Source organism: Gossypium arboreum, chromosome 11, assembly GCF_025698485.1.
Source record: "Gossypium arboreum isolate Shixiya-1 chromosome 11, ASM2569848v2, whole genome shotgun sequence".
Lineage (NCBI taxonomy): Eukaryota > Viridiplantae > Streptophyta > Magnoliopsida > Malvales > Malvaceae > Gossypium > Gossypium arboreum.
In genome coordinates, this window is record NC_069080.1 from 123,372,093 (window position 1) to 123,443,693 (window position 71,601).

The following is a 71,601-nucleotide window of genomic DNA, read 5'->3' on the forward strand; positions in this document are numbered from 1 at the left end:
CACCTAAACGGCCTAAAATTTGTGTTTTTGACACCGAAACGATCCCCATCCTTTGGAAATCCAGAAATATACTAAAATATGCATAATATCATGCAATCCATCAATAACTCAACACTTAAAATCAACAGTTTCAGAGACACACCTTAAATCAAAATTGCAAACAACAAAGATTAACCGCTTCGCCTCCACAAGGCTATCTTGACTCATATCCGATTAGACGAAACACATAAGAGCAATCTCCTTTGACGGAACGATAAATAACAATTGCGTAAAATAGAAGATGCAAGAAACAAACGAAATTGGAATTGGAAAGAACAGAAAAAGAGGAATAATGGTGAAGAAAAAAAAAAGAAAAAAGAAAAAGAACGTGAAACTTAAAAAAAAAAACTCCTATTTCAAATTTTTAAGTAAATCTTTAAAAATTAAAAACTAAAACCAAAATAAATTAATTTCTCAAAACACACATGAGGACTCGAACCCGAAACCCAAAAGTAAACTATCACACTCACCACTACCAAACCAGCAGGCTTATTCTAACATTAAAATGCGAAACTGAACCCAAACATTCAACCCACTCACTGACCCTAACCACAACCTCAAAACTTCTAACCCTAGATTTTGGGATGTTACACCAATCCATACTCTCGAAGACATCTCAAAGGTGGGGCAAACCTAAGAATCCTACCAACCTTCTTAGGCTTAGCCTATTCCTAATATGGAATTTGTTTCCAAAATTACCTCCAAACTTTCCAAATACGAAGGTTGTTTCCACATTAGCCTTAGAATGCTGTGCTTAAGAAACCCTTCTACTAGAAATGCAACTATATTGTCGTACTTTAGCTAGGATAATTTGTAATAAAAAACAAGTGTCTATATTTTCTCTTCAATTGTTTTGATTTTTGTTAATTATTTTACTCAATCTTGTGCTTATATAACCGACTTATTTGATAAACACATTACATTTATTTGATGACCTTAATTTGTTTTGAAGAGAAGGTTAGAGTTGAGATCTAGACTGAATAGATTAGGATTATCTCTAATAGAGCTGACGAATGAGTTAATTTGTGGTTAGGATAGTAATTTACTTGGTGCCTTAATCACATACTCACCTTTGAAAAATGTTACTTTAATCATTCTAGCCTTTCTGCTCAATTCAATATTTGTCAATTCCACAACTACTTCTTCTTCTGCTCCAACTACTTAAGTTGGTGTTTATCTTATAGGTATCCTTAACAATTGGTGTTTATCTTATATGTATCCTTAACAATTGGTGTTTATCTTAGTTAGGTTGGAAATTACAGTCCAAGTATGCTTTTGAAGTTTATAATGATTTACTTCTTAAGTTGATATAATTTCTTTCATAATTGTAACACCCTTAACCCACTCCGATCACCGGACCCGAGTTACAAGATGCTACAACAATTACCAGAACTTATAGACATGCATACAAAATTTCAAATAAAAGCAACAGCTACCACTATCAACTTTTAGATATGTAATCATGACTAATTAAAATTTTGAATAAATATTAGAAATAGAATTATTCAAGAAATAAGAACCCTTTAGAAAATTTTTGAAATCTACCATGTGTATCGATACTTTTACCCTGAATGCTAAAATTTCACAAGTTAAAATGTTTTCCATGCTCAAAACATATTCCTACTCAACATACAATTAATGTCTAACTCAACTAAACTTACTAACATCATTTAACCATTTTTTATGCCATATTAATACATTTTTATCGAGAATACCTAACATGCATTACTAACCTCAATCTCAAACATCAAAATGTCCATAAGCGAAGTCCAAAAGCAACATAAACATTCCATAAGTCCAATATCAAAATAATAATAAAATTATGATAATAACTAAAACTGTAACTCTAACCCACATTGCATGTATTCAAAGTGTCCAAAAATTGTAAAACCACCTACTCGAAGGTTATTGCCTTGCTTAGATCATGTTCTTAGTCGTTCCATTCACACCAAAAGAACTACTTATCTGCAAAATTTTAATGTGGAGTGTGTGAGCTTAAATAAGCTCAATGAATGTTTAAAATTACAACAAAGTACACATAACATCATAAGTTAAGCAAGAGCATACTAAGGCACATTCACAACCATATTTTCAATAAGTTAAAATAACATATTCATGCTTCATTATCTCACATGTCTAGCTTATGTACTTACATGCATTTACATACAACATATTTCATATATAAATCATTTAATGATAATTTGGCAACATGAGATTATGAAACGTAAAAGTGTACTCTATCACCACACATTGGATAAACGGATTTCTATCACAATTCTATACCATGCCAACTATATCCAACGGTTTCAAAAGATCACAAGGCCAAAATATCCATAATTACACATATTTAATTACTTTTTAATGCACGTAATCTATGTTCATATTTATTAATTCATATCACAAACTCATACACAATGCATGCTTATCGGATTCACATTTAATTGCACTTCAAGTGCCACAATAATGCTCATTGAATTATCATATATCAGACCACATATGTGTGCATTAAAATCAGTATATCATACATCATATTCATGTAATTTCATATTTTACTTGTTGCAATAGCATCACATATCACAACTCATCTTACTTAGACATAATTTCACAACAAGGAAAAAAGTTAGAAAATGATTATACTCGCAACTTACGATAGGGGTTTATACTAATACTAAGCTTCTGATTAACACTATAAATCACACATACCAACAGCAACTCTAGACACTAACCAATCATGCTTCCGCTTACTAGCCGAAAGCTCAAACATGCTTTTCCTTACCTTTAAACTCTCTCTTAGTGACTCCCAATTGATTTGTCACTTTACACACATAACAAATGCATTCCAAACTCATAAAAAATAGACTTGAACACAACTAAACAACAAGAAAAACACAATTCAAGCCTCTCATTTCCCATTACCGAAAACCATCTAGTTTTGCTGAAATTGAAGTTTTGACATTCTAATCTCATTTTTAATCCTCAATTTTGATTTCAAACATCCTAAATATCATTTAATTTCATATCTAAACCATTAATTTCATCTAAATCTATGGTTCTAAAATTTCTGAAAAATTCAAGCTTTCAAGAACATGTAAAAGGGAAAAATGTTTGATTCTTAAAATTTGGTTATGAACTATCAAATTGAAGTGAAATACCTTCTAATTAGGTTAGGATGAAGCAAAAAATCACTTTAAAAACACAGGTTTACTCAAGATTACGAGATTTGTATTTTTGAATCCAAGCTTGCTTTAAAAACATCAAATATAAATAAATATTCATACAATCATTTAAAACTCAAATTGAATTAACAACACTCTTTGTTTAACCTTAAAATGTAAGAATATTACCTTAATTTGATGAAAACAACAATCTACAACTCTAATTCGAGATTTGAACTCAAGAAGAACAATGACGGAATTGGGGAAAAAACGTTATTTTCCTTTAAAATTGAGGGTTATTTTGGTGTTTGCGAGGTTAACAAATCCAGAAGAATGAGTTAATTTTGAAGTTACTCTCTGATTTTAGGTTTTGGGAAATTTATTAATGATTTGGGGTTTAAAAGGGGGAAGAAGACGTTAGTATACTCCATGTAGAAGACTAAATTAAAAAATTGGACAATTTTCTCTTTTGATCACTCCCTGTTTATTCCTTTTTTTGATTAGGTCCTAACTCAATTAAAATCCATTTTTTCAAGTTAGACCTGAAAATTAAATTTTGTTTTAAGCTAGTTAATAAAAAAAACTCAATTATGTTACTTTAATACTTTAATTACTTACTTACGACTCTAATTTCCGATATTTAACATAAACCCTCGATTTAATAACTCAATTCTACTAACCTTGAAACTATTAGGCCGAATTTTGAGATGTGACATGTACCTAAAGTTTGAATTCAATTTTTTACCAAATGGTCATTTTAAATTCTGAATTGGCAATGTAGTTTGAATCTAATTCATAACTTAATGAATGCATAAATGAGAATGGCATAAGTAGTTGAAATGGTTAAATGGTTAGAAAGGAAATTGTCATATGTATTAAAGTTGAGATAATGATTTTATGTAATGTATATAAGATACTAAAGGTTAGAAATAAATATATGAGAATGGTATCTTTGCCGAAATGATTGAATTAAGGTAATGGATTGTTTGTTTAAGTGTTATGAATTAGCACCATTTGGAATTTTTGAAAATAGACGGTCACGTTATTATGAGGAAATCGATAGTGAATTGAGTCGAGACATAGAACCCCCAAAAGATGTGACGTCAATCCAATAGTTTAAAATTTTTACATTTTAGTCCTAATTCGACATCAGGTTACCAAAACAGCTATCGATATGATTGAAAAACATGTTATGATTGTTTAATGTACTTAATAGCATGTGTAAATGTTTAAATTGAATCGTAGTTGGTCGTAGTTGCTTCGACAACAAATGTAGCATATTGTAACTCAGATTCGGCAACCGAGTTGAGTATGAGGTGTTATAGAATTAATCTCAAACATCATTTAAAGTACATGAGATAAATCCATATTAAAATCACATTTTATTATTACTATTAGACCTATTCTTTACTTTTCTCTTCATAAGGAAAGGAAATAATAGTCGATTCTACTACATTTTCAAACTTTAGATTTAGCATGGATTTGAAAATCTGAAATACAGGCTTAAAAGGAAACGACAATACCATATTAGGTAGGACTATTATTTCTTGTCCACTTGTTTTGTCACCTGCTAACTATAAACTAATAAAAAAATATTATTTTTAATCACTTATATAACTTGTTTATGCAAATTTAACTTCAATTATAAATTTGTATTAATTATTTTTATTTATAGTTTGTAGAGGACATGATAATATATATATATATATATATTATCATGTTTATATTATTTTAAATTATTATATATTTCAATACTTTAATAATTTATATTAATTTTTTAAGGCAAAATTCACTTAAATTAGGAGAAGCAAACAAAGACCAAAAAGAAATGGGACACTAATCCTAAGTCAATAGGCTTATCTTATATATCAAATCTTATATCCTAATAATTTATATTAATCAAAATTCTAAAGTCCATATATTGATTGGTTTTTTTTATATCATCACATAAATAAAAAATTCAAATTTTAAACTATTTAAATTGAATTAATCAAGTTAATTGAATCAATTCCAATCTTTTTTTGAATTTCGAGTTTGAATTTTGAATTCGAATAACTTAAATAATTTGAATAAGCTAATTACCAAACCCTTTTACTTCCCTTCCTCCAACCCCCCTCTCCAAGCCCTTTTACTTTTCCCCCAAAAATTTTACTTTCCCTCAAACCCTCGAAACATTTTCCCTATTACTTTCTCCCAAAACTTTTACTTCTCCTAGACCCTAAAAACTTTTTTTCCTTTCGTTTTCCCCAAAACTTTTACTTCCCCAAACCTCCAAAAAAAGAAATTCGAATTTATGTTTATTATTTATATTATTAAATTAAATTTCACATTTTGTACTATTTATATTATTGAATTGTTTAATCATGTTGAACCTTTATAAATTTCTATTAAAATTGAATTATCGATGATGCATAAAATATTCGTGTTAAAATTTTCTATTGGTATCAATTTCACATTTTATCTTTAAAATAACTTTTATTAAAAAATCACATTTTTACATTTAACATATTTTTAATTTCAAAACACACGGTGACAAGAATCGAAGATAATTGAAACTAAGCAAGTAAAGAAGCTAACCCATATATAAAAGATTAATAAATAAATTATGAGAGGATGAAAGTTAATAACAAATTTGATTACAGTGGGTGGCAGCGCCTACAATGATCCAAAGTCATTTTTTTAATTTAACTCAAAAAAATATATTTGATTCGAATTCCATCTCACTCGACTCGATTCGAGAAAATTTTAAATTAAGTTAAGATAATAAAATATGATTCGCCAACTTGATTAACTCGAAATTTTTTCATTCAATTCGATTGAACACTCACCCCAATCATCCCATACAATTTTGATTATTTTTTATTATGTGAGAAATTATTAAATCTAAATTTAAGACTAAATATGGGGTATAAAATATAAATCTAACTGGCCCTACCTAACTTATATAATTTAATAATTTTAGTGTTGGATGCTGTAATTTCAGGTGTACGCTACTATCATCATTTACCCAACCAGCAAATGAAGCAATAAGAACCAAGCTTTGCAAACAAAAAACAATAATAACAAAATAACAAATTAAATCATAGAAAAATAAATAATCTAAATGGAAAATAAATCAACAAATTAAATTAAATCCGCCTATTAGGGTCTACCATTGAATCTCACCTCTAAATTGTGTTAATAAGTAATACACCTTTCGCTACTTTGTCGATCTCTTTTTTAGTGGGTCTTAAACTCATCCCTTCATGGTATAGAGTTTAGACCCTCCTAAATCAAAAACCCCTTTTAAATCCTAATAAGTATCGTTCTCTTACAATCTTGATTCTTTGTAATAGTTGGTATTTATCGTATTTCATTCGTGTCTTCTTTTCTATTGTCAAGTTGTATTTTACTATTTTAAAGACAACTTTAAGAGAAAATCAAGTCATCGGATAGTGAATTTCAATTTTCCTCACTACTTTCTAGACCAAATAAAATAATTAATCCGCTATTGTAATGAATTATTTATCATTATTATTGTATTTAATATATCATATTTGGTAATTTTTGTTTTCATTCTCTCTGTCATATTAAAGGCGCAGCCGTTACATTCGTAATATCACGGCGGCCAATTATAAAGAGCTTGTAGAAACCCCTTCATTAAACCCTTTTCTTTTTAGGTATAGATATTAGCACATAACATTCGAAGGAAAATGATGATGATGATGATGATGGGAGGGAACAACCAATTTACTGCACAAAACGAGGGTGGTGGGTCCTTAAGTAACAATGGGATGAACAACGGCGGTGTTGGTGTCGGAAGAGAAGGTGAGATAGTGTTGAAAAAGGGGCCATGGACAGCGGCGGAGGATGCGGTGTTGGCGGGGTACGTGAGGAGGCATGGTGAAGGGAATTGGAATGCTGTGCGAAAGAACACAGGGTTGGCACGTTGTGGGAAGAGTTGTAGGCTTAGATGGGCTAACCATTTAAGACCAAACTTGAAGAAGGGATCTTTTTCTTCGGAAGAAGAAAGGATTATTATTGAGTTGCATGCTAAGATGGGGAATAGATGGGCTCGTATGGCTACTCAGGTAATCATTATTAATTTTCTAAAAATTGGTTAGAAACTTTTACGTTTAGTATTTAATATTTGATTTTGTTTTTGCTATTCTTTACCTCTTTTTATTTTCTTTGTTGATGATTCTTGTATTGAGTTGGAGATTTTGTTAATAATTTGGGCTGACCGTAATGGGGGTAAAGCCTCCAATTTTTTTGAGATTTTTTGAAAGCTTTAGTTAGACTTTAAATTTTTGAAAAATCTTATTATGCTTTTCAATTTTTTAAAAAAATTAGTTGAACTATTCTAAAATTTTAAAAATTCTCATTAATCTTATAAAATTTTAATTAAACTTTTATTTTTTAAAAATCTCATTAAACTCTTAAAATTTTTAGTTAAACGTTCCAAAACTTGGTCCCAAGAACCGCCATTGAATCTGGAAACTCTTTTAGTATTTTATGATTTTCTAAGTTATTAGTTATCATTTTTTTTTCAAATTTGTTCATTTGTTTTTTTAGAACTTTGAGAACAAAATTTTAGTTATATTTTTCTAACTTTTTGTTTGGCTTTTGGAATGTATGTCGTATGGCTAGCTGTAGAAAACATAAAATACAGTTCTAATACAATAATTTTAATACATACAAAAAAACCATTGTAATAGACACAATATAACACTTAATTTAATGAAGACGTGCTTAATATTTATCAATTTTCTTATATGTATAATAATTTATGTTGCGAATAATTTTGCTAAGGTCTTAAGACTTTAAGTGTTCAAGTTTATTTTCACTAAAGGTATTTAAACATGTATAGGTCCTCTTAATTTTCATCGTGTGTAGGTCTTGTCTGGTTTTTTAGCCTATATCCGAATCTATTCTGATTATCAATCAATTTATTTGTACTTTATGATAGTTTGATTCAGGTAGTCAAGGGTAAAAGCTTTACCTACCCCTTGAAAGGAAAATCACTTCTAAAATTTATAAAATTTTAAATTAATAAATAAAAAATTATAGTTTAACTCCTAAATAATAAAATTTTGATTTGATTTTCTTAAAAGTAATAAAAATATAAGTCAATACAATGGTGAAATTACATTTTAACTTTCATAAGAATATATAACTTGATTTTGGTCTCTTAGAACAAATTTTAACTTCACCTCTATTAGTAGTAACTATATGAATGTATTGATTGTAATTCTATTTTTGCATTATACAAATTACTGTTGATTGTAGTTATATAAGTATATTACTTGTAATTATACCTTCAAACAAATAATTTAGGTTAATTTATAGTCAAACAACATGTTAAGTATCTCTATAAGAGCTTGGTTTTAAATTACCTGTGGTTGATAACTCTATTTTTGCTTACATTGAGAATTTAGCTTCCAGGAAGAACAGACAATGAAATCAAGAACTATTGGAACACAAGGGTGAAGAGAAGGCAACGCCAAGGCCTCCCACTTTACCCACCCCACGTCCAACCCCATTATTCCCAGCACCGCCAGCGCCACTCACATCCTCCGTCACCCATCCCTTCTCCTCCGCCAACCACCGAACCCAACTCCTGTTTCTCCTTCCAAACTCCCGTTGTGTCTCCCCACACCTCAAACCCCATGCCTCTTCACTCTCTCCACATCCCTCACAGACCACCACCTCAAAACTTCCTTTACAATCCTCATTCAGCCTTAACAACGCCGCCTCCGCCACTCCAAAGCCCGAATTCAGCCTTGGCGCCTCCACCTCTCCCTAGCCCGAACGCTTTAACACCACCCCATACCTCCCCACTTTACTCTCCCCATAACCCATCTCCTTTCCCAACTCTCCCTCTCTTCGATTATCCCAACATCACCACCGACGACGACTTCTTCCATAGCAACAAGCGGTTCAAGCATGACGGACTTCAAAGCAACAACTACAATAACATTCATCTTGATGCTGCCAGCTCGAGCTTTACGTTGCCGTTTTCACCAATGCAGCACTATTCGAATGGAATGACACTCGATCTTCCTTCATCATCGAGGACAGCATTTAACCATCATCCTCATCAGGATTCTGGGTGTTTTTACCCGCTGAAAACGGATCTCCGTTCGAACCAAATCAACGACGATGGACTGTTGGAGAATATACTGCAGGAAGCTCGGGCGCTGGCCGCCAATGGCCGCGGTGGCAACAAAGAAATGCCGAAAGAGATGATGAACTCTGCACAAAATGAAGAAGAAGACTATTCGAGGCTAATCAACATTGATGGTCTTTCTTCCTTGGGCATGGCGATCCCCGAATGGTGCAACGACAGTGGCGAAAGCTCCGAGCGGCAACCCTCCGTTATAACAGATAATGAAAATCATTTAGCCCTTGATATGCATCAGTTAGCTTCATTGTACCCTGCTGATATTTCGCCCAACCATGCTGCCAGGTCTTCGAGCGTTCGATCTTGGGACAAGTTTCCGGGATTGTGCTGATCCATTTTCTCGGGAAAATTTAAGTTTTCGGATCTGATGTTGATCATTCGGGTCAATATCGGTTAAATAAAAAAAACATTATAATAATATGTTATTGTTAAGTGAGGTTTCCATTGTTTTGGGGGTTGGATGAATCAACCCGGCAAAAGCTTCGGGTCACAATGAATGGATCTGATTGTCAGACGTTTCTGGTTGTAATCAGTTGAACTAACTATAGATTCAATGTTGCTGTTGCTTGTTGGAGTTATGCTTATTTGATATTTGCTAGTGACTGACTGTTGAGTTTGATTGCTTTAATTAGAGTTGTAATTGTTCTCTCTTTATTATGCGTGTGTTTTTACCCCTTTGCTCATATTAGTATAAAACAGAGTTATTATTTAAGGCTTTCTTTGTTAAAGAGGTGGAATTTTGGAAACCGGAAAATTGGAGGGATGAGTTGCGTTTGGCAGCAGAGATAAAAAAATAGAAAGGAAATTACTTTTTCTTTCCCTCCATTAATTGGTAGAAGTGAAGAATGGAAGGAAAATAAAATATTTGAAAATTGTATAATTTTAAATTAATATATACTTTTTTTTTATTTTCTCTTATATTATTATTCCAGTTTAAAAGGATTAATTTTTATGTATTGTGATAGAAAATTATCATCTTTTTCTATTTTCTTTACTCTCACTTTTCTTTCCAACCAAACACACAAATTTTTTTTTGTACTTTTCCTTTCCTTCCTCCTATCCCTCCATTTTTCACTCAATCAAGCACTCATGATTAGAGGTGCCTATGGGTCAGGTCAGGTTTAAGTTGGGCCCAATAAAAAGTTAGATTCGAATTTGATCTGACTTAAAAAATGGGTTTAAAATTTTACACAAATCCAACACGGTTAAAAATGCTAAAACCCGAACCTGGCCTAGCCCGCCAGTAGTAATTTCTTTTATATTAATTTTTTATATAATTTTTAAAAAAATATATAATAAATCAAAAATACTAAAAATATTAAAATAAATGTTTCTCAACAAATTGAAAATAAATTAAAAAATATGTATACTTAAACAATACTAAGATAAATGTAACTTAACAAACAAATACAAAAAATAGTAACAAAATTAACAATAAAATAAGAGTTATACAATATCTAAATAATAACAACAAAATAGTAGTAACATAATTGTGAAATTGTAGCAAAATAGTGAAAACAAAAAAAAAGAAAATAGGGGAAAAAAACCAACAAAAAATAGCAAAAAAAAAAAATAGCAGGTCTTTTTTTTTATATATTTGGGCCTGGGTTGGGCTAAAAAAGCCTTACACGAGGCCTCACTCGTTCTCTAAACAGGCCTTAATTTTTTGCTTAAGCCCATCTTTGAATCTATATTTTTACTCAAACCCTCTTATTTTTCTCGACAGCTCACCCAACCTAGCCCAAGCGGTAGGTATATAAATAAAATATATTATCGTTACCTTATTCTTAATTTCAACCATTAAATTAAACAAATTGATATAATTATGTTACCAATCCCTTTACTTTTTAAACTTTTAAATGTTAGAGATTTAATCTCTTTACTTATCTTATTTAAACATTAACATCTAATTAGTAGCATAGTTAATTGTTTTCCATTGAATATTAGAACACCACATATTTAAATTTGACGAAAGTCCATTAGCAGTATAATGAACTATAAACTTTAATTATCTAAATAGTTGAAATGATGTCTTGGTTTACATCAGATTTTAGGTTCTCTTCTTGGATGTTAAGAATTGCAATTCAAATTGCAAATTCGAATATTCGAGAATATTGGATTTGGATATTTTTCAAATTCAGATTTTTAAATTTCTATTTTACGGTTGATGCGAAAGGATACTCTAAATATCCATAATCTCAATTCGCATTACTTATTCGAATAAAGATGGCAAATTCAAGTTTTGATGTTTAATACCATTGGTTATCAAATTCTTATACTTTTGATTTTATATATATAAAAGAGTTTTGGTGGATTCAAATCCGGATTTTGTGTATTTGAATATTTGAAAAATAAATAAAATTTTAATTTGTTTTGCAAAATTTAGATATAAGACAAATCTAAAAATATTTTTAAATAATATTAAATATGATTTATATTATAAAGTAAATAACATATACAAATTTTACTTTAGTAAAAATATTATTCACGTCTAGTATCTTTTATTGAATAATATATATTTATTATATTGAATATAATATAGACAATTAATATTAAAAATTAATTTTAAATGCTTATAATTATTATTTTGATAATGATATATTAATATAATTGTAAAAATATTTTAATTAATTATTTCTTTAAAAATTGATAATAATTTTATGTTTTATTGAGTAATTTAATCAATATAATTAAAAAATTTTGAACAATCTCATTATAAGTTCTAATTATATCTGTCATTTTAACACAATACCGAAACTACCTAAAACCCCTCTCTAACTCATAAATAGGAGGATAATATCCTTCAGCGCACTTGAGCCAACGTTTTCTTACATTAGAAACAATATCCATGCCAATTGAATTAAAATTCAATCGGCACAATTAAAAATATTTTTTGTCTAAAAGTAAAATTATCGATTTAAGTCTATTACTTATTGATTCCATGAATCATTTTACTTAACAAACAAACTTAATTCTATCGTTATTATATTCCATTCAATCAATCAAACATGAATGGTAATATTATTGTCTCTTTATTCCATTCTTACTGAATAAGCTGTTCAATTTCTATCTTATTTCATTCCGGTTAACCAAATGTGCTTTAAGTTAGAAGCATTTATGGGCCGAGTCTATCTAAGTATAATATTATCATACTTTATACTTGTCCAAGCTTGGCCCGACTTGAAATATGGGTTTAAAATTTTGCTCAAATACATCAATATTATTTTTAATTTTTAAAAGAAATATTTAATATTTTTATTTTATTTATTAAAATTGTTTATATAATCAAACATTATTTTAATGTTTACATCGAGTAGTATTATATATTTAATAGTATATATAAAAATAACATAATATAAAATATTATAAACTTAAAAATAGGTCGAGCTTTGAATGTTTAAGTTTGAACCTGGTCTTTAATATTTTTATCCGAATCCTCTCAAATTTTAAGTAAAACTTTTAAATTTGGATAAATAACTTAACCCATAAACAAGACTTTTTTAAGTGTCGAAAATTACACACAACTATTTTTAGGATGGTAATAGAGGGTGACAGCGTTGGCGACTACTATGATTGGAGAAATACAGCAGGTTAGTGCTGGGAATGGGATAGCTGAAGACAGTTTTTGTTACCAAAAAGAAAAATCTGTCTTCTAAAAGATCCCAATCCATCGGTACATTAACTACAAGATTCAACACATAATTATATGCACGATGTTACACTCCCTATACATACCTCAAACAAAAAGAAAAACAACTATCAACTTTAAACACAGCACAACAAAATAAATCAACTAAAACACATCTCAAAATCTGTATACCATAAACTAGTCCATTTTAGTAGATGTTGATATGGAGTTGAGTGAGAAAGGGCTTGGTGGATAAGGAACTTGGATTGCACCATCAAGCATCATTGTAACAGTCCTCATGGAAGGCCTTAACATTGGCTCTTCTTGAACGCACCAAATCCCCACTTTTAATAACATCTCCAATTTCCCAACATCATTTCTAGCTTCTTCATCGTTTTCGACTAGTTTTTCAATCATCCCTTCGCTGTAACACTGACAAGCCCATTCTGTTAATATTGCTGCTTCCTCCATTTCAACTTCCACACATCTTCTGCAACATATGATCTCTAATAACATTACCCCGAAGCTGTAAACATCGACCTTGACCGTAACCGGGATGTTTCGAAACCATTCTGGTGCTACATAGCCTTTTGTCCCTCGTATGCCGGTTTTCGTTCGTGTTTTGTCGTTCATAAGAAGCTTTGCCAACCCGAAATCGGATATTTTCGCAGTGAGGGATTCGTCTAATAGTATGTTTTGTGGCTTTATGTCGCAATGGATGATTTGTTTGCTGCATTCTTCGTGTAAGTATGTGAGGCCTTTTGCAATCCCTGACGCAATTTGCAGTCTTTGTTGCCAACTCGGCCTTAAAATTCCGAAAAGGAAGCTTGACAATGATCCGTTTTCCATGAACTCGTAGACCAAAAGTCTATGTTCGGCTTCATCACAATAGCCAATTAGTCTCACCAAGTTCTTGTGGTGAGTTTGGCCGATGACCTTCACTTCAGTTTTGAATTCCCTTTCGCCGTCTTGAGCGAACTTGTCGAGTTTCTTGACTGCAATACGATCTCCATAGCTTGATGGCAATTCTCCTTTATAAACCGTGCCGAAAGCTCCCCTTCCAAGTTCTTCTTTGAATCCGTTCGTGGCATGTTCGAGGTCTTTGTATGTGAAAAACTGCAGATTAGTCTCTAAATCTCTTCTGCTATGAGCACCTTTCAATTCGCCGAGCCTTCTTTGGAATAAGCAGAAGAAGATCAGAGAAATTGCAGCTAAAGAAAAGAAGTTGAAAATTGCAGAGGTGCCTAACAGAACTCCAAGGATCAATACAACTTCATTTTGATTTTTGTCACTCCGGTTCGACTTGGTCGGGCTTTTCCTCGAGGCGTCCGACTTTAGTACCTTAAATAGAGCTGTTCGATCAACAGCCTCTCTGTCGAACCACCCGTTGGAAAGTGGTAATTTCTTTTTCCAGCAAGTTCCATTGCCATCTTTGCTTAGAGTTGGATCCTGCAAAATGGCAACCGCACAAGAACAATCAAGAAGGCAGGATTGCTTACATTCCAACTCAGTTGCAGGTTTAATTACTCCATAGTCACTCAAAGGAAAATCCGCAAATGACATTGGCTTGAACTCGAACCGATCTTCCCCGATGGTGGATCCATCAGGGTTGCAATCTGCAGGGTAGCTTGCATAATCCGGTTTGCAACCTGCATATTGATTGTTGTCATCCAAGATAGAAAATCCAGGGGGACATGTACAATTAGGCCTCCCCTGAATAGGTTCACAAATGCTGTTATAACCGCAAGGTCCAGTTCCGAACGTAGCCCTCTCCGATATAATCGTTGAGTCGACAAAGCGACGACATATGTTCTTCGGCCTAAACCACAACACAGACCAGCTTCCACCCCCACTGGGGTTCCTTGGATAATAATAGAGATTGAAAACACCATAAAAGTCAAGTGTCGCCCTGTAGTAGTTCAAGTCCGGTTTCGGAACAGCATTTATCGGTGCAACCTCAACTAGAGTTCCGTTCAGAGTCTGGATTCGGATATGCCCTGACTCGTTGAAGACCAACCGAGAACCGTTCCCGAAATTAAAGTAAGCTTCGTAAGGTTTTCCTGTGAACATATCTATTTGATTCAGTATGAAAGATTCATTATTGAAACGAAGCTGATACTTCCCCTTACTGTAACTTGTTTCAACCAGAGTTGATAAAAGATGGTCAGCCATATCAAGTTCTTGTGACGGTAAGATGGTGTCAGTTGGATATTTGAAGCTCTCCCATATGTTGGTCGAGTTTTTGCTTGCGATCACGAAGTTCCCGGTGTCGAGCATGGCTGCATGGGACACTTGAGAACCATCAGTAAGGCGTTGAGACCTCCATAGCTCTTTGCCTTTAGGGTCTTTAAGCACGAGATGACCGCTGTTATGGAGCTCAATCGTCGAGTCTCGATCGGTTTCAGGGTTATCTCGATTAGCATACCAGACTATGGTTCTTTCTTGTATCTTAGCATACCAGATAGCAAGAAGAAACCGGTCTTTTTTACTAGGAATGGATTGAAACCCGAAGGCAAAATCACCAGATGGTGATTGCCAAGCCATGGTTTTATCATTTGCAGATAATGAATCACCCACACTTACATTTCTTTGAGCCTCAACTGTTGCAAGTATCCAAAGGATGCTTGCAAGGATAAACAGGGAAAGATGGCTATAGAAAAGTGGTGAAACCATTGCCAGGTGTTCACCAAAATGGGAAAAACACTATGACCCATTGAGGTAAAGAGAGTGAATAAAAAGGGATTGAATTTGTTGGCTGCTGGTGTGGGGAGGAAGCAGAGGAATTTTAATACGGCACATGCTTTGACAAGTCTAAGTTCTTGCATTAACGTCAAATGTGTTTTACAGGTGTTTCGATAATTACAGAAAATTATTGGAAATGGCGTCAATCAGTGTGGACCCTCTTTACAAATTTTATAGTGATATTTGGTATCTGTTTCTATAACGGTCAAATCATTTGGTGTACTATCTCTTAAAGATTGAAACTTTGCAAAACGCAAGCGACCTTGACAATGGCGGTTTTCAACGTTGAATTTGGAGCTTTGCTTTTGAAATTTTGTTTTAGCTTAATTAACTGCTCAAAGCAGCCAAGTATGTGTCCAAAAATTATTCCAACATAAATATAAAAAATATGATGCTCAGGACAACTTTTCAAAAAAAAATTGTGTTTGAACAAAATTCTTAAAAATAGTACTTTTAAACTACCTCAATCCAACGGTGATAATTATAGTAAGAGTTTTTATAATGAAAAAAAATTAAAATATTATTAACAATCGGATCAAAATCAATGTTTTTAGATTATTGATTTATAGTTTATCTTGATTTTTTTATTTTATTGTTTAAATAAGGACATAAATTTGTGCAAATTCTAATTTTCAATTAATTTTTTCAGCTAAATTTGCATCGTTAAATCCATTATTGCACCTCTTGTATAATTGATCATAATTTAGAGTTCTTTTTACATAATGTAGAACCTTTTTCGTCACATTTGATAATATCATGATATATTGATTTGATTCTAATTTTATAAATAAACTAGAATCTAAGTCAGACACTCAAAAACCACAAAAGATAAGATATTGAGCAACTTTATTATACTATGTTCTTCGTGCTTTCTTTAGCTTATAGAGTACTTTCTTCAAATAATAAACATAATTTAAAAATTGGTTAGAGCCGAAGTTAAAGATTGCACTATAAAAGCAACAAGTGATTACATTGAATATCTCCTTATAGTGGAATTCATAGTTTTGAGAAAACTCACAAGCTTTCAACATGTGGATGGTACTATTTGACATATTCTTCAAACGAAAGACCCATTTTCAAGCGATTAGCCGACACTTTTTTGGTTTGGGTACCAACTCTCGTGGCTTGTTTTTGCCTAAACCCTCAATCTCTTCTTTCATTGCTATTTCCCAATTTGGACACCTTTTTCTTCATAATTCTTTTGTTCTTACGCATTAAAACCTTTCATAAAAAAAAAACATGAGGTTACTATGCAATTGTTAAGTTGTACATCATAACCTTAAAGATATTTATGTTCCCTCGTCTCCCTTATAGACCTTCTTATTACTTGTTGCTCACCATTATGCTATGAATATTCTACTTATCCTCATTAGTGGATGCATGCAAATTAATATTAGGAAATAGTTTATCCAAATTATCACCGTTACATAGGGGTGTGCAAATTTCGAGAATTAATACGGTTAATCGACTGAATTTGGTTAATCGTTCGGTTAACTGAATTAATTCAGTCAAGAATCGGTTAATAATTTTTTAAAAGTTCGGCTAACGGTTAATTCGGTTTGAAATCGGTCAGTTAACTGAATTTAATAAATAATATTATAATATATAAGTATCCAGTCGGTTCGGTTTGATTAATTTTTGGAAAATATAAATTAATCAGTCGGTTAAGTTGGTTAATTTTTTATATGTTTTATACTTATTTTAACCAAAAATAATATATATATAAATTTCGGTTAATTCGATTAACCGACTGAATTAACTGAAAAAGTTCAGTTTGGTTAAATTTTATTAAAAGAATTTCGGTTCGGTTAACGGTTAAGAGTTTAAAAGGATCGGTTAATTCGGTTAAAGATAGTTTAGGTCGGTTAACTAATTGAACACCTCCTACCATTACATTCAAGAATAATATTTTTTTATGTAATATGATAATTCATTAAACACCACGTTTTTCGAAGTAATAATTTTTTTTTTATTTATGTATCTATACACCTCTAACTCTTTCTAAAAAGATAATAGTTCACAAATACATATTTCTTTACTTTTGGGTCAAGTTTAATTCTAATAAATTTAAGAACAAATAAAAAAATTAAATATTTAAAAATAACTAACATTTGACTTTTCACCATATAAAGTCTCAAAAAGAAAGATTTTTATGTAACTAACAAAAGAAGCAACCTATTTGCCGCTTTCACATCCAACAACTTCAACTCAAATTTCCCAAGGAAGATTCTTGTCATGCATCTAAGAAACACAAATTGAAATAATTTCAATGAGTGAATTCATAAATATTATTATTTAATATTTACGAGTCAAATAATATAGTATAGTAGTGAATTTTAATTTGATAAATTTTATTAATTAGACAGTTAATTAAAGTACAAGTGATTTGAATCTTAAGTCAGTGGTTTTGAAAAATAAAGTATCGAGACCTCGTTTCTATAAAACAAGTCCGTAAATATTTTTATTAAATATTTATGGATTTGTTATATAGGTGAATTAAATTTTGGTTCGAATATTTTAGTGATTAAATGGCTAATTAAGGAATAAAAGACTAAATCATAAAATTTTAAAAAATTAAGCAATATTGATTTTATTAGATAAAAGGTTCAATTAAAAATTGCTCAGGGTTTAAGTGGTAATTAAACCACATTTCTTTTAAGTGGATGGTTAATGTTTATCTTTTGTTTAAATTATATGTTAAAAAGTAAATTAAAAATAATAACTAAATGATAATAAAACATATATAAAACCATCATCATTTTAACTCACCACCGAATTTCCGAACCAAAAACATAAGTCACCAGTTTTGAAAGCTTCACGTTAGGTCAAGTTTTCCTCTTGGCACGGAAGTTTATTTAAGGTATGTTTTTAGTAAATTTATAATTTTAAGATCGTTGTAGCATAATCTAATTAGTCCGGGTATTAAATCATAAAACTTTTAAAATTTTGAAAAGTTATCATTGTTGATTTTTGAGGTTTTTTTTTTTTATGTTAAATGGTTAAGTTTGAAGCTTTATTATGAAATAAGACCATGTTGTAAAGTAAGCTTTGTTAATTTTGAATTAGGGACTAAAATAAAAATATGTTAAAATTGACATGAATTTCTTAAAATATAGATGATTGAAGGTTGTATAAGGATGAGATTAAAAGTTTGGGGTTTGAATGTGTAAAATATGATTGTTACAGTTTCAAAGATTAAATTGAACAAAAACAAAAGTTTAAGAAAATTGTGAAAATAAATAACAAATATCATATATACGGAACGAAATGATTTAAAGTATTTAGAATTGATAATTGAAAATAAAGTATTATATAGATCAAGAATCGATAAATAATTGAGAAAAAGAAAATTAGGATTAATTCCAAACATTTCTGCTTTTGTTATTTACCTTGATAAGTTCATACAGATGAACTATGCGTGTTTTTGTAATGTTCATATTAGTTTTTAATATTGAATGTAATCGAAATGTTTACAAACTGAAACAAAGATGGGAAAAATGATTGAATTTAAAAATATTATAGTGATATGTGTGCTGAGTCTGAATGTACATAAGATATGTGAATAAAATTATTTCACGCGTTATACGGATTTCACATGAGATAAGGAATTACTGAATTATATCCACGTGTTTAGAGGAGAATGGGTAACCCAGATGTTTTGCAAGGGAGTGAATGAGTGTGGACCCACTTTACAAATTTTATAGTGATATTTGGTATAACAAAATGGTCAAAGTCGTCGGTCATTTCTTAAAGATTAAAACTGTGAAACACAAGTGAACTTGACAACAGCGGTTTTCAACGTTGAATTTGGGGCTTTGCTTTTGAAACTTCAAATGAAACAAAAAAGGTCTTTTCACCCAATGATCCAATTTTAAAAATAATAATAAGAATAATCTAAAATAAATAGTGGAGGACAGTGTTAATACTTTCATGACTGGCAACCCATTCAATTATTCTCCCATAAATGATTGTTGATTGCTGGGAGTTTAAAAATATATATTTTAAATCCCTAGCAATCAGCCGTTAATGATGGGAATAATTGATTTAGGTGTCCATCATAAGGTGCCGACAGTATTTTTCATTATTCTTATAAATAATTTTTCAATTAAAATCAAAATTAATGTCTTTAAATTATAAATTTATCACTTAGTCTATCTCATTAAAATAAAATGTATAACACCCGATTTTTTTTCATTTTCATTTTATTGTTTAAATAAGGATATAAAACAATGTAGAATTTTTTTTCAACCCAATTTGCATCAATAAATCCATTTAGCATAAAATTATTACACTACTTGTATAGAAGATCATAACCAACTGTTGCTTTCATATAATGCAAATTTTTTTTTTTGTTGCATCCAAATGAGAAGTTATTGGATTCTGAATAAATTGAGAAACAACATCAATAGAGTATAAAATTTCTAGTCTGATAACATTGAAATAAATGAAATTTCTAACAAGTTATTGAAACTTTCTTGCATCCTCCAATGGATTCGCTTCATTTTTTTTCAACTTGAGATTTAGCCTCATTGGAGTAACCTTTCTTTCAACTCTCTCATGTTAAAAGAACTCCAAGATATTCTTTACATAGTCTTTTTTGAGAAACGAAATTACCTTAGTTTGATTTTTTAATTTTTAGACCAAAAAAATAACCAAACTAGCTCCCTCAAAATTTTCATCCCAAAACAGATAGACAAATCATTCCTCAAATTGGAATTTTTTTTTATTCATTATCTCTGTATATAATCATATCATCAACATATGATAATACCATAATATATGATTATTTATTCTAATTTTATAGATAAATTAGAACGTGAGTCAGAAACTCTAAAACCACAAAAGATGAGATATTGAGCAACTTTACCATACTATGCGCTTGATGCTTGCATTAAGCCTTAGAATGCTTTCTTCGAACAATAGACATAATTTGAAATTTGCTTAGAGCCAAAGATAAAGGTTGCTCTACAGATACGTCATGATCCAATTCTTTTTACCTCAAGTTCTCAGAGTTTTCAACCTTTAAAAGCAGCAAATGAAATAATTGATTGCACCGTCACCATTTTAACTACTGGCTAAATGTTTCCTTATAGGTGAAAACTCACGAGGTTTCAACTTGTCTATGGTACAATTTGACCTTTTCTTCAACCGAAAGATCCATTTGCAGGTGACTAGCCTACACTTCTTTGGTTGAGGTAACAAGTCTCATGTCTTATTATTGTCCAAAGCCTCAATCTCTTCTTTCATTGCTATTTCCCAATTTTACCACTTGATCCTCCACTTCCTTCACGACGGCATTCTCAAGAATATTTGAAGGATTTGTTTCATGAATTGGTGCTAGTAGTCCTGACCTTGAACATTCATAGACATCCTCCAACACTTTAGTTATTGCTTACAAGTTTCTTCATACCATTCTAAGTTGTTCCTACATTTGAGAGTTCCATTGCAACCAACACAAAAGCTTTTTTCTCACATTTTCGAGCTTCTCCAACAAAAAGTTGATAAATAAAAAGATTGAACAATCGGAGAACCTGACATTGTATACCATAAAAAAAAAAAGTAAAAAAAGCAACAAATAAACTTGTGAAAATAGATGTGCTTAACTCTCTATTGAAAGAGCTAAATCCACTAAGCCACTTCCCACGTATGTTTCCATGAAACACACCATATTCACCAACACTAAATCATTATCTAAAACGAAACACATAATTAAATGACTAAAACTAGATATGTTTTCTACTACTAACCATTATCTAAAATTAACTAAAAATAAGCATAGAAACATGTCAATAAAAAAGTGTAGGAAATTGTACTAATTTTTTAACCTATTCCCAGTCCAGTTTTAACAACATTCAAAACTAGATCATTTTCGTAGACACAGACATTGACATTGAATTGAGTGGAAAAGGACATGGTGGATTAGGAACTTGGACAACACCTTCAAGCATCATTGCAACAATCCTCATGGAAGGCCTTAACGATGGCTCTTCTTGCACACACCAAATAGCCACTTTTAATAACATCTCCAATGTCTCAACATCATTTCTAGCTTCTTCATCATTTTCAACCAGTTTTCCAATCATCCCTTCGCTGTAACACTTGAAAGCCCAATCTGTTAATATTGCTGCTTCCTCCATTTCAACTTCCACGCATCTTCTGCAACATATGATCTCCAACAACATCACCCAAAGCTGTAAACATCAACCTTGACAGTAACCGGGGTGTTTCGGAACCATTCTGGTGCTACATAGTCTTTAGTGCCTCGTATGCCGGTCTTGGTTCGGGTTTTGTCGTTCATCAGAAGCTTTGCCAACCCAAAATCGGATATTTTTGCGGTGAAGGACTCATCTAATAGTATATTTTGTGGCTTTATGTCACAATGGATGATTTGTTTGCTGCATTCTTCATGCAAGTATGCAAGGCCTTTAGCAATCATTGACGCAATTTGCAATCTTTGTTGCCAACTAGGCCTTGGAACTCCGAAAAGGAAGCTTGACAATGAGCCATTTTGCATGAACTCATAGACCAGAAGTCTATGTTCAGCTTCATCACAGTAGCCAATTAGCCTCACCAAGTTCTTGTGGTGAGTTTGGCCGATGACCTTCACTTCAGTTGTGAATTCCCTTTCACCATCTTGAGCAAACTTGTCTAGTTTTTTTACTGCAACACGATTTCCATAGATTGATGGCAATTCTCCTTTATAAACGGTGCCAAAAGCTCCTCTTCCAAGTTCTTCATTGAATTGGTTCGTGGCATGCTCGAGATCTTTGTATGTGAAAAACTGCAGATTAGTCTCTAAATCTCTTCTGCTAGGACTACGAACACCATTTAAGTCGTGAAGTCTTCTTCGGAATAAGCAGAAGAAGATTAGAGAAATTGCAGCTAAAACTACAAAGGTGCCTAAGAGAACCGAAAGGATCACAATAGCTTGATTATTCCGCGTGGCCAGTTTTTTCTTTGAGGCATCCGGTTGTTTCTTTGAGGCATCGGACTTAAGTACCTTAACTAGAACTGTACTATCAAGACCAGCTTCTCTGTACCCATTTGAAAGCGGTAGTTGCTTTTTAAAACAAGTTGCATTCCCATTATTCCTTGTAGTTGGATAAATGGCAACTGCACAAAAACAGTCACGAAGACAAGACTGCTGACATTCCAACTCAGTTGCAGGATAAAATATTCCATAGTCACTCAATGGAAAATTAACAAATGAAATATTCTGGAATTCGAACCGGTCTTCCCCAATGGTGGATCCATCAAGGCTGCAATCTCCAGGGTCGCCTGCATAATCTTGTTTGCAGCCAGCATAGTGATTATTGTCATCCAAGAAAGAAAATCCAGGGAGACATGTACAATTAGGCCTCCCATCGATAGATTCGCAGATGCTATTACAACCACAAGGGCCAATTCCATATTTATTCTTTCCACGTGGAACCGCTGAATCGACAAACGCACGACATATGTTCGGTGGCCAAGCCTTGAACACAGACCAGCTTGCACCACCACTGGGGTTCCTTGGATAAGAATACAAAGTGAAAACTCCATAAAAGTCAAGTGTCTCCCTGTAGTAGTATAAGCCTGGTCTTGGCTCAACATCTTTTGTCACATTGTCGACTAGACTTCCATTCGAATTCCAGATTAGAATATCCCCCGAGTCGTTGTCGAAGGCCAACCGAGAACCGTTTCCCAAGGGGAAACTAAAGTATTCTTCGTAAGGTTTGCCAGTGAACATATCTATTTGATTGAGCACAAGAGATCCATTAGTTTTAAAACGAAGTTGATATTTTCCCTTACCATAATTTGTTTGGGCTGATACAAGACTGCCATCAACACCCAATTCTTGAGACGGTAAGATGGTATGAGTTGGATGGTTGAAGCTCTCCCATATGTTGGTTGAGTTTTTGCTGACAATAACGAAATTCCCAGTGTCAAGCATGGCTGCATGGGACAATTGAAAATCATCAGTAGCCCTCTCAGACCTCCACAACTCTTTTCCTTTAGAGTCGTTAAGAACAAGAAAACCGGTCTCGGTGAGCTCCACCGTCGATCCTCTATCTGTTTCGGGGTTATCTCTATTAGCATACCAGACTATAGTTATTTCTGGTATATTAGCATACCAGATTGCAAGAAGAAACCGATCTTTTTTACTAGTAATGGGGTCAAAACCAAAGGCAAAAACACCTGATGGCGATTGCCAGGTGGTGTTTGTATCATCTGCAGCAAGCGACTTGCCTACAGTTACTGTGAAAAATAAAATAGAATAAAATAAATAAAAATAAAGAACACATAAATTTTACGTGGAAACCCTTTCGGAAAAAAAACCACGGGCAGAGGAGAAGAAAATTCACTATGTCGAAAAATTTTTACTCAAATACAAGAGGAATAGACAATGTCTATTTATAGGCTTGCAAAGCCATATTCTAGTAGGATTGAAACACCTTATCCTAATCAATATAAAATAGATGGAGTTTAATAAGGTTTAAAAACCTTATTCTAAAATAAAATAAAAGAAGTCTAGTTCTATATGGATTTTACTTTTATTTTATTTTCCATCGTATTTTATTTAAATAAGAATTTGGGTCACTTAATTCTAACAATCTCCACCTTGACACAAATTCTCAATGAACAAGTTCTTCATCGCGAACTTTCAATAAACAAGTTCTTCACCTCTTCCAAAAACCCCTTAAGGGTTTAACTTCAACAATGAACACCAACCAAGTCTAAGCAATGCTCAAACTTGGTTATAGGAAGTGACTTAGTCATCATATCTGCAGGATTTTCATGAGTGCTAATTTTGCTCACAACAATATCACCACGAGCAATAATATCACGAACAAAATGATACCGAATATCAATGTGTTTTGTTCTCTCATGAAACATTTGATCTTTTGTAAGAAAGATGGCACTGACCGTCACAAAATCTCGTGTCTGATTTGAAGGTCTTCATTGAGTTCACTAAATAGTCCCTTCAACCAAATAGCTTCTTTACAAGCCTCATGAATCGCCATGTACTCAACTTTTGGTAGACAAAGCGATCGTAGTTTGCAAAGTGGCTTTCCAACTAATTGCACAACCTCCGATTGTAAAGACGTAACTCGTGAGAGATCTTCTTCTATCAAGGTCTCTAGCAAAATCAGCATCAACATACCCTATAACTCCATCTTTAGTTCTTCCAAACTGTAAGCAAACATTAGTAGTGCCTCGTAAGTATTTTAAAATCCATCGAATCGCTTTCCGGTGTTCTTTACCAGATTCGCCATGTATCTCGCTAACTCAGACCGATCGCATATGATAAATCTGACGTGAACAAACCATAGCATACATGAGAGATCCTCTCGCACTAGAGTATGGAACATGTGACATGTACTCAATCTCATTATCGATTGAGGAGATAAGGCCGATGAAAGTCTGAAATGGGTCGCTAAAGGAGTACTAACAGCTTAGCACTCTGCATATTGAACTCCGCAAAGAACTTTCTCAATGTACCCTTCCGACTTAGGTACAATTTACTTGCTTTTCTATCTCGAGAATCTCCATACCAAGTATCTTCTTTGCTGGTCCTAAATCTTTCATCTCAAATTCTTCACTTAGTTGGGCTTTAAGCTTTCTTATCTCTCTTTATCTTTTGTCGCTATCAACATGTCATCAACATAAAGAAGTAGATACACAAAAGAACCATCACTATTTTTCTTAAAGTAGACACAACTGTCAAAACTACTTCTTTTGAAATCATGAGAAGTCATAAAGGAATCAAACCTCTTGTACCACTGTCTTGGTGATCTGTTTCAAACCGTAAAGGGACTTTTTCAAAGAAGCAAACATAGTCCTCTTTTTCGAGACTATAAAACCCTCTGGTTGTTGCATGTAAATATCTTCCTCAAGTTCTCCATGCAAAATGCGCTTTTACATCTAACTGCTCAAGCTCCAAATCATGCATGGCAACAATACCAAGCAAAGCTCGAATCGAACTATGCTTAACAACCGGAGAGAACACATCTGTGAAGTCCACTCGAATTTGATCAGTAACCCTTTGCAACAAGCCTTGCTTTATATCCGGTTCTTCAACTCCTGAGTCCTTCTTTCTTTTAAACACCCATTTACAACGAAAAGCCTTTTTACCTTTAGGAAGTTTTACAAAATCCCATGTTCTGCTTTTTGTGGAGTGATTCCATCTCCTCTTGCATAGCAAACATCCACTTTTCGAGTCTTCACAGCTAATCGCCTCGAAATAATTAAATGGCTCTTGATTCGCATCTATATCTTCACCACATTTAAAGCATAAGCAACTAGATCAACCTCGGCATACTTCTTTGGAGGTTTAATTTCTCTTCTTGTCCTGTTTTTGGCGATAGAGTATTGCGGTGAAGAAGCAACTCTATTCTCAATTTTTGTACTGGCTTGAGGAGTTGATTCAGTATTAATCGATGCTCCACCGCTTTTGGTTTTCTTTATTGGAAGAGTCTTTAAGAGATAAGTTAGGTAGCATAGCGCTTCATCAAAAACAACATCTCTGCTAATCACAACTTTTCTATTTTCAGACACCATAACTTATAGCCTTTACACCACTTTATAACCAAGAAAACGCATTTAATGGATCTCGGTTCCAATTTTCCATTATCAACATGAGCATACGCAGGACACCCAAAAATCTTTAAATCAGAATAATTAGCAGGATTACCAGACCATACCTCTTGTGGAGTCTTTTTCTCAATGGCAACGGATGGAGATCGGTTGATCAAAAACATGCAGAGAGGTCGCTTCGCCCAAATGACTTGGTAAGTTGGCATTTGACAACATACATCGAACCTTCTCCATGATCGTTCGTTCATTCGCTCGCAACGCCGCTTTTGTCATGGAGTATGACGAACTGTCAAGTGTCTCATGATCCTTCGACTTGCACAATCTATTAAACTCATCGTAACGAACTCTAAGCCATTGTCTGCATGACGGAGGTATTTTATCTGCTTTTCCGTCTGCTTTTCAATCATAATTTTCCAAGACTTAAATGTGGAAAACACATCGCTTTTCGCTTCGTGAAGAACGCCCAAACTTTTCTCGAAAAATCATCAATAAAGGTTAGCATATAATTAGCTCCACCTCTCGAAGGCACTCGGACGGCCCCCACAGATCGAATGGATATACTCCAACGTTTCCTTCGTGTTATGGATTCCTCTAGTGAATCGAACTCTCTTTGCTTCCCAAAAACACAGTGCTCACAGAAATTCAGGTTTGCAAATTCCTTGCCCATTAAGAAGTCCTCTTTGCTTAATTACGCCATGCCATTCTCACTCATATGCCCTAGGCGATATGCCAAAGTTTAGTAATATCATCATCGACAAGGAAGAGGAAGCGACAATTGCATCACCAATAATGATAGAACCTCAGAAACATATAACTTGGCAATCTTTCTTTGCCCTTTCATCACAACAAGGACCCTTTGAAATCTTTAAAACCCCACTTTCAAATGTATCTGCATCTTTTGAATCAAGAGTACTCAACGAAATTAAATTTCTTTTCAATTCGAACATGCCGCACGTCACTAAGTGTTCGACAACTCCATCAAACATCTTAACTTTAATTGTTCCAACACTGCGATTTTACATGAAGCATTATTTCCCATCAAAACAACACCTTCAGACATCTTGTTTCATAAGTTGTAAACCAATCCCGATTGGGACTCATGTGGAAGGTGCAACTGAATCAAGTATCCACTCCTCGCTTACTTTAGAATCATTGATGAAGCAACTAGAAGTTCACCATCATTGTAGTCTTCTACAACATCGCCTTCACCGAATTTTCATTTGTTTTCCTTTTGATTCGCAGCCTCCCTTTTAATCTTATTTTGTAGCTTATAGCACTCAGATTTAATGTGCCCTTTCTTCTTGCAGAAGTTGCAAGTTTTACCTCTGTTTGAAGATTTCGATCTACCCTTAGATTTACCACGAGGATTCCGTTCTTGTGTTCTACCACGATCATCATCAACATTCCGGTCTTGTCTCCCACGAACAATGAGACCCTCTCCCTGAGAGTTGGGTTTAACCACAAGATGCTTCATCTTATCATACGAGGTTAAAGAATCATAAACCTCATCAACTGTGAGAGACTCGCGGCTATATAAAATCGTGTCTCTAAAGGTTGAATAAGACAGGGCAACGAACAAAGTAGAATCAACCCTAGATCTTCCTTATCATCTTGAACCTCCATGGCCTCCAAGTTTGAGAGAATTTCTTTAAACAACATTAAGTGTTCGTGTACGACGCACCTTCCTCCAAACGATGAGCATAAAGACGCCGCTTCATATGCAACTTGCTTGTTAGAGTTTTCGACATACATATTTGTTCTAGCCTCTTCCATAATGCAATGCGGTTTTCTCTTTCATCACATCCTCGCAAAATTTCGTTGGACAAATGCGATGTAATTGTGTTAATGCCTTTCAATCCTTACGCTTCTTCTCTTCATCTGTTAATGTCGAAGGCATCTTATCTATCCTAGCGGGCATCCTCTAGATCCATCTGTGCAAGAACGCTTGCATCTTAATTTGCCACAACGCAAATCGGTGTTGCGATCCAACAATGAATTTCATACTTCAAAGACGCCATTACCGTGATCGAGATGAATAACCCTAAGCTCGATACCAATTTGTGAAAATAAAATAGAATAAAATAAATAAAATAAAGAACACATAAATTTTACGTGGAAACCCTTTCGGAAAAAAAAACCACGGCAGAGGAGAAGAAAATTCACTATGTCGAAAAATTTTTACTCAAATACAAGAGGAATAGACAATGTCTATTTATAGGCTTGCAAAGCCATATTCTAGTAGGATTGAAACACCTTATCCTAATCAATATAAAATAGATGGAGTTTAATAAGGTTTAAAACCTTATTCTAAAATAAAATAAAAGAAGTCTAGTTCTATATGGATTTTACTTTTATTTTATTTTCCATCGTATTTTATTTAAATAAGAATTTGGGTCACTTAATTCTAACAGTTACATTTGCTTGAGCCTCAACTGTTGCAAGAATCCAAAGGATGCTTGCAAGGATAAAAAGGCAAAGATGGTTATGAGAAAGTGGTGAAATCATTGAGCCTCTCCCACTAGGTGTTCAACAAAATGAAAGAACTATGAAGTATATGAACCCTGAGATCATTGAATCTAACGCAGAGATTAAAAAGGAAAATGGAATTGTCAGGTGCTGGTTTTGTGAGGGAACAACTTCCAGGAAAGTGGAAAATGGAAATTTTCAGCTGATGAAACTTCAACAATGACTTGGGTCTGCACATGCTATGACCTTTCTAAATTCTTGCGTCGCACTGCCATGATCGGCACCTGGCTGGTTGTTGGTTGTTGTTTTAAAGATGTTTGACTATTATTGCAACAAAAATGGTTTACAGTCACGTCAGTTTTGGAGATCGAGTGAACGGATCTGGATCTAACAAAATGTTTAAAGTCGTGCACGTATTAAATACGAAATTTGAATTTCACTCCATCTTTTCTCTTCAAGATTTTTATTAGAGGAACAAAATAAGCATGGAAAGTTCAAATACGAAATTTGTTTGATGTGCTACTTCGTATTTATGATTTTTCTTTCTTAATTCATAATTTTTATTGTTTAAAAATCAACATAGTTAATTCATTATTATCAATATAAGAAAACATGATTTTGAATACGCTGAAACAGATTATCTTCTTATTTATCAAAATGTTATCAAGAAACCAACAAATTTTCCTCTTTTATTTTTTTCTGTTTTTACTTCAAATTATTTGTAAGAAAAATCTTATTAAATAAATTTACATGAGAGATATAGTTTTAAGGTTGGGTGGCATGAACTTAAAATGGAAGGTGAAATGAAGAAGACAAAGTTGATTTTTTTCATGCTAATTTTCTAGAAATAAAAAGTGCAGAGACGTTTTTTAGTGGAAAAAAGAAAATTATTAAAGACAAAATGTTATTTAGGTTACTTCTGATCGAATCAAATTAAGTGAAAATATGTTGAGTTAATAAAGCTGATGAGTCCTATTTTATTATTCTAATTTGATTTGAATTTTTTGAATCCAGGAAAAATTGTTTAAATTAAATTAAAATTTTATTATAGAAACATAAAATTAAACTATATATATTTAAAACTGTTTCAAAGCTAAATAAGAAGAAAAAAAAGATACTTTAATATTATAAATTTATTAATTAATTTAGATCCCAAAATTATTATTTTAGAAAATATTTAAAATTTTAACTTTATATATTTTTAGAATTTTTGAAATTTTATAAATATTTTAAAATTTAAAATTATTTAAATATTTTAAATTTTTTTTTTGTAAATTTTGTGAGAAAGAGATCAATTTGCTCATTTTAAAATTGATAGGATCAATCTATTATTTGAATTATCCGAATTATAAAATTCAACTCGACTTGAATTCAAAACTCAATTATTTATTCAAATTAACTCGTAAAATTGAATAATTCTATTCTATTAACTCAAAATTTAAATTAATTTTTAATTTTTTAAATTAAATCGAATTTTACTATCAACAAAATAATTATTTTTAAAAGGAAAAAATAAGGAAAGACACATGTAAAAAAAAAAAGTTATCGGTTTGCACAATAAGAGGCATAATGAGGTGACAGAAGATTTTTATTCGTTATTTTCAACTATAAAATAGATTGATTATATATGTTTTTCTTGTAGTAACATGTTTTTGTTTATCACATTTTTTTTTTACGTGTGTGGATTTTCGTTGTCTCGTAATACAATCAATCCTGGTTCAAATAAGAAATAATTTAAAATAATAAAATGTTATTTATTGATAAATTTGAATAGTTTAAAATTATCATTAAAAAGGAATAGTTTAAAATTGTAAGAAATTGGAAAAGAAAAACATAATTGGATTAGTAAAACAGAAACACAGATATTTGTAATTTACCTTGAATCAAATGAGCCATCTCTTACAACAAAAATACAAAAAAAGTAAGAAACTACAATGCAAAATGTTTATCATTTCAGTTACCTTGAACCTGTATTCCTTGATATCCTTGGGATACAGTACAAATGGGCGACATTGCTTTCCTGAGTTACAAAGGGAATGGCTACGGCCCCCCAAGCAGAATCATAGCAGATGAAAAGGAGATGATGATCCAACTGTTTCATCAGCAGCGTTGTCCCAAATTTATCAGCATATCGGATAACGAAAGAAATCAATAAAATCCATGATGGTAATATGATGTCTGGTAACTATATTGCTACTTGTTTTGGTTGGGGACAGCCGGCTACCGCGGCAATTAAGCTAGGCTGGTTGGCGATCACCTTCTGCTTCTAAATCTCCTCTTTAAGAACATGTCGTAACTGGACCTTCTGAGTTTCCGTTCTTGCCTCCGAAAGTTTTGCCTTCAAACTAGTTGGCTGTGCACTGCAAGACCATTCGCTGCACATTTTCGTTGCTGGTCGATGAGTAGAGTCTGGTGAACTCCATTGTCCCAACATTTCCGAGGGACTGAAACCACCTTTAACGGACCATTTATCCAGGGACATAATACTCCAATTAGACTTCCTTCCGGTTGAAGGCCTGCCGTTTGTTCCTTCTACCGAGATTGTCTTGCATTTTTCTCCATTGTTTGGACATGATCTCCAAAGCTTTGCCATGGATGACACCTTCTTAAACTGTCTAGCAGGCAAAGAGCAAACTTCGCTAAATTCTGTGGTTGGGGTATCCCGACATGTATTATCTTCCCATTCAGTTCCACTACCCGAGAAATAGCTGTGCCAAGGATTCTTGTTTACAGATGCAGTACTCCCTTGTTGTGAATAACTCGAGCTCTGGTACTCGACATGGCTGACAGTTTCCCACCCACTTTCATCTTCTTCTATCTCAACATTTGCATTTGAATGTCTCAGAATGCTGCCTTTTTTTATCATACTCATTCGAGGACTCGCCATTTGAATATCTGAGGCATAGCTAGCAGTACTGTATGCGACACAGGGTTCGATATCCGTTTCAGTGGCTTCAGCTGAAGCTACCTGTTCGAAAACAGCAAAAATGTCATCTGGGTTTTGGGCCTCATATGTGAATTCCTTAATTTCTTGGACATTAATCGAGGCGGCACCCTGTCTAAGCGATTCTGCTTCTCTCATGTCATTCGCATCCCGAGTTCCGGTTCTTGACCTTAGAAAATTCTCCAAATCTGCTACAAGCTTGTTCATCTGTGAATACCTCTTTTCGAGGGCTACCTTCGCATCGATGAGTTTCATCTGAACACGTTCTTCACGCCAGACTTCAACCATCTGCAGCATCTTTCTTTCCTCATCGACTTCCTTTCGAAGCTTAATGGAATATCTCCTTAGTGCTTCCACTTCAGCCTTGTCTTCTCCAATTTCCTTGGCAAGCTCGTCACATACTTCTTCGATTAGTTCTCTGGACTTTCTTTCTTTTTCGTAGTTCTGCATATATTGCTTGGCCGATAACTTGGCAGCGGCCAGCTCATTCACCAATTTGGAATTAACAATTTCGAGTCTCTGGCGATTCTTTTTTTCTCGATTCAAGTTAGCTTTGACATCATCAACAAACGCACGTATTTTTTCATGCTCTCTGCTCCTCCACTCAGCCCTTTCCTCACTAACTTTCCTCAACAAGTGCTCGAGTTTCTTCTTTGAGGACCGGCATTCAGTCTCAAGCTCATCAGTGCGAGCTCGAGCCTGCTCTAATTCAGCTTCAAGGGCAGAAACAGTTGATACTGCAGTTACTCGTTGGTCAGTATGCTTCATACGGCTGTAAGTTTGCCGCACCTCATCTGTTGGTTTCAAGCAGACAGGATCCCACTTTGTTGCTCCCTCCATCTCAGAGTTCAAATATGGGATTGAAGACTCAATCTTAAATGGAAAAATAAACAGCTTAAGATCAGAAGAGTAAATAACAAATTCCACTTCCAGAAACCATCAAATGTGCAACATGACCGAGATGAAAAAGGCTTCCTTTCGTATGCATTCGATGTTTTCACATATTGTTCAGTTCAAAAGTTCAAGATTTGGGTAAGGAGCTCATAGAAGCAGGCATACCTTGTGCAGGAGACCATTTTCTGTGCCAGAGACAGAAGCCGGGCTCGGTAACAGATCCTTTGCTGTTGAACCATGAATTTCATCCTCGTGAAGTACCGGGACACCCGTAAAATCGTCACCGCGCTGCAGGAAATTAAGACATAATGAGCAAAAAAATGTTCAAACATGAATCAAATTACATCTAATCAATGAAGATGCAAGAAAGAAAAGAAGTAAACTATGAATAAAAACAGAGCCAAAAGCATAACTATCAGAAGCGATTTAAACAAACTATCAAACTGTATTCAATGAGAATCAAGTAGATTGTAAAGACCAATGGACGGTGTATCCCTTTATCAAGAAAATATCCATAAAATGCGTCAAAAAAGCAAGTAGTGGAAGCTTCATTTTCTTTGACATTCAAGCATAATCCAAGGCATTGTGAAAATCAATAATAAAACAATGAACAATGATGGGATTGTAAAGATCAGCATCAAATATAAGTAACCAATTAAACAATTTTAGCAAGACAAAGAAAAAGAAAAATCATAAAACATACTTTCGATCAAATTACATTGTTATTATTATAACAGAAGGCTATGAACAAGAAAAAAAAAACATTAAAGCATAGACCTTGGAGCCGCAAAAAGGTTAAAAATCTCACTTTGATTCCCAACTGATTCCTCTTCCTCTCTCCGCCACCAGGAATCGCCGTCTCCGGCAACTGCAACCTCCACAATCCAGCTGCAATTTTCCTCGCAGACACTGTCGAAGTCCCTTTCCTCCGTCGTCCCTCACCACTAGCCTCTTTATCTTCGAGCTCCTCCTCAACTCCGCCTCCGTCCTCTTCCATGTTCCATTTAAACAACGGCGTTTGCGGCCTGCTCCGCCTCCCTACCAACGACCTGCACCTCCTGTTCCGCGTTCTTTGCTTCGTCGTCGTCTTGAGATTCACGTCCCTTGGTTTCATACCCGAAAACATCGCTTGTAAACTCGCTTCCCCCATCATATTCTTCATCCCTCTTCCATCAACATTCCAAAACAACAAAACCCAACTTTTCCTTCAACTTTTTCAAGAAAATGAAAACAACCCAATGCAACAATAACGATGATTTTGTAAATTTAGTGAACTGTGTAAATATTGAGTGGGAAAAATAAAAGAGAGAAAGCTGAGCTGAGAGGGAGCGTGTCTGTGTTTTTCTTTTTCCTCTTAACGGATATCATATGTGCCGCGTGCATAGAAATACCGAATTTTTATACACTTAAACGTCTCATGGGAATTCGGAACACGATACGACGCCGTAACGTCTGCTCAACTTGGCTACATTGTAATATCATATTATATTTCAATTTTGGATTAAATTTTAAATTAGCTTTCTAAGTTCTAAAACATTCAAATTAAATCCTTAAAACTAAAATTATTTCAACATATTAGTTTGAAAGAGGATCCTTCAGATCTAAACTGACATTTAATAAGTTAGAGGATTTAATTAGAATATTTTAAAATTTAAAGAATAATTTAAAATTCAACATATAATATAGGGATGTTTGGTGAAATAAACCCTATCACATTTAATATTAACGTAATGAATAGGTCGATTAGTTTATTAGTGACGGATTGAGAGAGACGTTGTAGATATATACTTTTTAAATAGAGGAATTAAACTATCTTATTTTAGATGGTTGCTCAATATTTAATATTTGGGGAAATTTTTTTGGCAGATTATGCCTTTTTTTTTTAAGTATAAGGTTCATTAGTCACATAAATTTGAAATTAAAATTTTAAAATCAGTGTAGAACTATACATTTATATTGTTATTAGTGTAAGAGTATATGAGTTCAAGTGTGTTGAAATGTATTACTTATTTAAAGGTTAGGAAGAAGCATTGTACAAATATATTATAGTGTTTTAAAAAATTTGAAAAATTATATAAATAAATCGACATTAGTCACACCTCAACTTACCTGTGAAATCTAAAACCTCCATCAATAATATATCAAATAATTACTCAATTTTTATTTATTTATATTTATTATAAAACTTTTAATTAAATTGTGTCACACGTTACTAAACATCAACTTAATTGAAAAAAATTTGATATACCTTATCATTTAAATGATGATGGTGCTTAGATCTGATCATAGGACGGGTCAAGTTTGGGCTAAATTGAAGCAAAATTTTAGGCTCGAGTCTTACTAGAAAAATAAGCCTAAAATTTTGTGCAAACCTGACCTAGATTAAAAATGTTAAATTTGATCCTAACTTGGTTTGCACGTATTAAAAGTTTTAGATTATTTTTTATATAAAAATAAATTTAAAAATATAATACATCAAATACACTAAAAGTTTTAAAATAAATGTTCTATAATAATTGAAAATATATTAAAAATGTGTTTATAATTAAATAAAAGTTATATACTATCCAAATAATAAAAAATAGTAATAATATAATAGCGAAATAGTAGGAAAAAAACTAAATGACAGCAAAATAACAACAAAAAAGAAAATTTAAGCTGATTTTCGAAAGTGATTTTGAAATGTTTTTGGAAAGTGCTTTGAAAAGTTTGGTTTGAAATTTGAGTATTTAGCATTACTGTCAAAAGTAATTTTGAGAAATAAAATGTCCATTTTAGACATGTTATTATCAAGTAACAAATATATATTTAAATAATATTTAAATTAGTTAATATTATTATATTTTAATAAAATATAAAAATTATCATAACTCGTTGTTAATATTTTAATATATGAAATATAAATTTTAAAATATTTTTAAGTAATAAATATTAACCATTTATAAAATTTTGATTAGAATATATAAACTATATTTTAAATATTTAAATATAACCATTAAATATTTGTAATTAGTATTTTAAAAATATATTTTTATTTTTAATTAATGATTTTAACACATTTGTAATTAAGCACCAAGAAAAAAATGGAAAATACTATGTTATTGGAGGGGTGATAAAGTAATTAAGCACTAAAGATGCTTTTAGGGAGAAAAAATTAAAAATTTTAACTTCTCCTTCTCAATGAAGTTTTTGAAAAGTACTTCTGAAAAATTAAAAATTTCAGCAAAAAAAATTATTTAACACAACTTTATTTCCAAAAAAATTTTTTTAAGCAATGTAGAACAGGGGAATAAGCAGCTAACTTATATTAATTAAATGTAAAAAATTGAATTACTTTCTTAATTTTCTTATTTGTAATGAATCATGCATCGTGATCCAATTTCAAATTTTTTATTTTACGGTTCATATATTAATTAAATATTAAATATATATTTTAAATTAAATTTAAATTAAAATATTTTTATTATTTAAATTAAATTCTAACACAAAAAATTCATTTACGGTCATCATGGACATGCGGCTAGCACAAATCATTCTCCCTAGTTTTATTTGACCGTCCGTATCGTCCTTTTTGAGTTCTGATTCTATGCAGGTGCATATTAACAAAAATGGAAGTATGCTCAATCCCCCCCAATTAAACTTCTACACTTTCAAGTTCCCAAAGTTCAAAAGCAGCCTAAAAATGTGATTTTTCTTTTCTTTTTTTGAAAATTTTCAACACTAAACAATGGAGATTCATTCATCACCACCACTACCACTAGACACCATTGTTGAAGAGGAGGAAGAGCATATGGTTTCACCAACTGGTGGACACATTACAAGAAGAAAAGCCCATTTTCTAAAACCCACAGCCACTTAAAGCAATGGGAAAGTTTCTGAGCTTCGTGAACGTTGTCTTTTCCCAAAACCCTTCATTTATGACCTCAAGGACTTGTCTGAAAAGGTGTTGTTCAAAGGCTGGAAACGTCCAACACAGAAATGGAAAACATGGGTTCATAACATGCACGACAAGTATCAAGCTTTATGGGAACAAGTTGGTATTTGCGAGGCAATCCTGAGCTCCAGGTATCATATCAAACAACACAAGGAACTTGTTCTTGGTATTGTTGAAAAATGGTGTCTTGAGACAAATACTTTTGTTTTTCCATGGGGTGAAACGGCCATAACTTTGGAAGATGTTATGGTCTGCTGAGGCTTTTCTGTTCTTGGTGAATCTGTTTTAATCCCTTTAAAGACTAAACAACTAGTTGAAGTTGAAGGGAAGCTAATTAAAGGGCGCAAAGAGGCTGCAAGAGGGAGATGCAAGTTTGCTTCGCCTAAAGATTGGATGGACTATTTCATGAAAACTGGACATGAGCTAAAACATGAAGTATTCCTTTCTTTATGGTTATCCAACTTTGTTTTTGTGACATCTACTTCAATTCATTATGTGGGGAAGCATGTTTTTCCTATTGCAATTCATTTGGCTAGAGGTAACCGGGTTACTCTTGCACCAGCAGTTTTATCTAGAATATATAAGGACTTGAGTTGGCTTAAGGATCGAATCTTTTACTCAGTTGTGGTGCAAACCAATGAGTTGGTTAATGTTTATGCACCATTTCAGTTAGTACTGGTTTGGGTTTGGGAAAGGTTTCTGGGGTCGAGGCCAATGCCTAACTCAATCTCACATGGTGAGCCAAGAATAACAAAATGGCATAGGCTTAAGGTGAATGTTAGTGATATAAAGCTACCTATAAACACTGCAGGGAAAAGTTTTCAATGGCGGCCTTATACTATAGCAATTAATGGATGATCTTTGCCAAAGTTTTATGCTGATGAGGAACAGCATATATTAATTGATTCTCATACTCATTTAAATAAAGATATTCATTCATTTGCTAGATGTTTAAGGGTGAGTAAGCTTGTTGGACTAGAAAACATAGAGCAATACCTCCCACAACGAGTTCCGATGCAGTTCGGAATGGACCAAGATCTTCTAGGATGTTTTGCTAGATGCAATGGAAATCCTGATATTGCTTGGAGGAATTACAGTAGACCGATTCAAGATTCAGTGTTGTATATACCATCAAGGCTATTTGAAGTAGATATTACCTTACAGTACTCAAATTGGTGGAAGCAATCAATGCTGTCTCATTGTGATGTTATAAGGCCATTTCCTAGGAGGCCTAAGGGTCCAAGAAAACCACATGTTTCAGTAAGGAAAAAGCTTCGGTGCAAAGGAAATTCTACCAAGGAAAATGAAGATAAAGGGGTGAAAGCAGCAGGGATTTGGTTCAGGAGGGGATTGGAGATCAATTAACCATAAGGGAATTTTTTGTTATGATTAGGATCTGTTAATTAGTTAGAAGTTTGTTAGTAGTTAGTTCAATTATTTTTCTTGCATATAAATAGATGTAATGGCTTTTACTCTTTTTAATTTTTGAGAAGTATTCTTCATATTCCATTTCTTAACATGGTATCAAGAGCCACGACTTAAGGGTTTCTTGGGCCGTTTTCAAATTTCTTTTCTCTCTCTCATTTTTTTACGTCAATGGCGGCCACCATTGATTTCAATCATCTGCTGTATCTTTATCCTTCTGATACACCTGAGATTGTTTTGGTGTCTCACCAACTCGTTGGCATTGACAACTATAATGTCTAGAGCCGATCTATGCGAATCGCTTTTCTCGTTAAGAATAAACTTGGCTTTGTTGACGGAGACAGCAAAAAAAAGGATTACGTAGAGGAATTGTAATCACAGTGGGAGCGGTGTAATGCAATCGTCTTGTCCTGGATTCTTAACTCGGTTAGCAAGGAACTTTCTACCGGAATAGTATTTGCCTCTAATACCGCTTTTTTTTGGAAAGACCTCAAGGAGCGGTTTGACAAAGTGGATGGCTCTAGGGTTTACTTTCTCCATCGCGAGATCACCACTTTGCATCAAGGTGAGATGACGATTTCAACCTATTTCACGCGTCTAAAGCTTCTGTGGGATGAGTATCATACTCTTGTTCTTTTTTTGGCTTGTGAGTGTGAGATTTCTCAGGATAATCTCAAGCATCTGATTCAACAACGACTCTTCCAGTTCCTCATGGGCCTCAATGAGACATACTCCGCCATTCGTTCTCAAATTTTACTCCTGCAGCCACTTCCTTCGGTCAATCAAGCATATTCGATGCTTGTTCTAGAGGAGTCCCAGCGGACTCAACTATCGGGACTTGCACCATTCTCTGAAACTGTCGTTATGCTCTCTACTGCTGGTGGTGGCACGGATCGTCGGTGATTCAATGGTTTGTGTGATTTTTGTAAGATTCGGGGTCACAAGAAAGAAAACTGTTATCGGCTCATTGGTTATCTAGCCGATTTCAAATTTACTCGAAAGAAAGGACCTTCAGGGTCCATGGCAGCTAGTTCCAGCATTACAGAGTCTGATCTGGTTTCTGGATCGACAGATTCACCTAGTGTTCTTCCGGCTGTAGCTCCGTTATTCACATCAGAGCAGTATTATCAAATTTTGAATCTGTTGAACAAGGTCTCCTTTGTTGATTCTTCTGCGAATATAGCAGGTATATCCCACTGTCTTTCTGTTTCTGAGGATTCTCCTAGTTGGATACTGGATACGGGGGCCACAGATCACATGATATCTGATTCTCAGAGTTTAATATCTCCAATTTCTTGTACTAGTGGTTCTCGCTTTGTTCATCTTTCTAATGGTAATATCGTTCCTATCAATTCTGTAGGTTTTTATGTCTTTGATTCTGATCATTCTGTCACTAATGTCCTCCATGTTCCCCATTTTAAGCACAATCTTCTTTCTGTGTCTAAATTAACTAGTGATTTCAATTGTTCTGTTATTTTCTTTCCTGACTTCTGTGTTTTACAAGTCCTCTTCGATGGAAAGATGAAGGGGATTGGTAAAGAATCTCGCGGGTTATATTTGTTTGATTCTTCAAGTCTAGCTTCTGGTTTGTCTTTTCCAGTTTCTTCTGGTTCTCATTCATTTAATATTCATTCCATTGATTGTATGCACTCTGTGCTCGATAATAATACGAGTCTTTGGCATGCTCGTTTAGGGCATGTGCCTTTTTCTAAATTGCATCATGTTTCTTTTCTACAATCTTTCTCCTTTGATGATAATTTGATTCATTCTTGTGCTGTGTGTCCTTTAGCTAGACAAACTTGTCAACCTTTCTCTAATAGTGTGACTAGGTCTGCTAAGCCTTTTGATCTAGTTCATTTTGATATTTGGGGCCCTTATAGAATATCAACTCATAGTGGCCACAGATATTTTCTGACTATTGTGGATGATCATTCTAGAATGACCTGGGTATATTTGTTGAAGCATAAAAGTGAAACTCTTCTTTACCTAAAACAATTTATTCACTTAGTTAAAAATCAATTTTTTACTTTTATAAAATACTTTAGAAGTGATAATGGTTCTGAATTCTTTAATTCAGAGTGTTCTTCCCTGTTTACTGATTTGGGGATTATACATCAAAGCTCCTGTGTTCACACTACTCAGCAAAATGGGGTTGCTAAGAGGAAACATCGGCATCTCCTTGAGGGTGCTAGAGCACTCAAATTTCAGTCTAAAGTACCACTTAAATTCTGGGGTGAGTGTGCCAAAATTGCATGTTATTTGATAAATTAATTACCTTCTTCTGTTCTTCATAATAAATTTTCTTTTGAGATTCTTTACAATAAACAACCAAATCTCTCTCATCTCAAAGTTTTTGGCTGTCTTTGTTATGCCACACAAACTCCTTACAAAGACAAATTCTCTCCCAAAGCTATACCTTCAGTCTTTATGAGGTATTCATCCACTCAAAAGGGATACATTCTGTTCAATCTTGAAACAAAATCTTTTTTTGTTAATAGGGATGTGAAGTTTCATGAATCAATTTTCCCTTTTCATTTTGCGCCTACAGACAGTTCTGTGTTTTTTCCACCACAGTTGCAAATCTTGGATTCTGATTTTTTACACCTTTCTCCTTCACCTGCTTCTCTTTCATCTAACTCTCATTTACCACCTAATTCAGTTTCTAATCCAGCCACTGCACCTTTATCCACTTCACCTGCTTCAACAAGTATTCCAGGTTGTTCTTCTTCTCCACCTGTTCCTCCTCGTCGGTCCTCTCGAATTTTTAAGCCACCAAATTGGTTACATGATTTTATCACTTCTACTGGTCATTCTTCTAGTCAGTTTTCTATTTCAAATCATATTTTTTATTCCCATTTGCCTACTCATACCCAGTTGTTTTTGTCCTCCACTTCTTCTTTGGTTGAACCTAAGTCTTACTCTGAGGCTATTCAAAATCCAGCCTGGATCAAAGCCATAGAAGAGGAGATTTCTGCTTTAGAATCAAATAACACCTGGTGTGTGGTTCCTCTACCTCCGGGAAAGTTCTCAATTGGCTGTAAATGGGTTTATAAGATCAAGTACAAGGCATCTGGTGAGGTAGAACAATTTAAGGCTCGCCTTGTAGCCAAAGGTTATAGTCAGAAGGAGGGTGTGGACTATGGGGACACTTTCTTTCCTGTTGCTAAACTGGTAACTATGAGAGCTGTTTTGGCATTGGCTTCTATTTTTCATTGGCTCTTATTTCAGATGGATGTCTTCAATGCCTTCCTCCAAGGTGATTTGTGTGAGGAGGTTTATATGGAATTGCCTGCTGGTTTTTGCAGTCAAGAGGGGAACACTGTTTGTAGATTTCAAAAGTCTCTTTATGGGTTGAAGCAGGCATCCAGGCAATGGAATCTGAAGTTGAAACAAGCATTGGTTTCTGCTAGATTTCAGCAAAGTAAGTATGATTACTCTTTGTTTACAAAATTCAGCAAAGTAAGTATGATTACTCTTTGTTTACAAAATGACAATGAGGTAAGGTAGTTTTGTTACTCATTTATGTTGATGATTTGGTCATAACTGGAAATGATGAGGTTTTGATCAAGGAGTTAAAAGGGATCCTAAATTAGAATTTTAAAATGAAAAATTTAGGTGAGTTGAAATATTTCTTAGGATTGGAAATTCTGAGATTTAAGGATGGAATATTTCTGAATCAGAGAAAATATGCCTTAGAATTAATTGCAGACAGTGGGATAGGGGGAGCTAAGTCTGCCACAACCCTTCTTGAGCAAAATACAAAACTTACAGTAATCGAGTATGATCAAGGAATAGGACAAGAAGAGAAAGAAGATTCATTATTGCAAGACAAGACTGTTTACCAGAGGCTAATAGGAAGATTGCTATATTTAACACACACAAGGCCGGATATAACATATGCTGTTCATTACTTGAGTCAATTCATGCAACATCCTAAGGTCTCACATCTGAATACTGCACTAAGGGTGGTTAGATATATTAAAAACAGTCCTGGGCAGGGAATTTTATTAAGTTCTTCAAGCTCTTGTCAACTTATTGCTTTTTGTGACTCGGATTGGGCCTCATGTCCTATGTCCCGAAAGTCGGTCACAGGTTTTTGCATAAAGCTGGGAAATTCCTTGATCTCTTGGAAAGCAAAGAAACAAAATACAGTCGCAAGATCATCTGCAAAAACAGAATATAGAAGTATGGCAGCTACAGCTTCAGAAATTGTTTGGCTAAATGGATTGCTAGAAGAATTGGGAGCAAACTTGATCAAGCCATCCAAGTTATTTTACGACAGTAAAGCAGCTTTGCAAATTGCAGCTAATCCTGTTTTCCATGAACGCACCAAACATTTTGAGATAGACTGCCACTTCATTCGAGAGAAGATACAAGAAGGGCTGATTCAAACTGAACATGTTGCTTCTGAAGAACAGTTGGTTGACGTGTTGACCAAAGCTCTGGGAATTCAGCAACATGGTTATTTGGTTACCAAGTTAGGAGTTAAAGATGTCTTTCAATCTTCAACTTGAGGGTGAGTGTTATGATTAGGATTTGTTACTTAGTTAGAAGTTTGTTAGCAGTTAGTTCAATTATTTTTCTTGTATATAAACAGATGTAATAGCGTTTACTCTTTTTAATTTTTGAGAAGTATTCTTCAAATTCCATTTCTTAACATTTTTGACGAGTGCTATGCATAACAATGAAAACAAGGGTGAGAAGAGTGAGTCTTCCCTAGGTGCTTAAAGCCAATCATGTTCAATTAAAGAAATTGAAGCAAATATGAAACCAGGTGAAGTTGACATAGAAAGTTCTGTCAAAGATGAAAAGGATGGAACCTTGGAAAACATCAGTGATCCTTTACTGGTCGGTGAATGTCAAAATGTGCCAACGTTAACTGCAGTTGCAGATAAAGAAGATGTTGAGAAGCTCAAATATGAAGAAAAACAGGATGCCGAGGTTACTGAGAATCGATATTCGATAGGAAAATCGAAAGTATTGGTCACAGATGATGTCAAGAGCAACCGAAGTCTCAAAGATAGAGGCGAAGGCAGTAAGACTCGCGATCTTTTAACACTTGGACTTGAGCTTGAAGCTCGGATTTGCAGGCTTGAAAAACACTTTGCTAAGCTGAAGAAATAAAGATTTTTGCAACAAAAACTGGTTTTATTTGCACAAATGCTATAGATTCGGTAGATTGTCTAATGCTAGTTCTTGCAGCATATACTGATGAATCATTTCTTTACAACTTTTTCTTGCATCTGATCCCAGAATTGTGTCACTAAGTTTTTTTGAGACACCAGCTAGTATCCTAGTTGTTAACTTTTGTTAATGGTGGGGACAAATAGGTAGAAAAGGTTGAACATCTAAACCAAAATGTAAAGCTTATTATGCAATAGAGAATGAAAAAAAAAAAACACTATTTGAACATTAATTGATTCTGTTCCTTTATTCTTCTGATCTTTGCTACACGTGCTTCTTCCTTTTAGAGTGATACTCAACACTATCAAAATTAGCAAACGGCAGGATTCATAACTCAACCACTACTATTCTACGAAATTACACAAATAGTACTGCATTTTAACAAGTGAATATCATTTCTTTAGTAGTGATCATCTTTTAATTAAGTCGTTTGACTTGCTTCCAGCCTTCTACATTGTCCAATGTCCATTTTCTGTTTTAAGCAGCCTGTATCATAAACATCCTTAATCTCTTATTCAAGTCAAACACGAATATTTTAAGAAAAATAAAGAACTAGGATAATGAGTCAACTAAATTAGTTTACAATGGACAAGTGTTACTATCCTAAGTCATAATCCTTAAAGAAAATTTTGGGGTCAGTTTATCATTTGTAGTTGGCTCATGAAATCAGTTTTTGGAACTGACCTGACAAGTGGAAAGATGAGAATAGAATGGAATGGAAATACAAGGAAAGAAAAGCTCATAATAGGAAAAAAAAAAACCATTTTGACTCAAGAAATTTCTGATAATGAGAAAAGTAATCAACAAATGGGAAAAATATCTGTTAGCTTCTATGTTTAGCAAATGTGATGTAAAGTTATTTTTGGCTATCTGATTCCATGGAGTTTGGACAAGAGAAGAAGGAAAACAAAAAAAAAAAAAAATCATGAGACATTGTTCCTTGTGTCCTCCTGAGGAACCAAATAGATTTTGGTTACCTTCAGGAGTTAGGTTCCTTCCAATAGCTCAGCTGTTATTTGATTCAAGAATTTTGGTTGTCATCCTTACAAAAGGAAGACCAAAATGAACTGTTTTTCATGTTTCATGTCGGAGGAGACACTAACAAGAAGGTCATTACAGAAGAGCATCAAGGAATATCATGACACAAGAGTCTTGGCTTCGTTTGCCAATGTTTCCTTCAACAGTGGTACATTGTTTTACCCTATAAAGCGTTTTAAATAGCAGTCATGTCATATTTATCGTAATTGCAGATGTAATAGATGTTTTTCGCTGTAAATACCTTAGATTTATATATTTCTTGTGTCAAAATGGTTCCCATGATAGATGCTAGCTATTGCATACCATGATCGGCTTCATTTCTGATATCCTTGGTCACCTTGTTTGGCCTTATAGAATTCGGGTGAGTATCAACAAGAGTATGTATCCTTATATTTAGAAGGTCATACATCTCTTACATCCGTATCAAAAATGTGTTGAATATAACTATCGAACATAATCGTAATATTCATGATTGAACTGTTTTTGACAGATAACAGCAAAAAGAGACTCATAGGCCAAGAAATAACAAAAGGGGGCAAAGGCAATGTAATTTTCAGATACCGTGAGATATGCACAGCCACTAACAACTTCAACCCTCGCAATCAAATTGGTGAAGGTGGCTTTGGTAGAGTCTATAAAGGACTTATTGAAAACTCAAATAAAGTACAACATTGAATCTTATCTCTTTTTTCTGTGTTATTCCGTTTTAGATACGAGTGTCGAGTATTCTTAACATGTTTTTTCGAATTTTTTTACGTATTTGGAGGATCATACTTTCATGCTATTGTTCGATCATACTCAGGTTGTTGCTGTGAAGCAGCTTGATAAGAATGGATATCAAGGGAACAGAGAATTCCTGGTTGAGCTATTGATGTTGGTTCTACTTAAACATCCTAACCTTGTTGAATTGGTTGGATATTGCATAGAAGGGGATCAAAGGATTTTGGTCTATGAATACATGGCTAATGGCTCCTTGGAGGATCATCTTATAGGTATGCTCGCATTTTCCGGTTTTCTTTTATAGATATTGAAACTCGAACGGATCGGATTAAGGTTCGGGTACTTGAGTTGTTTGTAAATATATGTCTTTCAGATTTACCTCCAAACAAGATGCCATTGGATTGGAATACTAGAATCAAAATCGCGGTAGGAGCGGCTAAAGGCCTTGAATACATGCATGAAATAGCTAATCCTCAAGTGATATACCGAGACTTTAAAACATCAAACATATTACTAGACCAGGATTTCAATCCAAAGCTCTCTGATTTCGGACTTGCAAAGGTCAGTCCATCCGGAGATAATTCCCATGTATTCACCAGTGTTATCGGAACCTACGGATACTGTGCACCTGAATATATACAAATCGGCCAGATATCGACGAAATCCGATGTTTACAGCTTTGGGGTCGTGTTTTTGGAGCTCATCACAGGAAGAAGAGCGGTAGACAATTCAAGACCACCACGAGAAAGGAATCTTGTTTCTTGGGTAAGTATTGAATGTTTTAATCTGGAAGTTCGTTTCTTCCCACTCATATCTCTCGGCTTCTAACTCGGTTAGCACCGATTGTATCCTGTTTTATGAAGGCAAAACCTTTATTGAATCACAGAAAGAAGTTCGTATTATTGGCTGATCCATTGCTGGATGGAGATTATCCCATTAAGGGTCTCCACCACGCACTTACGGTTGCGGCAATGTGTCTGCAGGAAGAACCGTCCCTTCGGCCATTGATGAGTTACGTCGTAAGGTCCCTCGAGTGCTTAATTAAATACAATGAACCAGCAGAAGGGAAGAATATAAAGCATTATCAAATGGTGGACGAATCTAACTGCATCGTATAATATATTATTTATATATATATGAACGAAGTTGGATTCTTTTTCTTTTCTAATATTTATGTTTAACATTTGCATTCAAAGCATCTAAAAATATGAATATAAAAATATAATTCTTTCAATCAAATATATAAACTTAAAACTTTAAATAAAAAATACAATTTTGAGCATAAATTATAAAAAATATAAAAATTACATGTATAAAATTTGGTAATAATATAAATATTTTTAAGTGAAATTTCAATATTTGAGTTTAAATGAGAAAATTAGTGTTAATCCAATTTAGTTCAATTTTATCCTAAAAAAAATTTAGCTCAAATTTATATTTAATCAAAATTTAATAATTATGGTATATGTGGAAAAGAAAATTAGTATTTGATTAAAAATGATTAAATATATTAATTATGGAATCTTGGAGCCTGCACACTACCAAATTCCAATGTGTTAGTTTCTTTATCATCCTTTTCCCTCTCACTACCCTAACGCAGCCGACATACTTTGGAAAACCCGACCCAACAAATATTCGGTCCCTAACTCAACTCTGAAGCCGCTCCATTCCCAGGTTTGATGAGCTTCACTCTCGTAAATGTTTCTGTTCTGAAATTTTTGTTTGCATTTTTAATGATTTCTTTTTTTTGCTTCTTAAAAGGTAAAACTTTTTTGCCTGATTTTGAGTTGTTTAATCTGATGAAATATGAGATTTTGAGACTTGGGTTTTTTTAAATGAGTGATTTTGGAACCTAGGTTGATGTTGAAACCGCTTAATTCCTTTTGTTTTGATCATATTTCGTAATTTCTTGTTAGCTGCTACTTATACTCTGTTCTTTAAAATATGTTCTATAAGTTCTAGGCTTAAATCAACTGAATGCGTTTTTTTTTTTTAATGTTATTCAGTTTGAATCTACAGATATGGGTTGAATTGAAAGTAAAAGATCTCCTAAGATAAATTGAGAATCCTCTGTTAGCCTAGTTTGTTTGGGACTTTTGTTTTTGTGCCATTTTTACATCTACATAACCCTCTTGAGAAGGACGTTATACATCTAAAACTCTCTCCAACTACTGAGTTGGCACTTACGGAGCTTTCTATCCGAATGATCGATACTCTTGACTGATTTTTTTTTTTTTTTGAAATGCATTACATGTGTGATCACTTCAAGTCGTGTAACCAACAAAATATTGGATTCCAGTCCCATAGTCTTGTTGATGCTCAAATACGGGTTTGGTGGTTGATAGTGGTTCACCCAGAGGCCAAGAGCCGCAGGTGGTCTTCTAAGACATTGAGGGAGAGGAGCTCTTCAATTTCCATGGCTTTCTTGTGTTGAGAGAATGAGGGGAAATGAAAATGAATTTTTGAAAAAGTATAGCATTGAGAGATACAACAAGTCTCTAACCCTCACCTACTATTTGTCTCTTATATTTGGCTTCTTAAAGGAAACGAAAATGAATTTTTGAAAAAGTATAGCATTGAGAGATTTGAGTAGTTAAGTCTTAGGAGTAGACTGAAATCTTGTGCTCAGTTTAGGTGGTAATGATGAATTCGAGTTTCGATGTATTTGTTGCTATGTTTATTTTCAACAAACTTTTGTATGTGAATCTTTGGTTCTTCTTTTAACATAAAGAATCATGTAGATTCTATGCCGGGATCTTATTCTTATTTTATTTTAATACGTTATATCTTCTTATCCTTGCTCGAACTTGTATTTGAGAATTTACATCTTCTTCCTCTTGTTGTGCAGATATTGTAATTCACTGCTTTCAAAAGCATCGAAATGTCAACTGGCCCTGGGCTCGAGTCTCTTGTAGATCGTAAGCTTACTCTGATTACCCCCTTGTTTCTTGAGTGTTTTAAGCATAGCATCTAAAAGGCAAACAAACAGTTGGGCTGATTACACATTTGACTTTCTATCACCTATCTGTTCCTTGTAGTCTTGATTGGCATTCTCATTATATACCCTCTCTAAATCATTTCCTTCATGTGCAGAGACTATCTCGGTCATTACCAATGACGGACGTAACATAGTGGTATGTTGAGGAATACTTGCTAGTTGCTAAACAATTTTTAGTCTTGAGAATCTTTTTTCATTTGCCTAAGTTCAGATTCTCTTATTTTCAATGAGATCCTAACCAACACCATTGCTCCTCTGCTTTCTCTTCTCTGAAATGTACAGGGAGTTTTAAAAGGCTTTGATCAGGCTACAAATATCATTCTCGATGAATCTCATGAACGCGTATACTCCACCAAGGTTTGTGTCACATTTAACAACTTTCATTTTTATTTTTTTTACTATTTGTTCCTTTAATCACTAGGCACCTAGTTTATTGCAGAAGTAAATGGTTTATTATTTTTATCATAATACATTTGTGGAGTATTAATCTATTTACCATAAACAACTTCTTTATCTTCCTTTGATCCTTTTTCTCTCATTTATTAATCTTCACCCCGATTATGTTTCTTGAACTCAGAAAAGGGTATGTGTTCAACACGGATATGCTAATAAATTTAAAATTTCTACATATATTTGGAGGATATGCTTGGGTACATATATCCAAACCCTAAACCCTAAACATAATACAATCTAAACATTTTGTACAGCTTTCTTTTTTTTAATTCTAAGTTGAAATTTGCAGGAAGGTGTTCAGCAACTTGTGTTGGGCTTGTACATAATAAGAGGTGACAACATGTAAGATACCATTCAGCATCCTTTTCTATTCATTATTCCATATATCATCGCTATTATAAACTAACCTATATTACCCCGTCTTGGAGTTGAATATCATATAAAAATGTGTCCAATATGGATATGCCATTCTTCTTTTTTTCCATATAATTGAGAGATCATATCTTCATTATCCATATTCGAATCTATCAGACATAAATGTTGAATACGGATATTTAGGAAAACTAAGAGTCCGGATAATGGTAAATGTTGGTAGTAGAAGTCAGATTGTATTTTGGCTCCTATACTAAAAAAATAGGCAAATTAGTCCCTGTACATTAGACCAAAAGGCAAACTAATCATTTTATTAAAATTCCATCTATTTTTACTGTTAAAAACGAGTCTTTGTATGTCAACATAAAGTAGTGTGTCATGTCATGTGTCACCGATTATTCTATCAGTCATGTAGTTTTTAATAATACAAAGGGAGGAAATTTTTAAAAGAAAGTACCGATTTGCTCTTTGGCCTAACGTATAGGGACTAATTTGCCTATTTTTTAGTAGTGGGTGCAAAATGCTATCTAACTCTTAATACACACAGGGGTTTCCATAGTACTTTTACCTTTAGATAACATAAATTATAAACTGTTGTCCTTTAATTATTGCAGAAGTGTTGTTGGTGAACTGGATGAAGAGCTGGATTCTGCACTCGACTTGTCGAACCTGAGAGCACATCCTTTGAAGCCAGTTATCCATTGATTGAACTGCTAAAAGTTGTAGAGTTATTTTTAAGGACAGCTTGTTGGATTAAATACCTTAAAAGAACCGAAATGTAATGAATGATAATATCAATGTGTATTAAGTTTTGGATGCATTTCTATGTTATATTTTGTATGCCATTTGTTTTCCTTTAAGCCTTCTGGTATAAGATGATGCTAAAAGAACTCATCACCATCATCAATGGCAGCCGCATTTTGATGATAACGACCAGAATCTGATGATCCCCCCACAGTCTCCAATGAACTGACTGGAGAATCAGCATCATTGGTTAACAACACAGGCGCTCTGCAAATGGGGCATTAGAGTAGAGTGAGGGTGAAGCCACATATCAATGCATTCAATGTGGAAACCATGGCCGCACTCGGGCAAGTTCCTTGCAACATCATTATACTCGAACGGACTTAAACACGTGACACAGCCTAAGTTGTGTAATCATACTTCTTGACGTTATGTTCATTCAGTTTGAAAATGAACAAGGGGATAGAAGAAATGGGAGGGATCGAGACCCTCGGAAGGGGAGGAGGTGGAGGCATTGTTGTCGAAGGAGAATGCGTTGAAATGGCGGAAGCAATCGTGGGGGAAGACGTGAAAAAAGAATGCAACAAGAAATTTAAGAAATTTATTTAAACAATATAAAAGCCCCAAACCCAAAACATAATCCTACCCCAAATCAGTACAAAATGAACGATTGATTGATTAAAAAAAAAAAAAGAAGCTTTTTTCGACCACAATGGGTTTTAGCGTTACAACTTTCACTTGTTTTTATCACAAAACAGATTCCAATGGAAAATAAATTGGAGACTTTTTCTTTAAGATCTCAGGATGATGAAGAAAGAAGCAAGGTCAATTAATTGTTTGTTTGTTTGTTTTTTTTTTTTTTTGGCTTTAGGAGGTAAAATCAAACTTTTTAAAAAAAGTAATTAAGTTAAGGATCAAAATATCTTTTTGATGCATTTCGTCAGTTTAAGTATCCAATTGATTGCAAAAAATAGGAGTTTTTTTAAGAAAGTTTGAGGGTCTTTTTTTTTTATGTATTTTGAAAGTTTAAGTATCCAATTGAGTAAAAAAAAAAAGACTTAATTGTTTTTTCTGAAAAAGTTTGAGAACATTTTTATACCATTAAGCCTTTTTCAATTTTAGAAAAAATAAATAAAATGATATTTATTATATTTTCCATGTCATTTTTTATCAAACAAAAAAATGTGGATCAATGACGTTTCGCCATGTGGATTTTTAATCCACTCATTATGATAGGGCATTAACAGGAATGACATTTTGGCGGCTTCAATTGATTGTTAATTTTGGATTGAGGGTCCAATTAATTGCATTTTTCAACTAGAAACTCAATTAATTTTCATGTTCTATTATAGTACCAATAGTTTCCAATGGCAATGCATATTGTAGATTCAAATAGGGTTAAATTCTGCGAACATTATAGATTTAGTTTGTCTTTTAATTTGATCATTTTTAATCTCTATACTTTTCAAATTTTAAAATTTTAATCCTCACCAAATGATAACTATTAAATTCCATGCGTCTAGCCAAACAATCCTTTATTCTTCCAATTTTTTGATCTTCCCATTCATTACTCGTCAGGCCTTCTTCTCCTTTTTCTTTCCATTCTACCAATGAATAATCTATATGAATTTGCAAATCTAGATCGACTAATCGTTCTCGAATAGCACCTACTCCAGTAGAAATTTCGCAACTTCGAAATGTATCGAAACCTTGGATAATAAAAAAAGTGGGATACTGTATTTCCAAGATTTAATTTCATATTCGTATGAAACTCGTAATCATAAGAAAGTAGGTTTTTTAGTGATGGGATTTGTAATAACCCATTTTCAGTGAAATCAAAACAATGATTTCGGGACCATAAATTCGATGAGTAAATTATTAGTTTATTATTATTTTAATGTCTATAGGATATTATTAAGGTCGTAGTAAAAATTTGTTAAGAAAATTTGATGTTTGAATGAGTAATTAAGTAAAAAGGACTAAATCAAAAAAATAGTCGAAGTAGAGTTCTATTAGTTAAAAGGGTCAAACGAGTATAGAACTTTAAAGTGAAAAGACTTAGATGATAATAAGACCATTTTTGTAGTTGTTGGACATTCATGGCAAGGTTTTGTTTCAAATTTTAATGAGTAATAAGGCTAAAATGGTAATTTGGGAATTAAAAGAAAATTAAGAAAAGAAAAGATGAATTGAAGTTATCATCTTTGATCCTTTCTCCTAGCTTGGCCGAATACACCATTGAGGGGGTGGGGAATCTTTATTTTGAATTTCACTTGCATGGTATGATTTTTAAGCTTGTTTTTAATGATTTTTATGTTTTTAGAATCGTTGTAGTTTAACCTAGCTAACCCGGGGATCAATTTGCAAATTTTTAAAGATATAGATTTGTGCCATGAATGCTCTTGTGTGATTCTTGATGTTTTATGATAGATTATGAGTCTTTATAGATAAATAGACAAGTTTTGTTAAGTGATTTTTGATGAAAATTGTATTTAGGGACTTATTTATAAAAATAATAAAAGTTCATAGTAAATTTGTGAAATGATGGCTTATGGATTGATTGCGGTCCCTAGAGAATTCGGCTAGCTTCAGAAAAGAATTAAAATGCTTAAATTTAAATTTATGAGATTAAGGACTAAATTGTGAGAAGTTAAAATGTTAGGGGTAAAATGGTAAATTTTAATAAAAATGAATTATGGATTAAATTGATGTTTAGAAGTACTTAATTGAATAAAACTATTGCTTTAGATCACGAACAAGGTGACAATCGTGGAAAAAGAAAGATTTCGGAGTAATTCATGTACTTTGCAATTTCTACAATCTAGTTCGGTAAGTTCGTTATATGTTTATTTTTAGTTGAATTGAATACCTTATTAGTGATTAATCTTTGAATTCTGTTAAGAACAATGTTTAAATGTGGAATAATATTGTTATTCAGGCCTTGTGCCAATGTTATTCAGGCTTTGTGCCTAGCAGGCTTTGTGTCGGAGTTATTTAGGCTTTGTACCTAGTAGGCTTTGTGCCTAGCAGGCTTAGTGCCAGTATATTAAAAGTTAACATCCATTTGGAAATTTGTATTTGATAGCAAATGAGTCTAATATCGAACTTACTAAGCTCCCTTGTGCTCATTAGTTTGATTTATTTTTGTAAGACTCTTGGAATTGTTGCTTTGATTGGATCGACTCGAAAGCTCACACACTATCATCATCATCTCGATAGTCCTTTTGGTTCTTGTTGTAGTTGGTTAAAGTGGCTTGTATTTAGAAAAGGTCCTTAGTAATACGATGTTTTGGTGAATATGTAAATATTAAAAGTTGATAGGTTTATACTTGTTGATATTGAATGGTATTTGGACTTGTATTGCATATCTAGGTAAGTCTTTTGGAACATTTATATGTAGTAGATGTATAAAGCTTTTTGGTGCAAAGTGTTGGAGTATGAATGCTTCAATTATGTTGTGTGTTTTAGTTTAATAAATAAGGAGATATGATGCTTGAATTGTGATAGGTTTTTGTCATGTTTTGGTAAGTTGAGGATGAATACATTTGCTGTGCCTTGTATGGCATATTGGTTGTATGGAAATGGTTTATTGAATTGGTCATTTTATGCATGTTTTGGTAAGATCTTGAAGCTTTGAGATTGTGCACAAAATTCTTTTAGGTACATGCTTGATTTGGGTGATGAAAATGGCTTGATGTTGACCAATTTCATGTCCACACGGCCTGAGACACGAGCGTGTGTGACACACGGGTGTGTGTCTCAGCCATGTGTAACATACAGCTATACGACATGGCCGTGTGTCCCCTGTAGGTTTTAAGGATAACAAGTCAGACAGCTACACGGCCTAGCACACACCTTGGCACACGAGCGTGTGGCTTGGCTGTGTGACCTAACTTCGAAAGTTAAACTGGCTAGGACACAGTCATATGTCCCTATTTTGATTATTACATGGCCTGAGACACAGGCATGGTGTCTCAGCTGTGTGACTCTTGCAGTCGAATTTTCTAATTTTTTTTCTTAAACTTTCCAAATGTCTTTAATTTAGTCTTGAATTGTTTCTTAAGTACTTTTAGGGCCTCGAAGGCTCAATTAAGGGACATTAGGTATGTGATTGAATGTAATTAGATTATGTCTGCATTGATGTATGAAATAAATAATTTAATGTTCTATTTGTTTGGTAATGCTCCGTAACCTTATTTCGTTGAAAGATATAGGTTAACGGTGTTACAGGCTTAGAGAAAGAAAAATCAGGATAGGGCCATGTGGGATCCCCTCTCAAAATCGGACATAAGAGTTTTCTCTCATCTGACTTAAGTAGTTACACCAAATAAAAATAAAGGAGTTCTCGCTTTCAAATTCAAGAACCCCAAAGCAGGTCTACTCTTTACTTAAGTTTCAAGAAACATTTTATTGATTGATTCTTCTTTTATTGATTTAGATTTTCATAATTCTTTATTCAATTCAAAATTAGGACATAAATGAAATGTTAAATTCTAGAGTAGTCTACTTCCCTTCGAATACTGAATCCTCTTAAATTAAAATTAAAGGAGTGTCATAAGGGATTTACTTGTATATGTACCCTTCCATTCGATCTTTTAGGTCCTGCAGTACCTCGATGATTATACCACGATGCCCTTAACTTGTAGCCTAAGCCTATATGCGATGTATAGATTGTTGGATAAAGATACGTTAGTGAACAAAATAATTAAATATAAATAAACACATATTTATATATAAAATAAAATATAAATAGAACAATTTATATTTAATTTGTCAAATACGAAAATAAAAAACAAAACCGTAACAAAAGTTGAAATAAAAAGAAGAATAAACGTTGGTTGAATGTCTCCCAAGATACAACAACAATAGTGATCAAAGATGTAGCAGCTTTATAACGATCAACGAACGAACGTTGCCTTTTTTTATTACCAGAACATTTGAAAAATTCGAAAAAGGAAATAATAATTTTGATAGCAACATAAAATCGATGTGAGAGAGCGGAAAAATGAGCAAAGAATTATGAAGAAGTCTTAGCCTTTTATAGGCATTCAAAGTGGAGGAATTTATGGAAATATCCTTGTATAAGGAGACGATTAAATCTGCATTAAAGGGACAATTGATTAAAATCAAATCACATTGATGAATCAAATAGTTCAGGATATATATATATATATATATATATATATATCCTTTTATAGCAGATTTTATATATATTTGCTAGGAAAAAATAAATTTTGTGTTGGGCAAATTCCACTTTTTATAGGTCCAAAAATTCTTTCACAAAATAATCCATCCTTTTCTGGTTTATTGGTTTTGTCACTTCTCCAACGGTTTCTCCATTAGGTAGGATTTTCTTGGCTCAAACACTTATTTGTTGGGGAGAAACGGATCCAATTCGGAATTGTTGATGTTTATATCGGTCGATCATAGAAGAAAAATTCTAATTCATTCCGATTAAGCTTCCTTCCTATTAATTTGGAAGTTCTTCTTAGATACAAGGAAATGATTTAGTTTCAAAGCCAAAGATCATAATTCTCAGACGAGCAATCGAAAAGATTCTAGAGCATCTTTGAGTTTAGGTATTTTTCCTCCAATAGTCGTAGTCCCAAGTACTTCTTGGCGAGCTCTAATATGATCAGATTTATAAGTAAACATTTCTTGTAAAATATGAGCAACATCAAATCCCTCTAGAGCCCAAACCTCCATATCTCCTACTTGTTGTCGTCCTTGCTTGGACCTTCCTCTAAGTGATTATTGTGTAATAAGTGCATGATGCCCACTGGAATGCCTATTTATTTTATCATCAACCCAAATAACCATGTGCAACAAGTGCATAAGTTAAAATTTATTATTTTCAAAATCTAATGCGATCATATGTGGAATGCCATTTTAGTTTATTATTTTCGCATATTGTTCACTAAAAATTCAATTAATGAATTTATTACAATCATTTGCATTAATATTAAAATTCACAAAATTAGAATAATTCAATTAAAAATATGAATAAAATCTACAACTATACGTATAGTACATGATTAGTAAGTGAATTTATACAAATTTAATAGATACTATTTAAGTCAAGACTAAAATTTCAAATTTTGAATAATACAAGGACTGAAATTGACCAATTCAAAAATATATAAACTAAATTTTTAAATTAAAATATAAGAATTAAATCTTTAAATAAATTATCAAGACGAGATTCGTATTTAAAATTTTGAATGTTCTTTATTACGATAAGATCACATATATTGAATGTTCACCATAAGCTAAGGCATTAATGGGAACTAAGCTTAAATTAAATATAATTTGTCTTGGCTCTATTTATTCATGTCTGCTGACATAGACGAGGCTCGGAACATTGATGCTTGTTTATTCAAAACATGTTGCTTTCAAAAGTCTGAATTAAAAATATAACCTGCCTAATCCACTGCACTACAATGTTTATGATCATCATTATTATGAATATCATATCCACATTTCCGCAAGCTGTCTGCCGGTGTCTATTCGACCAAATTCCAGCCATCACGGATTCGATAGACGGTAGACTATCGACTTCTCAGAGTATCTCTTTCACCTTCTATATTATTCGATGAATCAAAATTGTTGAACCCACCCACTTTTCTCATGCTTTTGCCTGCAAGAATAGATTGCACGTGAGGATTGGGATGGCGAAAACATCTCCAAGGCATGAATGGGGCATGTTATAGAACAAGAATTGTAATTCACATGATCACTCACCTGGGAATACAAGAAGGTTCCGAGGATAGCAATGGCAGCTCCAAGAGCATTGATCGGCTGGACAGGCGTGCGGAAGATGATTATGGAGGAGACTATAACGGATATACGTTTCATGGTGTTGCCAACACTAAACGTCAAGGGAGAGATCTCATCGAGGGACATGTATGAGACCTGGTTGTACAGATGATAGAAAATACTCTGCGCCGCCACCCGCCTATCACAAATATATTTGTTAGCAAGCACGAAGTAAGAAAATCATATACCATCACAACTAGATCCTAGACACTTTTAAGACATTTCCCAAATAAAGAAAAACGATAAAATTAGAAGGAGAAAGCTAAGCATATGGTAAACACGAAGAGGATCAAAACCCGGACATAAAACGGATGACACGGATATCAGATAGTGTTCATGTTACAGGTGCCTATTGGAATCTTTAATGGAAGTCTAAGTAACTAGCAACAGTTAAGTTCAGTAAACAATGATGACAAATTGAATCCACGCTTGGAACATATATATTTCCGGTTCAGATTAAAGAGTCGTAATTGACATCATGAATGGAAATTCGAAGACTCGATTACTCCCAATTTTTTATCTCATGACTTCAAAACATCCACCAGAAACCAACAAATGAATCCATACAATACTAAGTGAAAAAAAAAAAAAAAGAGAACAAGGAATTAAAAACTTAGGACGTCGTGTTATTACCAGATGAATTGTGGTCCAATCTCAGATACAGCCTCTTTCCATCCTGCTGCCCACATATGCGGTCCTTCCACAGCAATTGCAAAAGGTGTGAGAATTAAAAGAGACAACATGGATAGACATGCATAGTAATTCATCCCGCTAACGGATTTCCCCTTCATGCCCTTCTTTGAGAATATGTTACGGAAGACAAACGCCAAGTTTGATATCATAGCTCCCATAAAACCTGAAAATACTCCGTGAACAACCCAGTTTAGCACTCCGGTCATAACCCGAAAAAGAAAATTACATAAATATTCAAAACAAGACGCCATAGTAGTAAAAACACACTTGAAAAGAGAGTGCTCGGTTTCAAACTGATGGTCGACATTAATCTCATAAAGCACAGATAAAGAAAATAATCTTTTCCTAGTCCTGCAATTTCTCACCAACAGACAAGCAACAGTTATACTGAAGATTGTAATTTGCGTATCAAAGGAATTAAGATTGTTACCGGTCATATTGAAGTTGAGTTCGGTTAAGGCGGCAAGACCGCAACCACCAATGATGGGAACAAGGGAGAGATAAACTGCTGGGGGGAATGTCTCTCCAAGTAAGAACCTTGAAACAATGACACTGAAAGCAGGTTCACCACTTTTAATGATGTGGGTGAATGAAACAGCAACCTTTGACATACTCACAGTGGCTGCTACATGTCCAATTGTATGTGCCACAGCAACCTAGGAAAAAATGAAACCACAAAAACACCAAACAAATTTAATGAATTGACATCTTAATCTTAATTTTTCAGAAACATATATATCAAAATTTCCCTTTAGTTTTCTTCCACCTAATACCAAATTATGGTTTCGCTTTCATTTAATTTGCTTTCTTTGCAATCAGACAAACTTTAATTTTCATAAAACTGAATCACAGATCATTTGCTATTTTTTTTTTAAAAAAACTTTTTCCTCCCTATGATCCAAACAACATAAGCACACATTGTATAAGGGAGCACATGAATTCCTATCATTTTCTTTCACTCTCACAAACCAAACAAAAGGATATGGAAAATCTCACCGGAAACAAAGCCTTCCAGAACTCCAAATCAATTTTTGGGGGCTCAGCAATCTTTGTAGCCCATGAAACCAACATCATTAAAGAACCACAGGCAAGGGATAAAGTTGAAGTCAACCAAGGGTAAGGGTAAGCATTCAAAACCTTCTTGTTATATATATTGAAAACCACATTCAAGGCCCACCATGTTGCAAAATAAGTCCCAATTTTCACATTTTTTGCTGCTTCTGATTTCGCTTCCGCTGCTGCCGGTGATGGCGACTTGTCAGCTTCATAGGCCTTACATAGGATCACTGGTTTTTCATTAAAACTTTGGAAGTATGAGATATACAATGGCTTTGACAATGAAAGGAGGGTTATTTTCGGATGGTTCTGAAGATTCAAACACGGTAAAAATAAGGATCTACACGTTATTGATGAATATCTTTTGTCAAAAACTGAATTTGAGACTGTCAAAGCGGGTTGCTTCAGAGTAAAGCTCATATTTAAAAAAAAAAATTCAGATCAAAACTGAAAAAGTTAAGCTGAGATAAGAATTCTTACTATCAAGAATTACCAGTAATTATGAAAATGTTTGAAATAACAACTAAACTCTATTTTCTTTTCTATTCATAAGAAAAAATCTATATCTTTTTCCTTTAAATGAAAATTTTGAATTTATAAATATAAAAAACTATTTATAAGAAAAAAATAAAAATAAAATAAGGAAGAAAGAGAAATTTAGGAAGGTTGTTATTTGTAATTTAAAGAGGATAACAAGGAGGTGAAAACCTTGAAAATTTAATACAAGGAGAAACTTTCCTAATCCAACCAAACTTTTAGTTCCATTTCATATGGAAAATCTTTTCTTTTTCTATTAAAATTATTATCAGGTTTTTCAATTTAATGTTAGGGTGTTTTTGTTTTACTTAAAATAATTTTCTAAAAATAATTTTTAAAAATAAATTAATTTTTTGGAAAAAGTGAGATTTTAAAAAATAAATAATCTTTATTTTTATTAAAAATTAATTTTTAATATTTATAAAAAATTAAATAAAATAAGAAATAATATTTTGTAAAGTAATTAATTTAGAGTTTAGAAAGAGATAAAAGAGTAATGAAATCAAAGTTGAAAGAGCAAAGTTTTTCTTTGTTAGTGAAGGCCAAACCAAACTTCTCAATTTATTTTATGTAAATTGGGCATACTTAATATTATTCATTTAAAATATAAATTATATTTTAAAAATAGGATAAACTATAAAAATAGTTTTTTAACTTTAAATTACATTTTAGTAATTTATGTTTAAATTATTATGTTTTAGTTATTTACGTTATCGTTTTGTTACGGAGTAGTCACTTTACCGTTAAATTTCATTACCTCCCTAACAGCAGTCCTATTTGGTAATCCAAATAGATTTTAAATATCAACTTGGATGTCCTGGGACAAAAATAAGTTTTTAATTAAATAAATTTAATTTGGATTGCCATGTAGGACATCTAAATTGATATTTGAAATCTATTTGGACTACCATATAGGACCACTGTTAGAGAGTTAACGGAATTTAACGGTTGAGTGACTACATTGTAACAAAACAATAACGTAAGTAACTAAAATATAATTTAAGATAAACAAATTCTTAAAAATAAATTGAATAAACTAATTAATTTTTTATTATAAAAAACACTCAATATCCGATTAGTGAATACCAATATAAAATCAAACCCAACTAAACTCAAAATATAAACGTGAACACCCCACCGAAAATATAAAATATAAACCCAATCACCAATTAATTTATTCAACCAAATCATTGGATTTTAAATAATAACATTTTTCATAAAAGCTCACAATACATTTCTTTTCTCAAATTTGTTCTTTTCTTTTATTTATTATAATTTATAATCAAATAATAAAATAAATCAATCAACATTTGTATAATAATAAATCTTATAATTTTATAATTCCATTAAGATAGTAATTTTTATAAATAAATAAATCTTTGAAAAAATTAAAATAAAAAACCAATCAAATTAAATCAAAAATTCTAACGAATAATTCAATTTTAACAATTGAGTTATTTTAATTCATTTGATTTTGATGATTTATTCAATTTATCTAATTATTAGAATATAAAAATCTAGCTCACTAAATGTACACATGTTTCAAGAGGTAGTTCCTCCACTTTTAAATCAATGAATACTTTAGTATAGAGTACAAAGGGATTTAATAACAAGCAGAATATAGTAATTGGTAGAAATGATAAGCTGAAGATTGACTTACTCTAGTTGTTACATGAAGTTAGATTATGTTATTAGTTTTTGCATTTTATGAAAGTTGTAGTTTTATTTCATGTATTTTAATTTGGTTAATTTTAATTTTTATATTTTTGAATTTGTTAATTTTAATATTTTTATTTTTTGAATTTTGGAATTTTAGTCTTGACCCGAATAATAACAATTAAATGTTTTTGGTTAGATGCAATTATTAGTCTTGTACTATGCAGACAGTTGTAGATTCGGTTCATATTCTCCAACTGGATCATTCGAAATCTCTATATCTTTCGAGTTTTAAAATTTCAATCTTGACGCAAATGACAATATTTAATCTATTAATTAAATTTTTAGTGAATAATATTTGAAAATAACAAATTATTAAGGGACAAATTAAAATTAGAGAAATAAAGTAAAGAGTAGTAAACGGTGTGTTTAAGAGTTCAAAACATTACTGTAAAACGGTATGTCTTGATTAATTAAAACGGTGTGTATAGGGAGAGTTAAATGAAACGTTGCGTTTTAAGGGGGCTAAGGGTCTGAGCTGTAAGAAGGGCCAACTAACTGTTCAGCCTTCTTAAGCACACCATTGTACCAGGAAGCAATTATGAATTTGGTTAAGCAAATTCGATATTTTCTTCTTCCTCTTGATTCTTTCTGCTTCTTACTTTCTTTTTTATCAAAATATCTCTCTCAGATTTCTATTAGTAACAAAGCTATCAGAGCTTCAATCGATCCTCTATGGCCGGTGATGAGTCGAATCGAACCCTCCTGGTCACACTCCATCATATGCTTTATCCTATTACTGTGGAAGCGCTCCACTAGGTTTTCTCACCTCATGGATTTGTGGAGAAGATAGTCATATTTCAAAACTCGATTGGCTTTCACCTGATCCAGTTTGAAGGACGTTTGAATGCTATCTTAGCTAGAATTTCTCTGCAAGGTCGTGATATTTATGATGGCTATTGCCAGCTTGATATACAGTGTTATGGTGCTAGTGTGGCGATTTAGGGCTCATATGCGGATGAGGATGTGAGCGGTACCTCAAACGTCGGTTTCCAAATCTGAAAATGGTGACAGAGATGGTGATGTGGTGGAGGTAAAAAGGCCTAATAATCGTAATTCAACGCCTTCTGATTCGACACCGATGGTATAGATTGACACGGATGAGTATCGTGCAATCCTTAAGAAAAATCTCCATCAAGCCTGCGTTGCTGTTGCTCTCTCTCGTGCGTCGACTGTGAAGGTAGAAGGTTCGTCTGCAAAAGTTGAAAATCAAGCGCTTCAATCGGATCCGATGTTCAAGATTCCTCAGATACAAGAACAGGGTGAACTTGATGCTAGTATTTCAGTTGTTTCAACTACACAAAAAATGTCAGGGACACGAGTGAGGCAATCCATAGCTGGGACAAATGATAGGTGTACAGTGATGGGTAAGGTTCCTCCAAATGAATATCCCTTCAGTGGAGTGCCAGTAGCAAACGATCCAGTAGATTATTTTGATGGGATTTTAGGTGATTCTGTTGTTGGGAATTTAATGGCTTCTACTCTATATTTTGTTCATTGGTATTCTGTTAGATTTGATAACCCTAGCAAAACCTTTACTTTGGATTACTTAGGTAGTGAGCTATTCAATAGTTCCTCAATTGTTTGTTCTTGTTGCAACCCACGCATGCCTGAAGAAAGTGTGGTTTTGTTAGAAAATGGTGCACTGTTCTTGTTTGATTTAGCTTCCTATGTTAATTGTCAGAAACTCAATGGCTAGGTTAAAGGGAGTAAACTTAGAGTTTTATGGGATGATTTGAGTGGTGTAGAGAATTATAAATGGATGTGTATTGGGTTCAATTGGCATCCTAGGATTTTAGTTGTTCCCCAATCAGATGTTGCTTTGTTACTTGATTTTAGGCATGATGAGTGTAATGTAATTTGTTTAGCTAAGATTGAGATGTTGAGCCTATATGCTGTAGTTGATGAAGATTAGTCCCTATCGTTTCCTAGAGCGGGAGCTGATGGGTTTCAATTTGTTTTAGCTTCCCAAAGTTTGTTGCTTCTTTGTGATATACGTAAGACAATGGTGCCATTGTTACGTTGGGCTCATGATCTAGATAATCCATGCTTCATTGATGTGATTAGGTTAATATCTTCAAGAAAGATTGAAACTCAACGATATTGTGCCTTATGGAATTTGGTGCAAAATTTTGATGTAGCTCATAGAAAACCATTGTTCTATTTTGAAGACAACTTACTATACTCCTCGGTTGGCGATGAATATGAATTTCCTAAAAGGTTCAAGTATTTGTACTTCGACTATCTTTGTGGTTATTTGAATGGCAACCTTGTTGAAGGCTTAGACATCAGGATGAAGAAGTTCCACTAGGGGTTTCAGCAAAATGAATCTTTTAACCTAGATTTTCATAAAATTTTGTATGAGAAGTTGAAGGTTTACGGATTTGGTCAATTCAGGTCCTCTTCTGCACTTTCTGTTGTCTTCAATGACATTATCTTGCAAAAAAAAATGCTTTTTGAAATCGCCAAGCAGATGCCTAGAATGAATATTCAATTTATTGGAGAAGCTAACTATTATTTTGGGAAAAGGTATTGCTGGAGGTGAGTTGGTAGTAACCCTTGTAGAGAATCCTGGGTTCGACCTTGCCCTAGCAGTGGTTGAAGGCACTGGTGACTATTGTTGCGAGTACATAACTGGTGGTTGTGTTGAAATATGTATATATTTTAAATTTATTTAGGTAGATAAATCTTATTTGGATAGATAAGTCTTATTCATATTCTAGAAATATTTTTATTTTATCTTTTGGTAGTTTACTAGAATAAGTGAACTATTTTCTTTTTATGTTTTAGTAGTTTATTAGAATAAGGGAACTATTTTCCCAATTACGATTAGGACTTTTTTTTCTCTATTTAAGTTCAATTCTTTAGTTAATAAGAGAAGTACAATTTTATTCAAAGCTCTCTTGAAATCTTTCATGGCATCTGAGTTAGGTTAAAATCTCTAGTAACATCATGGTTAAAACAACCTTCACTGGAGATAAGAGATCCAGCAATCAAACAGAGGAAAAAAGTTCTACAGTTGAAACAACTACCGAAAGTACAGGTGGGTGATCCAAAGATGAGCAAGTGGAGGTCGGAAAATTCTATGGTAATTGCATGGCTTATTAATTCCATGGAAGCTTCCATAGGTAAACCTTTTCTTTTTCTCCCAACTGCTAAAGATGTTTGAGACGCTGTGAAAGACACCTATTCAGATTTAGAAAACGCTTCACAGATTTTTGAGTTAAAAATAAAACTGCGGAAAGCTAGGCAAGGGGAAAAAGAAGTTACTCTTTATTATAATGAGATGATGTCTCTTTGGCAAGAACTGGATCAGTGTTATAATGATGAATGGGAGTGTCCCGGAGATGGTGTAAAAGTTATGAAAAAAAGAAGAGAATGAAAGAGCTTATTTGTTTCTGGCTGGTTTAAATAAAGAATTTGATGAAGTGAGATCTCGGATCCTAGGGAAAAAATCGCTTCCAAAACTTCGTGAGATTTTTTCTGAGGTTAGAAGAGAGGAGACAAGGAGAAAAGTAATGTTAAAGCCAGGGTTTGAAGCTAATGATGATAATTCTGCTCTTGTAACTATTAAAAATAATGATGATAGTGAAAAAAAGAAAAAACCTTGGTGCGATCACTGCAAAAAATATTGGCACACTCGTGAAACGTGTTGGAAGCTCCATGGGAAACCGACAAATGGAAGGAAAAAGAATGGCAATGGTCGTGGTTCACAATCAGGGGATAGCAGAGCTTTCCAAACAACTAATGGAAATTATGAGGGCCAAAGTTCTCTGGAAGGGTCTCCATTCAATAAGAAACAATTAGAGCATCTACACAAGTTTTTTCAATCACCACAATTTCGAATGAATTCTTTTATTCCTAACTCATCCAATAATCCTTCTTCCTCTTTTTCCCAATCAGGTACTGATTTTTCTGTTTTTTTCAATGTCAAGCCTTGTAAAACAAACACATGGATCGTTGATTCTGGAGCTAGTGATCACATGACTAGCAGTCATTTTTTTTTTTTCAACTTACACACCTTGCGCAGGAAACAAAAAGATCAAAGTAGTAGATGGGTCCTTCTCGGCAATAGCCGGGAAAGGCACTGTTAAAATTTCATCTTCCTTGGTTTTACATGATGTTTTACATGTGCCAAACTAGCTTGTAATCTCATATCGGTCAAGAATTATCCCATCCTCAAATTGTCATGTTATATTTGACTCCTCTATGTGTAAGTTTCGGGACATGGTCTCGGGAGGATGATTGGCAATGCTAAAGAATTTGGTGGAATTTACTTTCTTGAAGACGACCATCTAAGTCAACCAACAACTACTTTATGTTTAAATTCTGTTTCTGATTTTGATAAGGTTATGATTTGGCATTATATGCTTGGACATCCTAATTTTTATTATTTAAGATATTTGTTACTTAATCTATTTAAAAATAAAAGTCTTTCTTCATATCATTGTGAATTTTGTGAATTGGCTAAACATTATCGGTCATTCTTTCCACCTCAAAAATATAAAGCCTCCAAACCTTTTTTGTTAATTCATAGTGATGTTTGGGGACCTTCAAGAGTCTCGACTTTTTCAGGAAAACGTTGGTTTGTCACATTTATTGATGATCATACTCGACTTTGTTGGGTGTTTTTATTAAAAGATAAGTCCGAACTTAAAAATGTGTTTCAGTCTTTTTATGCTATGGTGAAAACACAATTTGGTGTGAAAATAGAAGTATTTCGAACTGACAATGGTGGAGAATTTTTTAGCGACCAATTAGGTATTTTCTTAACCAAACATGGAATAGTCCACCAAAGTTCTTGTACAAATACACCACAACAAAATGGGATTGCAGAGAGAAAAAACCGACATCTTTTGGAAGTAACTAGAGCCTTGATATTCACTAGTCAAGTGCCACGTTATCTTTGGGGCGAAGCCTTGTTAACAGCTACATATCTTATTAATAGAATGCCCAGTAAAATTCTAAATTAGAACTCCTTTTAGTCTCTTTAAAGATAACTTTCCTAACTCTAAATTGATTCTGATTTATCCTCCGAGTTTTTGGGTGTAGTGTTTTTGTTCATCTTCACAACCAAGGTAAACTAGATCCTAGAGCAAAAAAATGTGTCTTTGTTGGTTATGCTTCTAATAAAAAGGGTTACAAATGTTATGATCCAATTGATAGGAAGATTACAGTTACCATGGATGTCATATTTGTTGAAACAAAATCTTATTTTCATTCTAATCTTCGGGAGGAATTATACTAAAGAAGATTCTATAATTGATCAAGAAGAGACTAGGAATATACAACATAGGGATTCTAATAATGGGGAAGGCGAATTTATAATTAACACAAAAATTAATGATGTTAATGTTAATGAAAAGGAGGATGAAGGTGTAGAGTCCGATCATGAAAATAAAGAACAAACAAAGGAGTTAATTGTTTACTCAAGAAGAAATCGAAATCAAGAAAGTGGAATCCACCGATTCATCACCAAGAATCCGACCAAGATCCCGTCAAAAGCCGTAAAGCTCATAATCCACCAATGAATTTTCCGATTTAGATATTCCAATTGCCAAAAGAAAAGATGTTAGAAATATTGTCAAATATCCCATGTCTAACTTTGTATCCTATAAAGCCTTATCTTCGACATTCTCAACCTTTGTTTCGTATCTCGATACTGTCCAAATACCAAAAAATGTGAAAGATGCTTTACAGGTTCCTGAGTGGAAGGAGGCTATTTTAGAGGAGATGCGTGCTCTTGAAAAAATAGGTACATGGGAAACAATGGAATTACCTGTAGGGAAAAAAAAAGTGGGCTGTAAATGGGTGTTCACAAGCAAATTCAAACCAGATGGATCTTTAGATAGATACAAAGCCCGATTGGTAGCAAAAGGGTACACTCAAACATACGGGATAGATTATCTTGAAACATTTGCTCCAGTGGCCAAATTAAATTCCGTCAGAGTTCTTTTATCAATTGTCGTTAATCTTGATTGGTCTTTACAAAGAACTAGATGTGAAGAATGCTTTCCTAAATGGAAAACTTGAAGAAGAAGTTTACATGGATCCTCCTCCGTGTTTTGAAGAAAAATTTGGAACTCGATTATGTAAACTCAAGAAATCTTTATCTGATCTCAAGCGGTCTCCTCGAGCTTGGTTTGAACGATTCACTCAAGTTGTTAAAAACAAGGTTACTCACAAGGGCAAGTGATCACACAATGTTCTATCGATATTCACAAAAGGTAGAATAGTCATTATTATAGTTTATATCGATGATATCATTCTTATAGGAGATGATGTGGATGAAATAAGACGTCTCAAGGAGCATCTAGCATTGGAGTTTGAGATCAAAGACTTGGGTCCTTTGAAATACTTTCTTGGAATGGAAGTTGCTCGATCAAAGAAGGGTCTTGTGGTCTCTCAGAAAAAATATGTGATTGATCTTTTAAAAGAGGCTGGGATGAGTGGTTGCCGCCCAGCTGACACACCAATTGATCCAAATGTAAAATTTGAAAATAAAGAAGGTCGATTAGTTGATAAAGGCGTACCAAAGATTAGTTGGTAAGTTAATTTACTTATCACATACAAGGCCGTACATAGCTTTTGCAAGAAGCTTAGTGAGTCAATTTATGCACTCCTAATGGAGGAACATGAAGAAGCGGTGTTTGAATTCTAAGATACTTGAAGAGTTCACGAGAAAGGGCTTATTCTTCAAGAAATCCGAACAAAGAGGAATTGAAGCTTATACAGATGCAGATTAGGCGCTCAATAATGCATGTAAGATCTATATCAGGATACTGTACATTTGTTTGGGGAAACTTTGTGACTTGGCGAAGCAAAAAACAAACTGTTGTAGCAAGAAGTAGTGCAGAGGCTGAGTTTAGATCAATGGCTCAAGGAATTTGTGAAATAGTTTGGTTAAAAAGAATTATGGAAGAGCCGAGAAACCAATAACTTCACCAATGAAGTTGTCTTGTGATAGCAAAGTCGCCATTAGCATTGCTCACAACCCACCCAACATGATGAACTAAACATGTTGAGATTGATAGACACTTTATCAAGGAAAAGATTGAAGAAGGCCAAGTGTGCATGCCGTTTGTTCTTCAAAACAACAGATTGCTGACATACTCACCAAAGGACTCTCTAAGACAAGCTTTGATTTTCTTGTAAGCAAGTTGGACATGATTGATATATATGCACCAACTTGAGGGAGGGTGTTGAAATATGTATATATTTTAAATTTATTTAGGTAGATAAATCTTATTTGGATAGATAAGTTTTATTCATATTCTAGAAATATTTTTATTTTATCTTTTAGTAGTTTACTAGAAAAAGGGAACTATTTTCTTTTTATGTTTTAGTAGTTTATTAGAATAAGGGAACTATTTTCCCAATTAGGATTAGGACTTTTTTTTCTCTATTTAAGTTCAATTCTTTAGTTAATAAGAGAACTACAATTTTATTCAAAGCTCTCTTGAAATCTTTCAGGTTGTGTGGTTATACTTGGAAAAGTGGGGAGAAATGTTGTTGCTGGAATGATTGGAGTTTTAACAAACATGCTTGATGAGGATGATACTCTAATACCCAAGATAAATAAGGAAATTGTGAAGACCTAGAGAGTAACTGCCCCTGTTGGATTGATGCAGCTTAAGAGTCTTATTGAGGCCCATGTTGAAAAAACTGGGAATAGCAAAAGCTCTATGATTTTTATTGAACGGGACAAGTACTTACCACTGTGCTGGTAGCTGGTTCCACCTAGTTGGCTTCGAGGTTTCGTTGCAGATTATGGGGTTCACCTTATGATCTTGTGTTGGACAACATTATCCTACACGATACCCGGGCAAGTTAGTTCTGGAGTTCCTAAGAGGCTGTTCTATCCACATCTTTGGAACCCTGAAGCATTACATCACTGGACTGCAATAAAGGATATGGAAAATATGCCAATTATGTACAACTTTGTTGCCATTATAACAACAGTAATGATAGCTGGTTTATACTTCTTTGATCACAGTGTTGCTCCACAGTTGGCACAACTCATAGCTATATTACTTCTTGTTATGCAAACTGGGAATTTGCCAAAATCAAAAGTATTGGTCGAGTGGCCAACACATTCCCAAAAGACGCCATTTGGGAGCTATTGCAACAGCTGCAAGTTACTTATCCACACTTTGATCCTTGAGGACAAGGATCTTTTCGGAAGGGGAGTATTTGTTACAAGACAAATTAAAATTAGAGAAATAAAGAGTAGTAAACGGCGCGTTTAATAGTTCAAAGTATTACCGTAAAACGGTGCGTGTTGATTAGTTAAAACGGTGTGTATAGGTATCGTTTAATGAAATGTTGCTTTTAAGGGGACTAAGGGTCTGAGCTGTAAGAAGGACCAACTAACTGTTCAGCCTTCTTAACAGGAAGCAATTATCAATTTGGTTAAGCAAAATCGGTATTTTCTTCTTCCTCTCGATTCTTTCTCTTCTTCTTCATTTTTTTTCTATCAAAATTCCTCTCAGATTTCGAAAACAAATTGAAAACAAATTGATAAGATATTACACATATGAAAATATGTGTAGCGCATCATATTTTAAAATAACAAAACTTAATAAATTTAACGGTTAATATTTTAGCGAAAACTGAAATTTTAAAATTTGAAAAATATAAAAAATTACTAAATTAAAGTATAATATTAAGTTCATGATTTTCGCAAAGCAAAGAGACTAATGTCAAATTTTAGCCAAAACACTATAATACACAGTAGCAGTAGATAAGAAACTACTGGCTAGCACATACTTCATAACGACAGTCATGCTATTAAGAATAGGGATTTGAGTCATGCTATAGGTAGAGGAACCAAAGGTTGCATTAGAATTAAAAGCATCCTTTTAAAGGCATTCTAAGGTATACGAAAAATGAAATACGACAATATGTTTTTTTTAGGACAAATGATTTAATCATTCATCAGTTTAAGTGATGACTATTTACACAATTGAAGATACAATAGACCCTTAAAATAAAAGTTATCAAACTGAGTTAATGGATATAATTTTAAGAAATCAAACTTACCCGATGAGAGTTATATACATATGACAATATCATTAGATTAAACTTTTTAAAATAATATGATTGGAAGTTCAATCATGATAATTTGAGTGATCCGAATTCAAATTGAAACTCAATTACATGTTATTATAACCCATATTATATATGTCTAAACGATCTTTCGCTAGTTCACTATAATTTTGAATGTAATACATATTAGATTATGAACAAATGGAATCATTCCAGATTACAAAATAAATTACGTGAATTACTTATTATATTACTTGTACTTTCTTGATATATAGAAAAATTGATTTATGATTAATTTAATAGCTTCAAATTATTACTTGGATGAAAAATAATAAATAATTGAATTTGAAGTGAAATTAAATTATAAGATCATCATTATTAGTTATTTTGGAGTTAAACAAATATAATTGAATATATTTATACATAAACTCTAATAAGTAAAAAATATTTTTATTTTAACGAAATTAAAATTAAATAAAGTAAATTATTTAATTGAATAAATTAATTCTAATACATGTTTAGACTTAGCAATTATTTCAAATCAAGAGTGGATAGTCTAAGAGCATGAAGCCCAAGCATAATAGCTGCAATAAGGTAGGGGTGGTATCATTCAATTCGAGATTTTTTGGATCGAATTAAGGTATTTGATTTTTTTTTTTTGAACTAAAATCGAATTAGTGGACAAAAGAAGCCAGTTATTGTTGAACTGTAGTAAATTAATTTGATTCGATTTGAGTTTTTTATTGTTTTTTGAGTTTTGGGCTTTTGGACTTAAATTGGATAAAATTATCTTTAGTTTTGAATTTTTTTATTTTAATCTAATAAAATTATCTTTGTTTTATTTTTAAACTTATTTAAAAATTAGTTTTTAAATTTATTTTAAAAATTAATTTGCAAAATATATAATTATAAATGACTATTAAAAATGTTCACAAGTTTATTAAACCAAAGATCTATCAAAGAATTTGTAAAATTAGTGCTCAAAAGAATCTAATGGAACAATGTGAAATAAAGCAAAAGGCTTGCTTGGTGATAGGAAACTTTAATATGTTAGATAAAAGTATATTCAATGACATTGGAAGACTGAGGCTAAATTAGATGTAGGTTATTTAATTATAGAATATGTTAAAATATAATAATTAGAAGTTATATTTAAAATTTAGAAATAATGGATTTTGTATTGAATTTTGGATGAATTTATATATTGGGTTTAAATGTTAAAAAATAATTTAAAAACAATAAGTTTTTAGTTAATATCAATTAGAGTTGTTCATGAGTCAAATCATTCACTCAGTCTAAAAAATAGTTCGAAAAATGAGAATATTTGAGAAAAATATAGGCTCGAAAAATAGAGTTGGGCAAAGAAAATAATGCCCATTTAGAAAACAAGTCGGGCCTTGAGTAAGATTTTTTTGGTCCGATCCAACCCGGCCAAAATTTTCAATAAGAAAAAATCTTTCTGTTTTTGCTACTATTTTTTCATGTTTTGCTGTTTTTTTTTTCTCACTTTTTCACCGTTTGTACTATTCCACTATTATATTGCTACTATTTTATTATTAGTGTTTGGATATTGTATAACACTTGTTTTATTGTTAATTTTGCTATTATTTTAGAGACATTTTCTTGTTAAATTGTACCTATCTTAGTGTTATTTAATTATAAAGAATTTAAAAAAATTTACAATTTGTTGGGAAATATTTATTTTACTTTTTGGTGTATTATAATTTTTAAAATTTTTAGATAAAAATTTAAATTAAAAAATTAATACAAGCTGAACCAAACTCAGATTTTAATATTTTTTATCCAAACTGAACTTGAACAAAAATTTAAGCCCATTTTTTATTTAGCCTTGGATTTAGACAATCAACTTTTAAATTTTATTAGAACTGAACTAACCGGAACTATGAACAACTTCACTACCAATCTCCAATTTGATCTTTAGGTAACCATTTATCTTATATATATATAAATATATATAAAAGGAGAATTAAATTGCAATGAGACCCTTATTTAACTGGAACCTGACAAATTTGGAAAAAGAAAAGAAAGTATTAGACAATGATTGATGACATATACATTAATTAAGCTTTCATTGCAATCTGTTGTCTTTATCAAATTCTATGCCTGTTAAATTTAAACAAAAGAGTCAAAGATAGAGAAAGAAGAGGCAAGACCGGTAATATTAACGAATAAAACGGCCGACTGTTTGTTTTCTATTTTCTTGTTACGTGCTTTTGTTTTTGGGATGGCAACCATGG

General features: G+C 33.1%; 8 protein-coding genes and 1 pseudogene across 11 annotated transcripts in view; 5 read left to right on the plus strand and 4 right to left on the minus strand.

Annotated features, from left to right (window-relative positions):
- Positions 1 to 6,406: 6,406 nt before the first annotated feature.
- Positions 6,407 to 10,011, plus strand: LOC108477089 (transcription factor MYB97-like). Its single transcript, XM_017779533.2, has 2 exons — positions 6,407 to 7,264; positions 8,612 to 10,011. The coding sequence occupies exons 1-2, from the start codon at positions 6,887 to 6,889 to the stop codon at positions 9,686 to 9,688; spliced, it is 1,455 nt and encodes a 484-aa protein (XP_017635022.2). The 5' UTR covers positions 6,407 to 6,886; the 3' UTR covers positions 9,689 to 10,011.
- Positions 10,012 to 12,884: 2,873 nt separating this feature from the next.
- Positions 12,885 to 15,820, minus strand: LOC108477088 (G-type lectin S-receptor-like serine/threonine-protein kinase LECRK3). Its single transcript, XM_017779532.2, has one exon. The coding sequence runs from the start codon at positions 15,656 to 15,658 to the stop codon at positions 13,184 to 13,186; it is 2,475 nt and encodes an 824-aa protein (XP_017635021.1). The 5' UTR covers positions 15,659 to 15,820; the 3' UTR covers positions 12,885 to 13,183.
- A 5,765-nt stretch (positions 15,821 to 21,585) lies between these two features.
- LOC108477920 (G-type lectin S-receptor-like serine/threonine-protein kinase LECRK1) lies at positions 21,586 to 30,784 on the minus strand. The gene is given in 3 exon segments (XM_053021372.1): positions 21,586 to 21,911; positions 21,914 to 23,965; positions 30,733 to 30,784. Coding segments are annotated over 3 exon segments (2,430 nt in total).
- LOC108478583 (uncharacterized) lies at positions 30,614 to 33,984 on the minus strand. Its single transcript, XM_017781047.2, has 3 exons — positions 33,418 to 33,984; positions 32,775 to 32,897; positions 30,614 to 32,588 (listed from the first exon to the last, which is right to left on the minus strand). The coding sequence occupies exons 1-3, from the start codon at positions 33,769 to 33,771 to the stop codon at positions 31,038 to 31,040; spliced, it is 2,028 nt and encodes a 675-aa protein (XP_017636536.1). The 5' UTR covers positions 33,772 to 33,984; the 3' UTR covers positions 30,614 to 31,037.
- A 2,625-nt stretch (positions 33,985 to 36,609) lies between these two features.
- Positions 36,610 to 37,908, plus strand: LOC108477921 (uncharacterized; annotated as a pseudogene).
- Positions 37,909 to 44,044: 6,136 nt separating this feature from the next.
- Positions 44,045 to 46,143, plus strand: LOC108477922 (probable serine/threonine-protein kinase PBL23). Its single transcript, XM_017780388.2, has 5 exons — positions 44,045 to 44,338; positions 44,681 to 44,853; positions 44,993 to 45,182; positions 45,284 to 45,675; positions 45,774 to 46,143. The coding sequence occupies exons 1-5, from the start codon at positions 44,215 to 44,217 to the stop codon at positions 46,026 to 46,028; spliced, it is 1,134 nt and encodes a 377-aa protein (XP_017635877.1). The 5' UTR covers positions 44,045 to 44,214; the 3' UTR covers positions 46,029 to 46,143.
- A 269-nt stretch (positions 46,144 to 46,412) lies between these two features.
- LOC108478324 (sm-like protein LSM8) lies at positions 46,413 to 49,553 on the plus strand. 3 transcript variants are annotated; one of them, XM_017780775.2, is made up of 7 exons: positions 46,413 to 46,584; positions 47,759 to 47,828; positions 48,004 to 48,044; positions 48,191 to 48,265; positions 48,486 to 48,558; positions 48,651 to 48,703; positions 49,348 to 49,553. In XM_017780775.2, the coding sequence occupies exons 2-6, from the start codon at positions 47,792 to 47,794 to the stop codon at positions 48,695 to 48,697; spliced, it is 273 nt and encodes a 90-aa protein (XP_017636264.1). In that variant the 5' UTR covers positions 46,413 to 46,584; positions 47,759 to 47,791; the 3' UTR covers positions 48,698 to 48,703; positions 49,348 to 49,553. The 3 variants fall into 3 exon arrangements, with proteins under 3 accessions (XP_017636264.1, XP_017636262.1, XP_052876913.1); XM_017780773.2 differs by lacking the exon at positions 48,486 to 48,558; XM_053020953.1 differs by lacking the exon at positions 46,413 to 46,584.
- A 6,549-nt stretch (positions 49,554 to 56,102) lies between these two features.
- On the minus strand, positions 56,103 to 58,462 carry LOC108477923 (glucose-6-phosphate/phosphate translocator 1, chloroplastic-like). The gene is made up of 5 exons (XM_017780389.2): positions 57,983 to 58,462; positions 57,417 to 57,642; positions 56,927 to 57,149; positions 56,219 to 56,432; positions 56,103 to 56,114 (listed from the first exon to the last, which is right to left on the minus strand). Exons 1-5 carry the CDS (start codon positions 58,460 to 58,462, stop codon positions 56,103 to 56,105), a joined length of 1,155 nt encoding a protein of 384 aa, XP_017635878.1.
- Positions 58,463 to 71,587: 13,125 nt separating this feature from the next.
- Positions 71,588 to 71,601, plus strand: part of LOC108477925 (uncharacterized) — a 3,226-nt gene continuing 3,212 nt past the window's right edge. For both annotated transcript variants that reach the window (XM_053021992.1, XM_017780390.2), the window contains exon 1: positions 71,588 to 71,601. This exon is cut by the window's right edge and continues 416 nt beyond it. The gene's annotated coding sequence lies outside the window, so the exon portion shown is untranslated.

Bases quoted from the DNA above. Each gene is read 5' to 3' on its own strand.
- LOC108477089 (XM_017779533.2), top strand. From the start codon at position 6,887: ATGATGATGATGATGATGATGGGAGGGAACAACCAATTTACTGCACAA. The intron at 7,265-8,611 runs GTAATCATTATT...TTGAGAATTTAG, and splicing joins GGGCTCGTATGGCTACTCAG to CTTCCAGGAAGAACAGACAA.
- LOC108477088 (XM_017779532.2), bottom strand. From the start codon at position 15,658: ATGGTTTCACCACTTTTCTATAGCCATCTTTCCCTGTTTATCCTTGCA.
- LOC108478583 (XM_017781047.2), bottom strand. From the start codon at position 33,771: ATGAAGAATATGATGGGGGAAGCGAGTTTACAAGCGATGTTTTCGGGT. The intron at 32,898-33,417 runs GTGAGATTTTTA...AATTTCCTGCAG, and splicing joins GGAATCAGTTGGGAATCAAA to CGCGGTGACGATTTTACGGG. The intron at 32,589-32,774 runs GTATGCCTGCTT...TTTCCATTTAAG, and splicing joins AAAATGGTCTCCTGCACAAG to ATTGAGTCTTCAATCCCATA.
- LOC108477922 (XM_017780388.2), top strand. From the start codon at position 44,215: ATGAACTGTTTTTCATGTTTCATGTCGGAGGAGACACTAACAAGAAGG. The intron at 44,339-44,680 runs GTACATTGTTTT...TGTTTTTGACAG, and splicing joins CAATGTTTCCTTCAACAGTG to ATAACAGCAAAAAGAGACTC. The intron at 45,676-45,773 runs GTAAGTATTGAA...TGTTTTATGAAG, and splicing joins AAAGGAATCTTGTTTCTTGG to GCAAAACCTTTATTGAATCA.
- LOC108478324 (XM_017780773.2), top strand. From the start codon at position 47,792: ATGTCAACTGGCCCTGGGCTCGAGTCTCTTGTAGATC. The intron at 47,829-48,003 runs GTAAGCTTACTC...CTTCATGTGCAG, and splicing joins GCTCGAGTCTCTTGTAGATC to AGACTATCTCGGTCATTACC. The intron at 48,045-48,190 runs GTATGTTGAGGA...TGAAATGTACAG, and splicing joins ATGACGGACGTAACATAGTG to GGAGTTTTAAAAGGCTTTGA.
- LOC108477923 (XM_017780389.2), bottom strand. From the start codon at position 58,462: ATGAGCTTTACTCTGAAGCAACCCGCTTTGACAGTCTCAAATTCAGTT. The intron at 57,150-57,416 runs GTAACAATCTTA...GAGTATTTTCAG, and splicing joins ACTCAACTTCAATATGACCG to GTTTTATGGGAGCTATGATA. The intron at 56,433-56,926 runs GTAATAACACGA...TATTTGTGATAG, and splicing joins ATTGGACCACAATTCATCTG to GCGGGTGGCGGCGCAGAGTA.